Source organism: Gavia stellata, chromosome 2 (assembly GCF_030936135.1).
Source record: "Gavia stellata isolate bGavSte3 chromosome 2, bGavSte3.hap2, whole genome shotgun sequence".
Lineage (NCBI taxonomy): Eukaryota > Metazoa > Chordata > Aves > Gaviiformes > Gaviidae > Gavia > Gavia stellata.
The window spans coordinates 4,729,035-4,789,171 of record NC_082595.1 but is presented as its reverse complement, the minus strand read 5'-3'; the positions used below and the strand labels follow the sequence as shown (position 1 = coordinate 4,789,171).

Here is a 60,137-nt window from a genome sequence, read left to right as displayed (position 1 = left end):
AACCCTGACTTATGCTCTTAGAGACGGGACACGTCAGAGTAAAGTTAGAGGCGGAGTGGAAAATCATTAGACTTATAAACAAGCAAGAGTTGGCCCTAAGGATGAGCGATACATCCCTCTTGAAGGGTAGACTACAAGCATCCACCGGAGATAAAACACTGGTCAAACATAAGTCAAGGCCAAGAAACAACATACGCATCTGCTAAGCACTGCATTGGCCAGCAGCCTGGAAGAAGTACAGGTCTTTAAACCAATTAATAAACTACACTTCATCCAACAAAGCATCTTCGGTAAAGGGCTCGGCTAGATGTCCTCCGAGCAGGACTGCAACCAGTAAATAATTCATCTTGCCTTCTTGGTTTTACGTCACGCACTGAAATGTAAATGGTCACCGTGTCCTTACAAAGGGCATGTCGTCCCCAAAGTTCTTTCTCCCGACTGATGAAGAAGCAAGCAATAAATTGCTAACGACTGAGGAATCGAGTACAATGAAGCACCACGGGGCACAGATAAACATCGTTCATTTCAAAAAAGTTATTCTTGTTATGTCAGAACGTATTCATGTTTGCCTGAAAGCACAAGGCAGGCAGAGTTCATACAGACAAAACCACCTGCACATATGTTACTCCGTTAATTAAGGTTAGATAACGATGACTTAAAGCCATTCCCCTTCGTGCACACACAGTCATAGTTAGGCCATTTATTAATTGCACGGCACTACACCATATAATCATGTAACCACAAAAGCCATTCTTTATCTGTAGCGTTTAGAGAACGGTTCGTTTCTAGACACGCCAAAGTTCAGCCAAGTGAAATCTTATGCTACGCGTCATTATTTTTACCATTTCCCCATTATTTCTTGGCCAGTTTATAGCCTTTAAGAAAGCACCATAACCCGCGGCACAGCCCGCTCACTCCACGGCCGAGCGAACAAGAGCTCACAATGGAGAAGGACTCTGGTCCTTCGTTATTTTTTGAACTCGCGACCTTTATGTTCAGTAAAAATATTTGCACTATGCTAGTTATTTTATAAGCCCTCTCTTCTCCATTTACAAAGAGAGAGAGAGAGAAAAGGAGCAAACAAGTCGCAAATGACTATCATAGCTCAGACACACACAACTACCAGTGTATCCTTCACCCACACAATCACTTCATCAAAATAAAGTGTAGCAATGGAAAGAAAAATCACAGCTATTCAGTCTCTGACTTGGTCATCATTTTTTCCTCCCGTTCCACACCCTTCTCCTCCTTTCCCTCTGGTTGCCGGCACTGCTCCTCCAGCAGTATATATTGATTATTTCTAGATGGGGAAGTTTCAAATTTTCAGACCTTGTTTCACCTTAACAAACCTCGCTTGTTAACGACGGCTTACGCGATGCTAACTCGGAGCATGGCTTTTTTTCTCTAACAGCCAGGACTGTGGGGCACGCTGGTAAGCAGAGAGCGTTAAAAACTGCCATTAAAAACTCCTCCGGCGTTTACAAGAGATAAGGGACGGCCAGCGAGGGAAAAAACCACGGTGAGCGAGGTTCTCTCCGGAGGGGCTGCAGGGATGATGCTGGCCGGAGGGGCAAACCACAAAACACTGAGATGGGCGAGTGAAAAAGAAAACGTAAAATGGGAATGTAAGTAAATACAAATGATGTTTACAGTAAAGCATTCTGCAGCCTGTCTCCCCATTCTCGTTCGAAATGAAGTTTTTCAGCATCCTTTATTATTTCCAGATGTTGATCTTCCCCCTGCCCCCCCCCGTCTGTTGCTAATCGCTTTTTAAAACGTCATGTTACGGATTATTCGGCAGGTTTTTTTCCCGTTACAAAACAAAAAGATGTTTGAAATTCACCTGCCAAATATTTCACTTCAGTCCATAAATGCCTATGAAGCAACCACTTCGGCAGCTGGAGCTCTCATCTGCAGTTATAATACCCTTCGCATACCTGCCAGAGCCTGTAGCTTTCAACTTTCATTACTTTTCCAGAAACGTGTTTTTCCAAAAAAAACGATACCGATGTTAACAAAAACACAGACGCAAGAAGTAAGTGTTGAAAGAGATAGCAGTTCCCCTATTGCTCGCTGATCCCCAAAACCGACTACTAGGAATGGAGGAAAAAAAATCCAAATGGATCTTTAAAAGCTGTTTTTACGATGTCATGCTAATAAAAGGAAACGCACTCTCTCGTGTGTTACGGGCAGCACCATTCATCTAGTATTTAAAAGGAAAAAAAAAAACATTTCTAGTCTTATGCTTCTTTATGTAGCTTGTTCTCTGATGCTTTTACATCTGCACACCACCATAAATTGATCATTTCTCTCTCAAGTTCTTTTTTGTTCTAAAGAGGGCTCCCAATTCCTCCTTAAGAATTAGGACGTTCTTCCTCAAAATGGCAGTAAACTCAGGCTTTAGGGTAGATGTGTTTTGACTCCAAAAAGCTCCCATGGGAGCCACGTAAACGTAACCCAAATGTTTTGGGGAAGAGGAAAACGATACAAGATGCCATTGATCTCTATTACCGCATATGTTACGCGGCCCGTAACATTTAAATTACAAGCACGTGTGGTATCTCGCTCAGATACGCGACAGGAAATACCATTTTTAGAATATTCAAACCGCAAACAAAAACGCGGGCTGAAATAACAGTTGATCCTAAAGGCATCAATTCCAGTGAACCCAAAAGCTGCGACTCATCTCAATTCACCCTCTTCTGCCTGAAAACAATCTTCCCATTTATCAGATTAACTCAGTCCCTCAGCATTTAATGAACGGCAGTTGTGGCTTAATTTCTTCAGTTTAATACCTCGAGGATGTAAGGAAGAGAAATCCTATCCTATTATTGAGAGCTTTTATTGGCAGTAGCTGTTACTGGGTCCTTTGTTGCTTCGAAAAATCCCAGATCAAACCTGCAGCGAAAATACTGCTCAACTTTCGTGCCTTGCTGGGGGATACCGTTAGCTCTTCCTACGGCCCAACAGCAATAACCGCATCCCACTCGCTCCAAGGTGCAACTCAAGGCATTGACTTTGGCACTTTGAATCCAGACAGGGCTTGGTCCTCAGCTGGGCGAGGGTGCTGACTTGTCACCCAGCCGCGTCCCCCGGCACCCAGATGCCTCCTCCTCCACGGCAGGGAAGCAGCAGCATCTGAACCAGCCCAGTGCGCGAGTGAACCCCCCACCCAGCATCTCACTCCCGGGGTCCTCCCCGGTATTTGGGGCCAGCGGAAGCCCTCCAGCGCATCCCTGCGGATTTAAACACATGGGTCCTTTTTTTAAATACTGGAGGAGCATGGGGTCAGCTAATGGGGAACGGCAGGGAGACGCCCCACTTCTGCAAAGCGTAAGGCAAGTAAATGCAATTAATAGACAGCGCTCACATTCCAAAATACACATAAAAGCGTAATTTTATAAATACATTCCTTACTGCCTCTAGCTCCAGAGGCCACTGTGGCTTCAAAACTATTAAGCCATACGTCCTCCAAATAAATTCCCTTTGTAACACCCGAGCACGTATCTTGGGCGCGCCACTTGCACAGTGGGGTCTTATTGGGCAAATATCAACCTCACGGATTGTTTTGAGCTCTAAAAAAAAAAGCAGATTTACCTACACACAGTACGACAAAAGAGTTAAATAATCCCTTCAAAATAAGCTGAGGTCTTTGCGCGAGCTACTCCATTTGTGGAGAACGCCTGGCCGTTGTATTTCCACCCTTCCAGAACAACGATGGACTCCATACGCTACTACACGTCAATTCTCTTTCCAGGAACAACATCATCTGTTGTGGATGGGCTAAATAGAAATTTAACAGGAAACTCTGCATAAACGGTGCGGTGAAGCTGTCCCATAATGATACCATATGAATTGTTACTGTTTCTTGTACAAATATATAGACAATTCTTCAAGCATTTTGCCATGAAGTGTAATAGTCTCGCAGGAAAGTACAAATTCTCTGCAGTTTAAGCCATAAAGCACATATGGTATATAAAATAACTTAAACGTTTGTAAGCCCTTGCGATATCCAAGTAAAATATGGCAGATTTATCTCTGTATTTTACAGCCATATTCTTTATATCACCATTCTGTTTATTACTTAACTACACAAAAAACTTGAATACCCTCTACCTAAAATACTGTTTGATTTATGTTGATTTGCCTCAAATTTCTTTTTGAGACTACATATGGCTGCGCTTGTATTTAACTCTGCTCGATGTCTCCTAGACCAAAAAAAAAAAAGGTTCTCCAACCTCTACCTCTGAAATAAACATAAGCAAAAGGCACAACTGACGGGAAACAGGAATTTCTTGGCTTTCGCTTGTATTTGGGATATATACATGGATTAAGTCTCCCACTGCATTACTCATTTCATTGCTTTTAGAAAACAGAGAACTGGTGTAACAGTCAAAAATATACACCGACTTCAAAGCGTAACGTCAACTTGTATTTACATTGCTCGCTCTCTGGGGCACGGGCACAGCTGGGAGAAGTTTGGAGCTCGCAGCTAATCTGTTTAATTTGGAATTCCTTCCTCTTGGCCCCGAGAGCTGGAGGAATGAGAAGCTTTCAGCTTTTGACAGCGCGCACGTCCCCAGAGCGAAGGCAGGCGTAACTCACACAAGCGCCTCTCGCTATTACTTGTGTCTGCCTTGAGTCAAAGGGGAGTTGACGAACAAACTGGCTGGTCCTTGCGTGCGCAAGCCTGAAAAAATAAATGTTTTTAAGGGCAGCCACATAACGCATCACAGCGTGCTCCCAAGCGGAGATGACACTTACTTTCCTCGCTGGGGAAAAGGATACGGCAGAGGCTGAAACAGCCTCTAGAGAGGATGGTGTCACACGGTTTGGGACGTGGGGGACTCCCCACCACACGGGCAAGGACTGACGGCTACGGCAGTGACGCTCTCTGCGCACCAGGAGAGCACCCAGCGCTTGGGAGGGATGCTACGCGGAGGTGCCTGGTGAAGAAGGCCTGAAGAAACGCCCGCTCCTCTGCCTCTCAGAGTCACTTCTCAGGCTTTAAAGGCTGCAGCAGATAGGAGATTCATACAAGAGGGAAAACCTACGGGAAGGTCTCAAAAGAAAATAAAAGCAAAGCAGCAGTCTTGCCAGATTCACATCTCTCGTAACTATTCCAGCCTGCTGGGCTGTGGTTGAAGTGGGTCTTCCCCAAAGAAGTAGCTCTTCTTCTTGCTCACAACACAAGTGAGGACCTTCCAGTTTGTATGAAGAATTAGCGCAGCTATTCAAAACAAATCCCATTTTGCCATGAAATAATCACCCAAACCTCAGCTGCTCTGCACTGTAAATAAACTCCTTTTCACGTCTACATCCGTTCTAGCAGACCTTCCCTAACGCTCCGATGTGAAGTCATCTCAAAGCTACCTCAAAAAGACAACAAGCGTGACCGGTCTTGTGTGTAACACGATCGGCTTCGAGCGATCTCCCCATATACTGTGAGCCCCGCGTCCCACACCCTCCCTTGCCCCGCTCCAGCGGTCGGACCACCACCACGGGTGAGTCAGTCCAGCTTGCTCCTTCGGTATTTTCTTAGCCGGGAATTGAAATCAAGGTGGGAAAGCCTGGAGACAACATTTTACTGGAAGTGCCTGTAGGATTTTACGGGGACATGCCAAAGATGCTTTCTCCAGGAACTGAGAGATTTTCATAAATTGCTGCAACACAGTCACCGGGGATCTGCCCCACCATTCCTCTCCAAGCTTTTTTGCGGAATTTATTGGCACGAACATAACTTTCAGAATGGGATAAAATAAACATACAGAAAGCTGATTTAAGCGTCATTGGGAAAGGTACCGGAATGGAGACCTGAAGCCACTCTTGGAAGTTACTCCAGAGTCTCTCCATCAGTGCACGCAGCCAAGCACGGAGCTGCAAAAACCAATAGTAGTTCTCTTCCCCCAAGGCCGCCTCGCTCACCTGAAGGGAACTAGAAAGTTACTTGCAGCAATTCCTACACCGCTTGCTGTGACTTAGCCAGTATGCAGACACATTACAAAACGCATGAATCAACGAATGCAACAGCATGGAGAAGTCAATCAAAACCCAATCTCCAGCTACAAACCATGTGAGGATCACAGGCTTGCGACAAGCGCTTTCTAACATTACAAAAAAAGATAAAATAAATGTTTTCCCAATCCACAGCTACCTGTAACTGTTTTGTTTCGAGGGGATGCAATCACATCTTGCATCACACCACCAACTCCAGGTAATTACGGTGGTATCAGAAACAGGTACGCTTATCACCCGTTATGTTTTTTTAAAAAAAACGTAACAAAAGTGACAACACTTATCTCTGGTATATCATCAGGTCTAACCACAAGAATGGCAAACATCAGTACTCGAGATAAGTCTAAGCATCTTTCTCGGGTCCATCAGTTCTAACTTCTCGCTTGGGTCCTCCAGAAGAGACCCAGAAAAAGAGTCCCATCGCAGATCTCCAGCATTTTTCTGTTCACGGGGTGGATTTCCTATCTCGGAAGGTAAGGGACTGTGCCCGGTCTCAGGAACGTACGTCTGGCAGCACGCGTTTCCGCGCATCTTTGGGCTCCAGGTTGGTAACTAAGAAGGCAGGACGGGGTGTACCCATGCTCGTGGCCCATTTGCTGGCAAACAGGATGGTCAGGAACAACCTCAAGAGGACAAAAGCTGCTATCAAAGGCAGTAGAAGCATTTTTACTAACCCAAATGAGAACAGGATTGAACCCTACGAACCACAAAATGGTTCTCTACGTTATACTGAATATCTTTAACAGAAGAAAACTCTCTTTTCCTAGAAGAAATAATAAAAAAGCATGATCAAAACAATATTAACTACTCAGTGTTTTTATTCTGTTCCTTCCGGGATACTACAGTGCCTTCTAAGACACATCACTTGCATGCAAGACATGATTGCATCTTCTCGAAACAAAATAGTTCCATGGAGCTGTGGATTGGGCAAACCGGTGTTTTTTGATGTTAGAAAGTGCTCGTTGCAAGCCTGTGACCCTTAAATGGTTTGTAGCTGGAGACTGGCTTTTGATAGACTTCTCCGTGCTGCTGCACTTAATTTCTTCCTATTATCTGGTTAGACAAGATGCGTAAATCATTTGTAATTCACTTCACCGTGCATATGCGTGTTTCTCTCATGTATACAGCACACCTCTCCACGGGGCCTTTCTTCCTCCGACAAATGAAACCCCTGCAATTAGAAGACGGACGGGGAAGAGGCGGAGGTTGCTGGGCTGTCGAGCTGCGGGGAGCCGCGCGGCTGCACCCCTGAAAAGTGCTTCTGTTCCCGCTCCCATTCAGTTTACTCAGCCAGTCCCGCTTTATCCTCTCTGGATCGCACTCCTCTTCAGCATCACCATAGTGACTGCATAACTCACGCTCCGCAGGCAGATTTCAGAGAGCCAACGGACAGTTGCAGAAGAGTCTCATGTAAACTGTTTATTGACACTAGCTGATATTTTACTGTACGGAAGGTTTGGGGTTTTTTTTAATTAAAAATAAAAAAAAAAAAAGCCAGCAAGCCCTCAGCATAGTGCTCTGGCCTGGAAGAAAGAGGAAAAGAAATCTATTTTTATTTACAGTACTTCCGCAGGTCACTAAGTTAATGGAATGTTATTGCATCTACTGAAGCAATTTTTAACTACGTTTAGGAAACATGTTATTATTAGGAACACGCAAACATCCCACAAAAGTACTCTGGTCATGGCAGCGCTGCAGAGGCCTTTGGCAAGGAGTTTAACATCCCAAATCCCTCCCCCTGAGCAGAGGCAGAGATTTATAATATGCCACCAAGCAGCAGAAACGCAGTTGCGGGTGGCTGTTCCACTGCTGTAAAATCAACAGCCTGGGTTTTTTGGGGATTAAGCAGCCCTCCGGATGAAAAATAAAAAAAGGCCTGAACGCTTTGGCACACGGATCCCGTCAAAATACGAAACCGGTCATGGTCAGAAACAGGTTTAAACCTGGTCCTCCGCTAGTGTTTGCAGTGGCCGAGGGAAGCGACGGATGAAATGTCACAAAGAATACACGACGCAAAAGTACACTTCAAAAACTCTTGCCGCTAATCTCAGCAGTGAATAATAAAAAGCAGGGAAGCTAATGGAAATACTGCATTTAGCATATTGACTGTACAACGTAAGACACCCTCTTTTTTTTCTGAGTCAGTTTGAAATCCGCATTTAAATCTACCTCGTGCTTTAGTGCCCAGGAAACAAGCGCTAGTACCTTCCCGGAGACTTACACAGGACTTCAGATTTGCAGAGCTCTTCTACACATGAGAAGCACTGCCTGACAGCTATTAGTAACGTTTTCTGACAGACCAACTCCCTCCTCCAGCGCGGGATACTCCCCTTCTCCCTGCCTTAAAGCCTTACAAGAATACCAGCACTAACGAGATGGAGAGTCACAATCGAATCCTGCTTTGTTTATTTGGATAGAGGTATTTTTAATAGCAACTGCTGACAGTCACATCAGAAAGTATAATTCATAACGCCATCACCCAAAAAAAGCCTCATTTGGGTTCCTCTCCAGAAGCTTTTTAAGCCAGACGTGTGGGCAGCCTGGCTTTCTGAAGCAAAAGACTTCAGCTCACATTTATACCCATCAAAAACATACGGAGCGGTGGACTATAGGAATCCTGTCTACCAAAACGTGAAGTAACACGCTGTCCGTGATAGCGCGTGACTATTCATGTGATCGGGTGCATTTCATGTCGGAGTTAACATTCACACACAGAAAAACCTCAAAGCTCACGTTAATTTGCCATTTGGAGATCGGGATTTGGGCAGCGGTATCAAAAAGCTGCGCCATCAAGCTTACAAATCCCCATAGTTTTTAAAGCGATAGAAAACAACATTCTGTATCCGTGCAGAAGGAGATGGGGAAAAGGAGAATAATCAAACCTGAGCAGGAAACAAGGAGCTCATACCTGCCCTGGGGCAGAATTTCCCAGTGGCGTGATTTACAGCTCCAACATCGGTTAAGCGTAACCTCCAGCCAACGCTCTCTGTTGTACAAACTACTCCTGCGCTCAGCTACAACTAGTCGCCGAGTGCAGCGCTAAGCTCTCCTCTGCTCGTACGTACAGTCGAGAGAGCAGCTAATCTCTCCTCACGACGTTTTCTCGCTGCAGGTGTGCTTTCAGGGCATTAACCCAGGCAGCTCGATGTTTTCTCTTCAGCTGTCCTTCTTCCCTCTTCTCTTACAGATGTAGAAGAGCCTCAGCCTCCAGACAGGGAAAAGTGAGTTAACAGCAAAATGAGTAGTTCATAGTTAAGAGCCTCAGGCTCCAAAACTTCCGTTGCCTCCTCCCCAGACAGTCATTAGCACTCTCCCAAAAAAAGCGAAGTCCTGTTCGCAGAGCAGTCGGGGAGGGTTTCTGCTGCGCTCCACCTCAAGAGACAAAACATCCCTATTGGGGAAGGTAAGCGAGGACTTTTGTAACTTAACTTTTGCTGGGCTCCTACAAAATACCTAGTCAGCATTTTTCCTAGCTCATTTCAGAAGCGCTTTTATTTGCCAGCAGTATCAGGACACCTACAGCTTTAAAAAAATAAAAAAAGGAACAACTTCCCGAAAGTCACCCCTTCGGTGAGTCCGTATTTAAAACCAGAAAGCGAAAACTTCCGCTATTCCTTCTCACCTACAATATGCTTGAAATACCATCTCTCAAGTGCACCAAGGGCGTATCCGGTAAGCGCAGTCTAATCATTTCAGCCCTGCGAGGCGCATCCTTCCGCATCCGCTCCGCTTGTTTTCCCAAAGCCCTGCGCCCCGCTGTCCGCACGGGAGGGATTTCTGCAGCAACGACTGCAAACGCCGTGAGCCTACGCGCAGTGTTTAACATCATCAGCTGAACCACGAGAAAATATGAGAAAGGCTCCAGGAATTCATTTCACTTTGAGTATTAAATAAAAAAACCTTCTCGCTCGCCCCAGACTCCTCCCTAACAAGGCAAAAGTCATGGGAACTTGATCCGGCGGGATGCCCGGCGCCCAAACCCCACCGATTTCCACAGCAGTTCAAAGCTCTGTGTACCCCACGCAAAGCAATCCCCTTTTCACCACTTCTACTTTACAATAAAGAAAAAGAAAAAGAAAAAGAAAGGAAAAGAAAAAGGAAAAGAAAAAGAAAGTAAAAAAAAAGAAAAAAAGAAAAAAGAAAAAAGAAAAAGAAAAAGAAAAAGAAAAAGAAAAAAGGAAAGAAAAAAGGAAAAAGAGAAAGGAAAAAAGAGAAAGAAAAAAGAAAAAAAAAAGAAAAAAGAAAAAAGACAGAAGAAAGAAGAAAGAAGAAAAAGTGAAAGAAAAAAGTGAAAGAAAAAAGTGAAAGAAAAGAGAAAAAGAGAAAAAGAAAGGAAAAAGAAAGGAAAAAGAAAGGAAAAAGAAAGGAAAAAAGAGAAAGAAAAAAGAGAAAGAAAAAAGAGAAAGAAAAAAGAGAAAGAAAAAAGAAAAAAGGGGAAAGAAAAAAAAGGGGAAAGAAAAAAAAAGGGGAAAGAAAAAAAAGGGGGAAAGAAAAAAAAGGGGGAAAGAAAAAAAAGGGGGAAAGAAAAAAAAGGGGGAAAGAAAAAAAAGGGGGAAAGAAAAAAAGGAAAAGGAAAAAAAGAGAAAAAGAAAAAAAAAAGAGGGGGAAAAAAGAGAAAAAGAAAAAAGAGCCCAATATTTTTTTAAATCCCGTTCTTAACCCGAAACAAAGCAGCCCCATCCGCCGGCCCGTTCCAAGCCGGGACTTGGGGAAGCGCCTCAACCACCGGGAAAATTCCACTCGCGACGGAGCCCCCTCCGCGCCCCGCGGCCCCACTCCTCCGCCCCGCGCCCCGGCAGCGGCCTCCCCCCGGGGCAGAGCCGACCGAGCCCCCCCCCCCCGCCGCCCCGGGCCCGCTCCTTACCGCCAGTCACCGCCTCAGCGCCGCCAGGGGGGCCCTCCCGCCGCCGGGAGAGGCGGCGGCGGCGGCGGCAGCAGACACCGGCCGGGCAGGGGGCGGCGGCGGGGCGGGGCGGCGGGGCGGGGCTTCGCCCCGCCCCGCCGCCCCGCCCCGCCGCCGCCCCCTGAGGGTGGGGGGGTCATGGGGACAGCACCCCCTCAGCGAGAGGCGGGAGGGAAATGGCCGCTGAGCGGGGTTAGGCGCGCCTTTGGTCATAGCTGTGGCCGTGGGGCAGCCGTAGGCCCGTCCTGCTGAAGCGGTGAGAGGGGAGAGCCCGTCCCTGAGGCGGCCGAGAGGACAAGAGCGGGGTAGGCGATGTCAGCCATGGCCCAAAGGAGAGCACGGCCTGGGAAGGGCTGCGATTTGCTCCTTCCTAAGGTGGCTTCTCCAAAGGAGTGTCTCTAGAGGAGCTTCGTGCCTCTAGTGAGGACCAGAACGCCGGGATCATAGAATGGTGTGGGTGGGAAGGGACCTTCAAGATCATCGCGTTCCAACCCCCCTGCCCTGGGCAGGGACACCTCCACAGAATCACAGAATCACTAAGGTTGGAAAAGACCTGTAAGATCATTGAGTCCAACCATCATCCAGCCAACCCCACCATGCCCATTAAACCATGTCCCACAGTGCCTCATCCACACGTTCCTTGAACACCTCCAGTGATGGTGACTCCACCACCTCCCTGGGCAGCTTATTCCAGTGTCTCACCACTCTCTCAGTAAAGACATTTCTCCTAATATCCAGCCTGAACCTCCCCTCGCGCAACTGGAGGCCATTTCCTCTGGTTCTGTCACTCATCACTTGGGAGACGAGACCAACACCCACCTCACCACAACCCCCTTTCAGGTAGTTGTAGAGAGCGATGAGGTCTCCCCTCAGCCTCCTCTTCTCCAGACTGAACAACCCCAGCTCCCTCAGCCGCTCCTCATCAGACTTGTGCTTCCACTGGACCAGGTTGCTCAAAGCCCCATCCAACCTGGCCTTGAGCACTTCCAGGGTTGGGGCATCCACAGCTTCTCTGAACAACCTGCTCCAGTGCCTCATTTTAAAAACCTCACAGCAGGACACAGAGATAACACCAGACTCTTTTTCAATCCCAGTTGCCCTTTGCTGGAATTACCAGATGCAAGGTGTTCTCCTGAAGTTCTTGCTCGGGGTAGTATGGCTATCTAGTCTCCACTTTCTGGTCACGTAGTCTGGCACTTGCTCTTAACCTTGTTGTAAGGACTAGATGAACAGGACAATTTGTTCCTTCCTACGCTGACTTCTCCTCCAAAAGATTTTCCTCCAGAGGAGCCTCACACCTCTAGCGAGGACAAGGACTCCAGGATCACTCGCTGCAGTTGTGCACCCTTCCTAGACGCCTCTCTGGTAGCACTGTGCTGGCTGGAAAGCCGGGGTAGAGCTCCACAGCCATTTAGCTCGTATCAGCTATATAAACTTGCTGGTTGGTTAGAAGATCTTAAGCCAGGGTGATTTTCTAAGTTGGGTAAGAATAGCCATTTCCTTCTCTGCAGCGTCAATCTTCCTATCTCCAAAAGGGCAAGCATAGTCCGAAGAAGGGCAAAGGAGTTCTTAGCGTCCAAGTGTTCACGCCCCAGAACAGGGACACCTGAAAGAAAAAAAAAAAAAAAAAGTACCTGTGCTTTAATGAAGATGAAATTCAACCCTTGGGAAAGAACTTTATGGGCGGATGACCAGCCAGAAAAATCTGTTACTATAGTCCTCAAGAGCAAGAGAACAGGAGTTACAGTCAAAGAGGGGTGAGGAAGGGAAGCTACTGAAAGACCAGGAAATTCAGAGGTGAACTACCACTGCTTGATGGAGATGGGGACCTCTTGGAGAACAGGCTTGGAGGAAGCACGTTGGCAGCCTCCGGTGAGGATACGAGACACTGCCACGTGACAGCGGTGAGCCGAGGCTGATTTTCCATGGGGTGAGAAGCTGGTGAGACTGTTTTACAAGCTCTTACGGCATCAGAAAGTCATGCCAAAGCAGACAGGCTTTTCTGGAAATTGAGTTGAGGAAGGCTCCAGTAAATTCAATGGCGTGAGGTAGGATGAGCAGTGGCTCTGAAAAGCACGAGACAGCAAAGATTGCTGTCGACACTGAAGGACAGCATTTCCAACAACACCCTGCAGATCTCAGTAAAGCATCACTTCATTTTCTTTGAGGTAGGCCATCAAAATTGCTAAGCCTTCCTAGAAACCAACAGAACTCTGGAAAGACCAAGCTGCAACGCGAGAAGACCAAGTCCAGGCCAGGTCTCACCCTCTGTTCACCCTCTCAGAGCAAACACCTCCCAGCTCCAAGACAGGACAGGTTACCTCATGCTTCAAAGTTCCTCTGGAGTTCCTCCAGAGGAATAGGAGTTCCTCCAAAGACATACAGCACAAGGCTTGGAAAATGGCTTAATTACCAACGGGATAATACATTCATATTATTTTAATAAAATTCCTTCTTACCTGTTACACTGGGCGTCTCTAGAGCGCAGCTACTAGAGGTGACAAGATACCACACAGAAAGTCTGCTCCTAAAAGCACGTATTTTAAAGAGAATTAGGAGGGATGTCCTTTTGCTTTCAGTTGTCCTACTTCTCTGAAAAGTTTTCTTACGTTTTCTCTGAAAATTAAGCAATCCTACTCCTTTGCTGTACGCACGGGAAATATTATTCAGGCTCTGGCTCTCTGCATTTGCAGTACAAGTGTTCAGTACAGTTTTCCCTACAAATAAATTCTTCTGTAAGCTTAATGCTATTAGAAGAATTGCACTAGGAAAAACATTCGCCATTCTTGGTTTAAAAAATTCCATTTTTATTACCTTAATTAAAAAAAAAAATCTAGTGCCCAATATACTTAGCCAGGTCTTTGTTCATGAGTTTTTGTCATTTCAAACCAGGTAAGATACTGTTTGTTAAAACTGTGCTCCCAATGAATTTTACATTAATCATATGTAATTTCACCTGAGGGGTTGCTTCCTGCCTGCTTCTGACAGAATCTCGCTGTTGTCCGTATTTCCATCTCAGTATCACGTAAGGGACAGCAACGGTTCACAGAGGAAGGATTTGAGGATCTCCTACATAGACAGGAGAAGGGAAAGAAAGGGTAGCGCTCTTTTCTTCAGATAGACTGGCATTTTTTCACCATAATTCAACCTGTAACTTGCAAGCCAGTGAATCGATACATTTCCATTTTTCTTCTCTTTAAACGTGTTTCTTCAGTACTGCCAGCCCCAGGCCTCCAGGCTCAGATGGCAAAGCCGCAGCCCTGGAAAGCTCGGGGCTAGGGAGCTCCGCAGGCCACTCTCATCCCAGCAGGTAGCCCTGGAGGTGCCAGAACCTGTTCCCAACCTCTTCCCTCTGGAATTCCATCCCAGTGAGTCTTCTGCCTCCTCCCAGGACACACCCAACCTCTTGGCAGAGGGAAGGGGAGGATCAATACCTCCCGTTTCACTGAAGTGCCAGGAAATTAGAAATACTTTCTGATTTCTAGTATTTTCTACGTACTCCAAGATGAGTCCTTCAGACTCTGATGTACTCCCGCACGACAGTCAATAAATCTTTTTGCCTGTTAGCTTCCACATTGGCCCTTTCTAATGGTTTTCAAGTAGGAAGGGTATAAATTCCTCGTATCTCTTTATCAAGGTCAGTATTTGTCTAAAAATAGATCAGATTTTCCCTTTGTGAGACGAGCGTATACATTTTTAAGACAAGACTGTTCTCCAGTAAATTCTGCCATCATTTTCTCTTCCTTCAAAATAATTCAGTGCAATATAAACTCAAGCAGCAGGGTGGGGGAATCTAACTGATACGGAGATTTTGAAGTCCTTAATATAATTTGACTTTAATGAATAGCATATGCAGAACAAGTTAGAACTATTACAATTATTTCTACCATAAATACAGTTTGAAGAGTATTTCACAGAAAAATACAGTATTCTATATTGCTACCAGCAGCTATTAAACTCCTTCAACATTTTACAATGCTAACAAAGTCAGTTTACATTGCTGACTATATGGTGATCTTAACATGATTTGCAGTATATTACCCTTTTTATAAAATTTTTACTGTTTATGACTATGTTGTCAGGAGTGAAACCTGTCAGTTGGTATCTCACTAGAACCAAATATTCTTAATTGGAGACAGAAGAGCGCTTGTTCCTAGACTTATTTTAACTCTTTGCTCTACTACTTTGCCTTTTATTTTAGCAACAAATTCCTGCAAAAGCCCATCTTAACTGATAATTCAAACAAAAATGCAAAGGTAAGTGTCACATTCTTCTCTCCCTCTCATTTAATAAATTCATTTTTCACTTAGTACTATTTCTATTAAAAAAACCCTTACAGGTTTAGTATATTCACTATTTAAGTATACTGTATATTCACTATGTATAAATTTATTATAGAAATTCAGCATACTGATGTTTTTTGAGAGAGTGAGTGCTTGTTGGCTTCAAATGCTCTTGACTTTCTGGGGTAGACCGACAATCTAAGAGAAACTTGTTCTTGTCTACTTGTTTGGACTGAAAATAAACCAGACTTTCCAGATATCAAAAGAAACTTTTGGTAAAATTGATTGCCCCTGCTCCCAAGGCGAATGTTTGCTGCGTCGAACACTGCATATGCTATATGCAATTTGAAAGTCAATTAAGTAGAAGGCAGGTAAGGGGTGCAGCACCAATTCCAGTGTTACAGCGGTCCTTACGCTGAGTTCTCAGTTCAGACTTTTTCAAGCTCGTAACTTCATGAAAATAATCTTTCTGGAATGGAGCGTTCTGCATTTATTATTCAAGCGCAGATTGAAGCCTACTAAGTCCGAGAGGAAGGAAACTTGAAGCTTTAGTGGGAGGACAGACAAGGATGAAGACTCTTTGTAGCAGAAAGGGGGGGTGTGTGGAGATTTAAGGTCCCCCCATACTCATTTCAGAAGCAATGAACTCTATGCAGAGAAAGTCTGCAAGAAGGCACATGCCACCACAGACTAGCTTCCCAGTTAACTCATGAAAGAATCCATAGTGGCTGGAAATTACCAGGACTCTTTAATTTTGTGGGTTTATCTCTTCTCACGACCAAGCTGTGTTGTTTGTGGGAGACCATAAATACAGTTTTGATACCAGGCCTGGATTTCAAAGTCCTACTTCAACAGTTAAGACCTCATCAAGTTTATAAAATCTTGGGACATAAAGGTTGAATTAGAAATAAAACCAGTACAGATAAAGTATGGTTTCTACGATTATCTCTGTAATTCAACATATAAAAAGTTTAAAATTGTTACAGGGCTGTTAGCATGGCAGCTCGCCACGCAAATTAAGCCCAACGAGAATCATACGCTGCTTATTTTGCAGCTCAGCTGCATAACCTCAGCATTGCAGCCAACGCAACGCAAGTATTTGCCCTCGAAGCTTCTGTAAGGAGCCGAGTGATTCTGAATTAGCATTGACATGTCTGAAGCTGCCTACAGAGGCAGAGGCAGACAATGAGAACTGCCCCCAGGCAAGTTTCCATGCGGTGGATTTCATACCCCAGATCAGGCCGTGGTTTGAAAAGGTCCCCAAAAGCTCTTCTCTGTCCCGCTCTGTAACCCAGCTAGCAGTTCTGCAGACACAAGTATAGTTAAAGCAAGTTTCTAACTCTCTAATTAAAAGAAATATTCAGGAATTAGGGCAAACATGGCCTCTTCTACACAAACATGGTTTTAATTCACTGCTGAGTAATACTGCAAGTAGTAACAGAAGCAGAAAATGCAGAATAAGACAGAACAAGCATTCTTAATAGAGCAGCATTTAGCCTTTGGGGGAGGAAGTAATCAGACCTCTGGTAGCAATTACAATTTTTTACTGCATTAAGCTTTATTTTTATTATGACCCTGTTTTTCCTAAGATAGTGCTCTCAAATTACCTTACATACATACTGTATTAAAGAACAACAGGTTTGGCCAGTTTACAGGGCCAGATGGTTCTCCAAAGTTTAATATATCATTGGATTTATATAAAAAAAACCTAAGCCAGTAAATAACAGTCTCCTGATAGGTGATACGTGGATAAAAAAGTTTATTTCCTTTCCTGTTTGCAACTGATGCCTTGGAAGCCTGAGCAAATCTGTTCTTTGGAGTTGTAGTGAGCACAGTTGAGTGATGGGCCCCTGCTGTGCCCAAAGGCCGCATCAAGGAAAGATGCTGGGCCAAAGACCTTTCCCCAGCAAAAATTCAACTCATCTGTCAGTACGGGAAGGTAGAGGAGAAAGAGCAAGAGGGTTACAGATTAGAAATGAAGCTGGCTTGGTAAAAAGGAGAAATGGCCTGCATAAATAGCCAATGCATTTCAACAACGATGGGAAAGCAAAATCTTTCAGTCTTGATGCTGATGCCGCTTGGAGTGCTACCAGATCACATCTAGTGTGAAGATCCTGGCACCACTGTTATTGAAACGGTGAGCCGGTTAAGACTTAATCTGAAGGAATTAGCAAAAGACATTACAAACGCCACCATTTTTAAATCAGTATTTACATCACAGATGTATAGTTATGTAGGTAACAGTTTAAAACAATCACATCATTATTTAAACAGCAATGTGATAACAACCTTGCACAGCTTAGGACGATGAGAACCTAAGACTCCTGTTTTGGAAGATAATGTTTCAGGCAGGGAAACCTCTGACCTGTAAGAGCTTAAGGCCTTTTAAAATAGCCAATGTATTTCGTGCTTCTTGGGTACTTTCAAAACTCATGAAGCAGTAGTTCTTCCGAGGGAAATCTTGAAGTTAAATTCATTCTTGGTTACAGCAAATATTTATTTTGAACACACTGAATAGTTACTGGGGATGTATTTTCAGAAATCTAGGATAGCTAAACATTTTGAAGTCTTTGAAAGTGTTAGTATAGGTTTAAAACAAAGTTCAGAAAGAATTTTTGAAGATCCAGTTATTAAAACCATTAATAGGAAATAGTGCTGTTATCTGAATTGGCTGCTTATTCATGAGTATGAGAGGTTATTCTTGAGGTGCCCAGCATTAGGGAGAAATTAAGCACTCTAAAATGCTTTAAAAACTTGTGTTACAATGAACTGTCCATTAAGAAAATTAATGAGCATTACAATTTTTCTTTAAGCCTGGTTTTACACTGTATTGTTCTAAAGATTTTCCTAATTTACAACAGTTTGTCATTAGTTCCCTCATTAATCAACTAGGAAGTCGAGTATTCACACTATAAATTTTTGAACGTTAATATTAGTACAATTTCTTTGCCCAAATTTTGGGCATTCCATGATAATCTGCACAGACCATTTCGTATAGACAAAGTAGTTCAAATTCATACTTCTGGAAGACTTTGTCTCAAAGATGAATTCTTCAGCTTCAGACAGCTTTCAGCTTTTTAATAGCATAGCATTGTTCGGTAAATTTATATTTTTAAGAGCGTTTGAGATATTCAGAAACTGATTCAGAACCCCCTAGTTAGCAGATAAGCACAAGCTAGTTGGGCCTTTCCACTTGTTCCAGTTTCTAATGCCACCAAGTTGTAAACATAATATAGTATGCCCCTTCACGGCATTACTACAACAGTATCCAAAATACTGTTTTAAATTTTCTTTCCAAGATTCTAATTTTTGCATATTGATAGTTTACGATTGTCTGGAACTTACTTGAAAACATTTCCTTGAAAAACCGAAGGCAGCTTGAGTCTCTTCCCAAGCATGTTTACAGCTGATTGGTGCAGGGGACACCCAAATACATTTCCAAATAGATACTGCAAGGAAAAAATGCTGATAAGCTAACGTACATTGGAATTGTACCTAAATGCCTATACATTTATAGTAATACCAGTTTTGATGTTGGGGATATAGTATGTTGTAAAAACAGTTTCAGATAACAGATGCGTTTAACTTTTTTACGCACATTTTTAAACACTCCAACTTCAAAGCATATTTTTACTTACGCCTTTCAAAAACGGCACAAGCAAAACCTCTTTCTGAATGCTGCCACCTATGAGAAGCAGCATCAGTAAGAAGTTCAGCAATTTGATCCAGAGAATTAAAACAAGATAAATTAGTACCTTCATTGCAAGATGAAAGTCCTCAGAAAAGGCAGCCTCAGAAGAATTGGAAGAAAGCAACTAGCTTCCAACCCTGAAACAATTGAAACTGTATCTGCTTCGATAAAATGGTTAGAGAGAAAGTAAACACTTTCCACCCCTCATTAGCACCACCACGGAGCTTTTAATTCAACACTATTTAATTCAACTTTATGCTAGTAAGAAACCATGCAGGCTGTCCCCATCTCCTCTCCAGTTTCATGACCACATCCATTTTGTCTTTACACGGGAAAACCATATCAGAACAGTCCCACAGTTGTGATCAACACAGATACGATGCTCATTTGCCTTTCAGCAGACAAGAAGGTGAGAAACGCTAGTGTAGACTCAGTGCGCTTTGCACACACGCGTTAGGTACAGAAACACAGCCTGGCTCAAACAAAAGAAGTACTCCTAAGAGTAGCTAGAGTGGTTTAATTACTTAAGCTCACCTCACTGGGAATAGCTGTTAACATCTCACCACAATACCACATTGTGCAACCTGGGTATAACCAGAATCAAGAAAAAAAGTCAAGCTGTTTTTGGGTAGTTGGTTTTATTATTACATACTAATAATACATATCAACACAGCTGTTATCAGAGTAAACCCTTATGGGAGAAGCGTGTGCCATAATGCAAATTATGGAACAGAAGACCAGTGTAAGGTGTGGAGCAGCACAGCATCTGATTAGAACAATTTAAAAAAAAAAAAAAAATCAATGCTGTGAAAACTCATGATATTAGACGTCACTTAAAAAAAGTATCTTAGGAGAGGCCTAAAGTTCACAAACTTCCCAAAACAGAGGAAAAGCCATGTGCATTCCCCCAGTGAATCCATCAGGACTTAATTCCATGAAGACTTTTTGCAAATTCAGTGTTTAAATCTTCTACATATTTCATATTCTTCACCGTAATAGAGCACAGTAAGCTGATCTATTCTACACACATATATTGCTTCACTCTTTTGGGGCAAATTACGATCACAATTTCCTCTAGCTTTAAACAGCTATTTCAACCAATATATATACATATATGTGTAAAAAAAATGCCTAAGTAAGGGCTTAAAGCAATTTCATAGAAGTATCCCAATTCAGCTATTTGTGCTCTTTACTTCAAAATCCAAAGTGCCAAATACAAGCAGCAAGAGTTTCCACTGTTGCAGTTTAAAAAAAAAATAGTGATCCCATTTACTTGTGTGAATTTATAGAAGTCATTTAAAGCCACAGTTCCAATTAATCAGAAGGGCTGAGAACAGGAATAAGACATTTACAGTAACTGCACAGCTTGCATGGCCAAAAAAGTCTCAAAATTAATTTTTAAACTGCTATTAACAAGTAAAGGAATGTACACATGTTGACAATTTAACGTAGAACTCAGAAATAGACAACTACTGCACTGATCCAAATTCGTTAATGCATAATCATATTTGAAAATATACAAAATCTGAAGTTATTACATGAAATTAAAACCTAGTTTTAAAAAGTGCACAGTAAAAACTGAAGGTAATTACTATATAAATTATCCACAGAGTGTGTATTTCTTGGTTTAGAGCCAACATTAAGTTCTGGTTTATCTGTTACAAGTTCTAAATATTTTAAAGCCATTTACAGCACCAAATCAGTTTTTACTAGACCCCATACCACCTCTGCTTCCTGTAACAAACAGGTACTGGACAATGAATGTTCACGAACTGCATCCCGTGCAGCAGCAGCTTCCGAAGACAGTTGATCAGCTGTAAGCTATCGATTTTTGTTCTTTTTAGAATTTCCCTGCAAAAAGAAACAAGTGAACAGAACATATAATTCAGATAAAATCTATACAGACAGCATATAAAACCTGACATCTGGTAATCTACACCTACAGCAAACAAAGAAGAACAGTCAAACTGAAAACAAACAGTCCAAAGGCTTTTAATAATGGAAACTTGTAACTGCTTGCTCTGAAAATCCCTCTATCTTTAGAGACATAACAGAGGAAAGTACCAGATTATTTCAAATAAGCACAACAGTACCTTACTTCAATTGAAGCCCGTGGAAAAAAAATATTTGAGTTACATCCCAAGATACTCAATTGTATAACACCACTAGTATTGTAAGGGCAGTGAAGGCAAGTCAAATCATAATTCACCCTTCAGTGATATTTCAAATACAAACCTTATAGGATAATTGCCTCAAATTAAAAAAAATATATCAATCTCCCACCCTATCATTTTGTTCCAACACAAATTTAACTTGGTCTATACAGAATACTCCTAGTTTAGAAAAACATTTGTTCTACAACTAACCAACTCATATTTGACTTGCAACAATTCCACAAAGCAAACGTGTAGCTTAAAATAAGCTTTTGTACAATAGTTACTTGCTGGCAATTCTCTGTCTTCCTATTTCCTTCAGATAACATTTGTTTTTGATCTACCCAACAACGCCCTCCAAGTGATAATGGCTTTAACTGCATCGTTTTGATTTCAGTCAAATCGCCCTCTACATTTGGTAGCATTTGAAAATCTGTGTCTACTGTTGTGAGATTCTGAACTACCTCCTTACAGAGTACCACTTCAAGTCTTAAAAGTATGACAAGTGAGAAATTCCAGTAAAAACATTCTATGAAGACATGAAGTGCTATGGCCAGTATACAGCCAAGAGCTTCCCTCTAAGAACACAAGAGCTTATACACCAAAAAGTAATTTTAAAGATTACAATGCCAAATCAAAACACTCAGACATTTGAAGAAAAGCAGTTCTGTACATGGTGGGGGGAAGTCTACTCAAAAAAAAAAAAAAGAAAAATCACTGCCATGGGAACTTTAATCAAAACAGGGATTTTATTTTTTTTTTAACCCTTCAGTGAAACCTGTGTCCAAACATTCCACAATTAAGGAGAATGATGCTAGCTTATTAGTTTCACAGCCAGACTAGCGAAGGGTAAAGGCCTTCACAAGATCTGTTTCTCCCTAGAACCATCAGAGTAAGATATATCATGGTTTAAGCACTGACTGCTTGAAACAGCAGACTTCCATATTTTTCATCATTAAGTCAAAACCTTGTTCCTGGCAAACGGCTAAAGTCCTTGCTTGGAAAAAAATTAAGCATGCATTTTAAGTTCACAGAAGAACGTAAGTGGCAAATTTTTCATTCCTACGTATGAGAGGCAGAAAAGGTAAAATATGGAAATAGAACAGAAAAAGAATAGCTGCCAAGAACAGAGTATGCCGCACCCAAGAGAGGAGTGCAGGAAGGACACACCTACCAATAAGTTAATCATAAACACCCGGTATCCCTAGATGGATTTGCAAAGAGTTCTATTTTCACCAGATATAAACAAAAAAAGGTGTTGATCATCCATCAGAGTGTACACTTTGAAAGCCTACTTTGAAGCAGTAATATAAAGTTTCTTCTCTCCCACATATATGTTTTGCAAGAATTTTTTCTTCACTGAAACATGCAGGACCAGGTTTGGAATTTTCTTTCCAACTGGCCCAGAATAAGAACTAGAGCTTGTGAAGCAGTTTGTTAAAGGGTAGTACTACAGGAATGCCAACTGCAACCCACAGAGCTCCACCTGCAGCCAGTACCTAACATCAACGCCTGGCAACTTACCTTACTAGTCATCTTTAGTGTATCAATTTCTTCCCTTTGTTTAGTTAATGTTTCATTCATACTGCAGAGATGGTCACTCATCATACTTAACTGATCCTCGTAACTTCTCTTTGTTGTCATCAGTTCATCCTAAGGGGAAAAAAAAAATAACCCGAAGCCGTCGCTCATTATTAGCAACAACTGGCAAAGCAGCCAACTTCTACCTCCACTTAGTAAGCTACACTTTGGATGCTGAATGCGTGCAATTAAGCTAAACCATTGGAAAAAAACAATCACTTGATGAAAGAAAGTTAATAGCTATTTTTCTTTTACCTGAAGTTTCATTCATGGTCTGTTCCCCTTATTTTTGCTCTGTTTCCTTTATAATTTTTCCCCCACTTTTTATGCCCTACGTAAAAGACTAACAGCTATGTTTTCCAACATTGCTTCCAGCCAAAAAACAAGTAAAATTTATGGGGTTAGAACACAGCCTATACACAAACATACATGGCATACAAAGCTGAAGAAACCAGCAATCCACATGCAGTTGCAGAGCTATGATCTCTCTGGGATTAGACAAACATGGTGGGATAGTGCACATGACTAGAATGCAGCAATGAAGGGATACAGACACTTTAGGAAGGACAGGATAGGAAGGGGAGAAGTCATGCTCTACGTGAAGGAGTGGTTTGAAGACTATTAAGATCTTATAGGTAGATCAGAGGATAACAAGGGTGATATGTATGGTGGGCATCTGCTAGAAGTAGATAAAGATCACACAACCCCAGACCCTGGTCCTCATGAGGGATTTTAACCACCCTGCCATCTCCTGGAAGGGCAGCAAGGCAGGACGCAAGCAATTCAGGAGTTCGAGTGTGGTAAAGAACTTCTTGATACCAGTGATGAACAGGCCTACGAGGCTCTCTACTGGACCTGTTACTCACAAATAAGGAAAAGCTGGTCAGGGATGTGAAAGCCAATGGTAGCCTTGGCTGCAGCAACCATGAGTTAGTGGAATTTAAGATCCTGAGGGAAGCAAGCAAGATGAATAGTAGAATTACATCAACCCGAGATTTAAGGAGAATAGATTTTGACTTTTTCAAGGTCTGCTTGGCAAGATCCCAGGTAAAACTGCCCTGGAAGTTAAAGGGGCCCAGGAAAGCTGAATGATCAAGGACAGAGCAAAGAACAGTCCAACGCTTAGGAAGCTGAGCAACTGTGGCAGAAGGCCAGCATGGCTGTACAGGGAACTCCTGATTCAACAGCTTGATCTGAACTCTCTCTGCTCTGACCAAAGGAGGGGACCAGATTACTTTCAGATTACCTTCCAACCTAAACAATTCTATGATTCAATATCATGCATACTACTGAACACACAAATGGTGCGCCTGCTATCTTTTCTTAGGAAGTCTAATATGTAATTGGAGATGAACATCTCATGTTGAGTTGGATATTGATTGGGGAATTTGTTAAAGGAACAAGTGAAAAGAGCGCTTTGTGTTCACCAACAATTCTTCTAAGCATGTATCATTATATTCACTGCCTCTATGGAGCATTTTAGGTACTCACCATCTCAGGTGGGTGAGCAATAAAGATATGAACTAAATATGAAGAAAACACAAGGGCATTTAAGCACTGAATATTTATATATATACACACTTTATTTTACTACCAGGTCCCTTCTGAACTGTGTGAAAGGGAAGGACAAAGGGACAGGACATTCACAGGACATCTGGTATAAGAGTTTATTATCTATTGTCAACAACAGCTTCTTAAAGATTACCCCAAAGTTATTTTTGCCTGATATTAAAGCTATCCATCTCAAAAAAACACCCTGGCATTTCTAAGGCTTTCAGCCCCAGGTGCTAGAAAGGATTAAGAATTCAACGTATCATCTCGGAAACTGCACTTTCATCACTTTTCTAGTCCTGTTTCCAAGTTAAACGGACTGATGTGTAGTCAGCCTTGTCAGTATCACATCTAACTCTGAGAAGTAGATGCAAGTGCCTGCTGTACACAAAGTAATCCTCCCCTTGCAGAGGGAAACAAGCCACTGAAATCAGTCATACAACCACACCTTTTGACACAAAAACCCCATTTTCACAAAATGCCTTGACATCAAATGTGCTAAAACACAGGCTTGGCTACTACAACCTTTTCCTTGCAAGAATGTTCCACTTCAGCTTTATACCTGGGATTTTAAGTGTATTATTCAAGTCTCTTCTCTACATACCATTAGGAGTTTTTTACATCACATAACTAAGGATCTAGTAAAGGCATGACTACGCTCAATGGTCCTAATTTTTCTCCTCCAACTTCCCCTTACACGTGATTATGAAACGCATCTATTACATTATGTAACATTTTACTTGCCTGTAATCTACTGATGTTTTGACTAGATAGCTTCAACTCTTCTGTGAGCGATTCCTTGGACTTCTCTGCTAAAGACAGTCTTTTGGCAAGTGCTCGACACTGTCAACCAGAACAGGATAGGGAGGGCAGAAGGGAGGAAAGTTAGTTCAAGAGTATTGCCTTGTGCTACCTTTAACGGATAGCTTTGGATGTTTCCATCTTTGTGCAACCCTTACACTTCAAGAAACTTAGAGCTTGGGCACATTTTTGAATGCAAAGGTAATGTGATAGTAAACATTAAATTTTTGTTTCATTTTACAGAATTACCATATTGACAATCCTCTAATATTATATTTTCCACATAATTACTAGGAAATTTTTCGTAAGCAAAAAGCAACATGAACAACTCATTTCATACATTGCTCAAATATCAGAGAAAGATGGTTCCTCCATACTATGCCATCCAGTATTAAAAATATATTTAAAAGGATCTGCTCTGTCAACCTGGAGCTTTGGTATATTCCACATCAGTTAATTACACAAATCAAAATGGCCTCTGCTTTCAAGAAAAATCACCTCATGATTTGAAATGAAAACAGGAAGTCAGATACAATAAAAGGTTGTGTTAATTCTTGAAGTATAAAGCTTATGCCTAAGAACCAGTTTCTCAGAGGAGAGCTGTTTTCATCACTTCATCATATACTCAAATATTTTTGAATGACATCAGCATCACTAGAAGACAAAGTCAAAACTAGCTTAGCAGCTAAAGCCAGCTGCTTCAGCTTACATGACAAACCTATACATGATACACATTGTACTTCTTACTACACCCAGGACAAGGCTACCAAAGGATTTATTTAAAAAAAAATAAGAAATCTTCCTACAATATCCATTTCTAGGCATACTAGACCACAGCCAAAAAGCATATTCCAGGAACAGATATTCCAGGAACAGATTTTTGTGAAATATTATGTTCCATATATTTAAACTCACTATCATAACACTTGCCTTGGAAAGTTCAAAAAAGTGATTTACTGTTTTCAGTATAGACACCACCTGCATGCTCACCTCAGCATGGAAGTGTACTGATTTGCTGTCAGCAAGCTGCAGATGAGACGTAAGTTCTGCTATCCTTGCCATATAGTGGGTTTTTATCAGGTCTTCACGAGACTCCACATCTGGAGCCTGGCAAAGCAAAAATTTAAGCAGACAGGTATTTATGGTTAGTAGACTAATACTTGCATCACAACTTTATCCTCTATACTGACTTCTCTTCTGAGGCCTGGCTGCACTACCCGAAAGCATTAAAATTCCCCAAACACAACAGACAAATTACAGCAGGTCACTGCCGTTTGTCACTCTGATGGTGACTCTTAGTGTCAGACTTCCTTAAAGGAGAAAGAGCTGACTGAAGATGTAAGAAGTTAGCTTGATTTAACATATCAAATCTCTGATGAAGATGAAAATCCACTGCAGAAACAGACTGCTTTCACATACATAAAAACTTACTGGCTTTTCCCAACAAGAAAAAATTCCTTTGCATAACTAAATTTCAGAAGCTCACAACAGTCAGAACTATTTCTTATATTGCATGTTCCAGAATTTTTTTTAGACATTTGAACTTAAAAAAAACCCCACAACTTGCCAGTTTACTGTAAGTTACAGAGTAACCTACTATAGGCAGCTTTCACATGACTTGTCACGACCTTCAAGTTCAGCACTATGCAGTAGCTTTTAAGAACTTGTACCGGTTACTTTATGGCTCCCACCCCCTTTTTAATCATACCTTCAGAAGAAAAGGGGGAGTAAACTAAAATACATATCAGTTCCCTGCAGTGTCAGAAAAGAGAAAGCACTGAATCTTACTCCGCTAAGTTTCTGCTGGGGCAAGCATTATGCTACAGCAGTGCTAAGCAAAGAGTTAGCATTTAGTCTGACAGCTGCTTCCAAGTTTCTTTCGGAGTGACCCCTGGTTTGGGGTAGGCTGTACTTAACTGTTAAACACCAGTCACTACATTCAGTGACTTTTTTGCAGCTTGAGCCCTTCCTCAAGAGTTAAGAATTGAGGCTTGGAATGCAGTTAGGGCTACTGAAGTACAGACAGACCAATGCTTTCCTCAAATTATAGAGAGGAGACCTGGACCACAGCTTACACTGCTCCAAACTGCTTGCATGAATAAAAAGATAACAGTTCACTAAACAGAAGAAGGAAGTTAAGAAATACATGGATTTCACAAACTTGAAGATACAGTATACAGTCTACATGAGTGACTCATGCCATTATATGACAGTAATCTTGGTAATTAGACCTTTGGAATAAGTTTAACAGATTCAGAATTGAAGTATTTACCAGATGTACTTTGATAATGTTTAAAACAGATTACCTTTTCATTATCAGTCGTTACAGTCAACATTCCAATCTAGAACAAGGAAGAAAATATGCTTAAGAACTGCAAAAATAGATACATTTTGGCTTCAGTCATAGAAGGACTTTAAATTAAAAAAAAAATCTTGCAACACTTAAAACTAAAACCAAATTTTAGTACTTCCACCTGTAACATAAACAAGGGTAATAACATACATTAATGCCTTGAACAGAATTAAAGCTGGCACCAACTCTCCAAATACATCCTCTTGCCTTACAATGTACACACAGAAAAAGGAATAGAAGCAACAAGATGCAGCTAGCTTGTGTGATTATGCAACTGCTTGATTACAGGAAACTAATTCAGAGGTACGTTAGTACATTGAAACATTACTTTTCATGTTCAAGAGCAAGGAAACCTGTCTTGGATTTCTTGAGTATCTTCCGAATTCCTTGCTTTCCAGTATGACAGTTCAGTGTGAAGCACTGACAGAACTCTAGCAGAGGGGTGTACGTGAGTAACTAGTTCCATAGAAGGATGTCTTCACAGAGAGTCAAGAGGGTTTTTTTTCTGACCTCAACAGGACTAGAGATTTAGGTTTATGGTAAATATTTATACAATATGTTGATCTGAGTTACACTAACCATCTTGGCTAGAAAAGCTAGAAAAAGCCATTCTCCTCAAGCTCCTAACAGATCAAATACAGGACCAAAGACTTAAAATGCCAGCTTACTTCAAAATTGGGGATTTCAAAACAATCCACAGGTCTTTTTTATCCTGGAGCAGGAAAAGTGGGGAGAAAAAAGAGGAAGAATTCTATCGAGTGCTGAGCTAAGTAGGTTGTTTCTTCCTAACAGATGACATCTCTATTAATCCCACTTCAGAAGTGGTAATTCAGAGGAAAGGCCAACCTCTTAAATACTAGCAATAAACAGGAAGGACATTTACACAACATAGAAGAGCAAGGACAGAGCTCATACTGTATCCAAATGCAATTGTTGAGCCCAAGTTGTACGTGCCTATGAAGGTTACGTAAAATTTTGTGTTCCAGACAGCACTGAAAACTTGAATGGCTTCAAGTTAAAATCAAGTTATACTGCACCAACTTGTAGTAAGTCTTTCAACCCATGTAAAAATACTAATTACCTACTTCCGTTTGCTTTAACATACCTATAGATGAAAAAGTATTGGAAACTCAGAGCCGACCCGAGATATATATTACTTGCCAGGCTTCCTGACTACAGAGTCAGAAAAATCTAGACGTATCTATTATTTCCCCCTCAGTCATATGAGTATAGAACTACAAAAATGTCTCCATGATAATAAAGATACCAAACAAAGTCTCAAAAGCCAAGAAGTTCCAAACTCTGCACAAAGTATCAGCAAGCAGCTTTGCAAATACAAGGAGCCCAAGTGTGAATGCATTTCAGAGTCAAAAAAGCTTGCAGAATTAGTGTTCCAGTGATCAAACAGTATTGCTACTGAAGAAAGTGGATTTTTCTCTATTGAAGGAAAAAGGTCACTTACCAGACTAGTACTTTTAATAGGTACCCTCGGACTCTTTTCTGTTGTTTCCTTCTTTTGTTCAGCTACATTTGGCAAAACAGAACGCTCTTCTACAGTTTCAGTTAAATGACCACTAAGAGAGTTCTTCAGTTTTTGGTTTTCTTTTTCTAGCTTTATTTTAGCTAGCTGGGCCTCCAACATCCAGTGTTCTTTTTCTTGTTCAAGTTTAGCAATTTTCTCCAAACTCTGCTGGACCTTTAGGAGGGAAAGTTTACAGTCCAGGTTATTAAACACTAGGGGGAAAAAAAGTCACCCACAGGGCATGTTTGAAGACAGTATTATTTTAAACCTTTACATAAGTGAGCTAATGAACAATGCAGCAGGTAAACAACTACTGCTTTAAGCTGTATGCTTAACTGCGGTCATGTGTCAAAACAATCACGTTATTTAATTAGTCTGAAACACACGTCACAAAGTTACAGCTCATAGAACTGGCAGCACTGTATTAGGTGAAAAAAAAAAATCAAAGCAGGGAAAAGATTTTATGAAAAACTGAAAGATGAGTGCCTGGCACTAGCATTGTCTTGTTCTATGCTAGAAAGACAAACAATCTCTCCCCTCCCAGCTGCCTCACCTCACACAGACAGAACCATCCACTTGTCTAGATAAAAAAATCAACTATGGAACAATACACATCGTGTCACTCCACACATTTCTGTTGAAATTCATCTCACCCCTACTAGTATATTTTGAATATTGGTCACTACAAAAAAAAAAGCCACTTAAGTCTTTTTGTTCTGTAAAAGTTCAATAGCAGTGACTCAAGGACAGTCTGAACATTCATGCTAATAAAAAGGTTTTAGTATTAATCAGTTAGCTGGTCTCATTCATATGAGCAGATGGGCAAACTGTATAGGCCTTTTAAATACCATTTAACCTCCCTCTGCCTCAACCTTCCAGAAAAAAAAAAAAAAAGACATATGCACACTGCAAGAATGAAAAACTGTAATCTATCAATAGACTTAACTGGAAAAAAAAATTATTGGTCTAACCAGTGCTAATAAATCCTGCATAGACCAAAAAAGCACTCCAAACAGTACATAACATTAGAAATTAATACTTCAGTATGCCTTATTCTTGTCTTCATTTTGTATTTATTTGAATTATTAAAGATTGCCTGACTTCTTGTCTTTATAAGTGAAGACATCAATAGCATAATCCTGTCTTAGAACTACATGTACATTCTGCAGGTACAAGAGAACAAGTCTTGGATAAGCCAGCCTGACAAGGATAAGTGTTACTTTCAAAACTCTACAAGTAAGGCACCTACAGTCTAATTTTAAAGTTCAGTGTATGCATATATACATACAAACAGCCACACACATGAATGTGGAGACTATTTGATATTACCTTACCTTTATAAAATACACTATCATATATGTTAGTAGAATTTATACCAGAATACCTGTTGTGCAAGACCTTCTCTACTTTCTGTGGAACTCAGAAGAATTCTGCGATTAGCCAAAGCCTCTTCATAAGGCACTGAATCTGCACAAGGCTGTGGAATGATAAAGAAACCTCAAAACATGTTTCACAGTAGATCAGAATATGTCTACATTCATTTTCTTATTGCCCTCCTTACTTTAGTAAAGGGAAGAAACACATCTTCCAAGTGTTTACCAGCCAGTAGAAAAAATAGTTTAGGCTCCCGAAACATACCACCCCAAGACACACACCCAGTTAAAAAGTTATGAGAAAACTCCAGGTGTTACTTAATGATTAAATGCATCTTGAGGTCCACTTTAACTCACTTAATGCAATGTCTGTAACTGAAGTACACCATCACTTAATTGTTAATTTTAATGGAGACAGAGAGATCTGGCACTGTTCAGTCCTTTGGTTTAGCACATTTTCTCCTCCTTTTCAGCTGCTTTTTTTTCCCCCTGTTGCTCTCCACTGCCTTCCAGTGAATGCATGTACAAGAATATGATGTTATTCACCCCATATTCCTGGTGACTATGAGAGGAAAATTAAATAAGCAGCTACCCTCTCCTCCTTGGAGTCTTGGCACAGAAATAATTAGTGGAAATGGATGCCAATTCTGCTGTTACATACCCTCAGTTGTGAGGGCAACTATACTTTCTAAATTTTTCAATAGCATTATTACTCTAAGGGTTCTATTTCCTTAGCCAAAGATTCTCATTCAGAGGAAAATCCATTCCAAATACTGAAAATCCTCAGTTTGTGTTCTCTTTGACATAGCCAACTATCAAGTGAATTGTGCTTTCTCTGTGTGAGCATGCTAGCTGAACAAACCTTCTTCAAAGACTTCATGTAAGCAACCGCCTTTTTCTTGTACTGCAGCATACACTCAGCTGAAAGAGGGCTGATGAACTCTGTTCCTCCTTTAGGGCCATAGCTCAACGAAGAAGTGAAGTGATCCAAGTTGTTGCTAAAGAACGAGGCAATCTAGACACATCAAGAAAAGTCACTTTTCAAATGAAGTTGACCAGAAAGATTCATGAGAGCAATTACTCCTTCAAGAGAAAGGCAAGTATTTACTGAAACTGGATTTCACAACGAGAAATTCAAACAAGCTACAGGCTCTTCTACATAACTTAGATCTTACTAACGCAAAGCATCCTCTTCACAGTATCTACTTTCATCACCCATTCAGTTGTTTTTATCTGGTAGCCTGAAAATACCTTAGAACAAACCTGATACTATAGATTAATACTATCAGAGGCACACCTAGATTTTCCAAATCATTCAACTAAGATTATTTAAAAAAAAACAAAACAAAAAAACCCCTGCACAAGTTAGGGCATTATATTGAAACAAAAATATCCATTACCTTGCCCACTCCATTTGTTAAAGCCCCAACAGAGGATAAAATACAGTCATTTGTAGTTATGAGCTTCTGTGTGGCAGTTGGAACATCTTGTTCTAAAGTAGCTTTCTGACTGTAGTGCTTAGAAATGTCTAGAAAAAGAGAAACACACATTTATGTCAAATTAGGTTGTGGGGTTGTTTTTTTTTTTTCGATTTAAGCAACAATTTTCAAATTCAGCTTATGACCTCGGGCTTCAAATGCTACTCCCCTCTTTAAGCGAGTTGTATACAAGTTTATTCTGGATACCCTTAGTTCTTTGGTATACTGCCTTAGACAACTGTTTGTGGTCATAAGGAATAGACATTATGCCTGTTACACAAGGCAGAATAAAGGTGTATATTTACGTGTACTCTGTGAGGTTGGATCCTCTATATAACCATGATTTTGGGGATACATTGAACTAGCATTTCATTCCACAAGTATACTTGCCATTTCCATATGTTTACATCAGGACACTAAAGGCAGAATTTTTAGTCATGTTCAATATCTGAGTCTTAAGCTTACATGACTTAGAAGGGAACAGTATTTTAATTCTGTCAGAACAAATCTAAAAGACTACCAGAAATTTAGAATGATACTTCCCATATTCTAAAATTCTCTCAGGAAAAATCAACAGAACAGTTTTCAGAGAGAAAAAAACCCACAAAATTATTTGAAAGTCATTCACAAAAACTTCTTAGCTTAAATACACTAATTAATTTCAACAGCACCAAAATTTAAAAAAAACTCAAGTATTTCTCATACAAGAACAAACATCCTCAACTTGGCCTAATTAAAAATAATTATTTATTTGACAAGTGAACACTTTGCAAAAAGTGTAAAGTGTAAAGTACCATTGCTACAGAGCGGAGAAATGCAAGGCCATCACCACCAGAAGTTATGATTTCAGGCAAGCTTAAGCAGTTGCAAATTAGATTGGGCCGGGAAGGAAGGGAGGAGAGAAGTGACAAATCAAGCATTCTGGAGAACGGGAGTATGAAATGTTAAGCACAACATTTCTGTTGCCAGCTAAGGAATTCTACTGACAGTTTTCTTCAGTACTTTTCTTTATTTCTTTTGATGAAGTGTAAGTTGGGTTGGGTTTACATTATAGTAACTATTAAGAGGTAGAAGGTATTTATCAATAAATTTACGTATGTCACAAAACTCTTGGTTTAGTGTCTCATTTTGTTTGTGGTACCATCTCTGACAGTATTTTTTTTAAACAGGAACACTGCAAAATGGGGCAGTGCTATTGTCATTATTACTAAAAGACTAGAAGAAACAAAAAAACCCATTTTGCTTAAAATTATAAAAGCCTAATGTTTAAACAGCTGACTAGTAACAAAACAATTCACCTACTGGATTATTTTCTCCCTGGGAACAGCTACATGGTACAGAAATTCTAGGATACACAGAAACATCAGTGTTTTAAAACTCCAAGTTTTAACCAAACATCACTTCATTGAAAACGTAACATATCCATGTCCTTCTGATAAAAGGAAGGGAAGCCATTTTCAAGGAGGAAGTTAAGTTTCAAAAGGAAATCACACTTCTTCATAAGCTTTGGTTATACATTCATGTTAGAAATAGTAATCAACCTAAAAACTGTAAGGAAAAATTCCACTTGAAGGCAGGCACTAGGTCAACAGTACAGAAGTGGAGGAAAACCATGTATATTTAACGGCATTCCATTCTGTATGCTAGTTCCACTAGAGCAATGAAGTTCAGTAATTAAAGTGATACAGCTCAGGAAGATCTAGAGTGCCACAAATTAAATATTCCAGCAACCTAAAAGACCAAAGCTAACAGAACAGAGGAGTGAAAAACATGCATGCATATCCAACACAAGTAGTTAGCAAGTTTAGTTTCTTAACTTAGTTTGTAAAGGCAAACCAAATGAGATTTATCACATATTACACATTTAATATTGTTACAGAGAGAGTGCATGTGTGCTATGTTAAACAGAAAAAAGCAGAGCTGAAACATACCTCTAATCCTGTACTCTCACCTTTTAAAATGTCATGAAATCCATGAAGACTTGTAGCAATGTTTGTAAACACCAAGTTGTAATTTGTCCTAAGAAGTCCTTCTGGTTTTGTACCTAAAAGTAGTACGTAGAAAGAAAAAAAAAATTAAGATTCAACCACGAATTAAAAAAAGTTAGCTTTGCAAATCATCTGATTGCCACCTACTAGAAACATTTGCATGGGCTATGATCTTTAGAACTACAGAATCATATTGGATCCATTTACTTAAATTTCCCCTTCCTTTAATATTAGATATGTATACACACACACACCAAATTTTGCCACAGTAGGCAGGTAAGAGACTTTCAAGTTTCCTAAATTTCATTCACATTTTTACGAATATGAACTTTTTTGGTCTCAAAAAGCAATTACGCCTGCAGAAAGATTTACGTGCTCACTGTTGTAGGAAGGACCATCTGGGTCCTTCTAAAGAGTGAAGACTGAAATAACCTGAAGCTATACAACCACTTCCTCTTATTATTTACAGTATGCATTTGGATATAGTTTCCACACACACATACACAAAAAGGTTCTACCTGATTTTATTTAGTCATTACCATGAGAGTTGTAGTTTAATAGAACAGGAGGAGCTGGAAGTGATAATTAGTAATAAAATGTAGTTTATTAACTATTTCATGATTAAGAGATGACAAAAGACATACTGTCAATCGTACTATAAAAACCTACAGTCATTTCTTCTCCTCTACAGTTAACTATGACTACCTAAAATGTGGTACATGTGACTGCTTGGTAATTTCCAGGTCTGCACCATGCCCATATCTACCCAGAAGGACGAGTGCAGAGCATTAAAAAAAACCACACTCCACAGCACACTCAGTCTCCCAGCCTGGATCAAAGAGGGTCCAATATGACAGAGCATACTGCAGAACTCACTTGCCCCATAGTTTAGACTGTACCTAAAAAGCAGCATTAACCTTGTTTTCCTCTATCATGGAAGTGTGATTTTTTTGTGTGTGGTTCTTTGGTGTGGTGGGGTTTTGGGCATTTGGATTTATTTTAATTTTTTTTTTTTAAACAGGTCCAAAAGGAAAACTATGCCTTCCAGTCACAATGTAACCAACGGAGCCAAAACTGGCACTTACTTGGTAACACCAGAAGACTAACATATGTATGTAGCTTCTCAAAGACTGCAGTCAACCTTTTCATGTCTCTGTGCAGCTCCATATTTCTAGCTCTTAAAGCAGCTGTGCAAAGAGAAGACTCACACTCTTCTTCCAAACTAGGAATATATGAATTATTTTTTTAAAAAAAGTGAGCAATTATCTTAATAAAACAAGTTCATGAGTTTTGGACTAGATAACTAGTGTTCTCTACATCCCCAGTCCAAAGCAACAATAGACTAGGAATTTATTTTTCAAAGGTTAACATATCAGAGTAACTTCACAATACATGAAAATTACTGTGCGCATGTATTATCCCCACTCTTAGGAGCTTCAGTCACAAGCCAGGAATGGTTTACACTCACAGCAAGGAATTGACTGCATCAGTTTAAAAGACTTTTTCCTCTACTACATATAATTTACCTTTTGCTTCCTAAGGAGCAGGAGAAGAAGTACAAAGAAGGCATAAACCCAAGCTTTTTCTTCCTTAATCCAAAACATCTTTTTAAGCAGTCCTTTGCACTAATAATTCACATCCCTTCGACCCACTCGGGAACAAAGATTTTCACTGCAGAAGTGATGTGCATCTGGCCAAATTTTACTACATTGCTATATTTACTTCATAATAAATAATCCTCACACAGGCCCGAGAAATTAACAGTTTCAGTGTATCATACCTGAATAGTAGCAATGCTATTGAATAACATTAACACATTAAAAATCTATGCAGCTTTCATTAAAGTCTTATCTGTGAGAAGGGAAAAAAGGCTTAAAATACTGTTTTTAGCTTTAATACCCAGCTAAAAAAACATGCATAACCTAAAGGCTCAAAAACCAGCAGACAAAAAAAAGTTCTGCCTTTTCAGCCAAAGTGCTTTAAGGCTTCACTTAATATTTGAGTTGTAGCTGTTGACAATGCTGCATGCCTGGCACTTAGTGCCCCTTTAATTTGATCTATCAAAAGTACCTTTTTAACTGATAAGGAAGAATCTTTCTTAAGAAGCACAAGTAGGAAGCTAAATGTTCTGAGAAGGCCTTCAATTTCACAGCTGTTTCCTGGAAGGAAAAACAACACATAAGTATTTTTGCTCTGTAAAAAAAAAAAATCTTTTTCAATACGAAAAATAAGTCTTACCAGGACTGTCACAGTATCTTCTGTAATACTCTCAAACAAGTGAAGCATTCCTTCCTCCAGAGGGCGAACATACGAAGCATTTTCGTGAAGATACTGTGAGAACTAAGCACAGAGAGATTTTAAAATGGTGCTCGCCGACGGCTCTTACAAGCTGCTTCAAGTTAACAATTGAACAGTCCACTTCAGCAAAGCATCTGTCATCTTAAATGATCCCCAGGACGTCAATAATAAGATATAACAGTCAAGTGATGTACAGCAACCTCTTCTACAGGACACACAGACACGCACCTTTAGGGAAAGTGAGAAATAGTGAAGACTGCAATGGCAGTCCAGGCAAAACCCCATCTAGGGCTTTCCCACAGCACCCTATCTCATTTTAACTGCCATGCATAGCACACCAAACCCCTGCTTTAAGTTTAAACATTCTTACATTCCTTGCTCAACTCCATCAAATTAAGACTTAGATCCATGCACCATTAAGCCACCAGAATAAACTATCCTACCTTCCTCCCAGCTGCTGTTTGTCTCTCAGCTCATCCTGTGCATCAGCATTTGCACAGCATAGCTGTGCAAAGTACTGAAGAACTAACCTGAGTTAAAACTAAGAGCAAGAGATACATTTTAATCTTTACCTGTATCCAGTCCAGTTTTCAACACGGGTCAAAGCATGCTTATGCCAACGCAAAGGATGGAGCAGTAACTAATCAAAGGGAGACTTCTTACTTTCAAGAACTATGACAGGTTTGGGCAATTATGAAACTTTGGCCTCACAGAGCTGCCTGACTTTGCTACAAATTGCTTAAGTAAATTCTATGGCTAATTTCACCTTCAAAAAAGTATACCCAAGAACAAAGGTGTTTACTCTTACAAACAATCAAAACGTAACAGTACCATCAGCTTTCAGTTTTGATACCACAGTATTACAAAAACCTTTTTCCACAGATTGACATAGGTAGTCAAAAGTGACCTTGGTTTTTATTTTACCCCGCAGAAAGATACCATCACCTTTGATTATTTATACCACAAGAGCAGCTAAAGATCCCAGGCAAATAGGGTATGAGAAATTTTAATTATTTCTTGTATTATTACAGTGCAGTAACACAGTGTTAACAAGAAAAGAGAGATGCCAAGCTCTCATTCATGCATGCACAAATCTGGATGGAATTAGGGAAAATTCCTAAGTCTAAGGAGGAAGAAATAACACATGCAGAATGCTCCTGACTTGTGTTGCAAGAAAGAGGACTGGAGTTATCTGGCACATTGCTGAAGACCCAGCAGAACCCAGCAATCCAATACTTAAAGAGAAAAGGAATACTTGAACCTGGAAGGGAATTGTCCACATCTACTTTGAGTGTTTGGTGGGGAAAATAGCTCGAAAGCGCCAGACAAGACCTGGAGTTGGGGAAAAATAAATCAGTGCAAGTGTGCTAAGCCACTACCTGACACTTGCCTCAATTTCTCTCCTGCACTAAGGGGAGGTTTTTGAACCACTCAGTGGAGGAGCTAAGATCACACTGAGAACACCTGCCAAGCAAATAGATAAATTAATCATAAATACAGGAGCAACAGCAACTTCAGTGAGTGATAAAAGATGCTTCACGACACAGGTAAAAGCCTTAAGAGGTAGCATGCACTGAGGCAATTAGGTCACGAATATACAATGGCGCAGACCAAGAGAAACATAATTACAAAAAACCCCCAAAGCCTGAACTACTGAATCAGAATCAATTATCAGAAAAGGAGAACCGAATTACAGTTCTGATTAAGTTGCATGTTTCAGCTGTGTGAAAGCACTTCTCCACTGAAAGGCAACAAAAGAAGTGTTAACTAGGACATTAAGAAAAAAAAAAGCATGAGAAATGATGTCTAAGAAACCTGATTTTATTCCCTTAGGTTAAACTGCAGTAGTGTCTGTAGAATCCAATCACCACAGTGGGCCACAAGCCAGGAGACACAGTTCCTGCCCCAAAGAATTTGGAAGATGACAAAGCCACAGTTTTCACAAGAAGGCTACGCCATTTTGAGTGCATTTGGTGGCAGGAGCAAGAAAAGGTTGTTCTCAAACTAAGATCTATGCTGAGTCTCAGCAAAAGTCTATTCTCAATTCAAATAGCTGAAACAACCAGGAAGGTAAATAGAGTGGGATTTCTCTAGTGGATAAACTCCTTCACAAGCATATTGCCCGCAAACAGATTAAAGGTGGTCTTCCCAAGATCAGGAAAGTTCTGTGATAGTTAACATTGCCACTACATGCATTGCAGCCATTTGATGAATGCAGATTGCATCCATCCGGGTAGCTTAAGTCTGAGCCCTACAAACTACTAAATTGAAATTATAGTCCGAATCAGACAATACTATCATCCAGCAACTTAAATGCGTGTAGATCCACTTGCACTATGAAGTCAGTAACTCTGATGTTAAAGCAGTTTTATTCCAAAGCATACATATATGCATCCCCACGCAAATCCTTGTGCACAAAGTTCTTTTCCATGCCTCGATGCATAGAAAGTCAAAAGATGCAGCTTAACAGGTCTGAATGATACTCTCGGAAAAGTCCTCCCATGGCATTGCACAGAAAGAGACAGGTCAGGTTTCTCGTAATAATTTCAACATGCTTTACATCTTGAAGCTTCAGAACACTTACAAGAAAGGTCTTTACACAAATAGCCCAAAATCAGATTATAAAGTTGGTTCTTGACAAGGGAACAGAGTCCAAGTTGTCTCCTTCATAAGCCTACCTTACATCCAGTTTATCTCACATTGCAGTTAAACACTTGAAACACAAGACCTTCTGTCTCAACACCTCCCATTCCCCAGTGCATTAACTAAGACAAGCACCTATTTAGCAGTGCAGTATTTGTGTATTTAAAATAAAGTCAGCTGAACTTTGACAAATGCACTTTAATTTAGCACTTAAAACGCAAAGCCTTGATTTGACTATCATATTGCTCTTGTAGCAGAAGTACAGGGGAAAGATTCTCTGCAGCTACACCTTCGCCCACATTCAGAGAATTCACCCAACAGAAAAGACTTCTCATGCAGCAGAGGCTGCCTTTCAGGACCACGCTCACAGCATTCCAGTAAAGGTGGCAGAAGTTTGCATGATTAAGATTATCCACTCATGAAAGTCTACATAATTGAATATACTTGTAGCTGAAATCTGTAAGCTTTACCTTCTGATTTAACGGTGATATAGTGTCTGTTGCAGAATCAATCGGAAAGATCTGTACCTTCTGCTCGGTGTATGTATGGAAGTTCAAAAGAGCTGTTACAAGTTCTTGAACAAAAGCCAGCGCCTGGCCAGCAAGGTCTCGCAACTTCAGCTGTAAAGATAGTTATAAAATGATTATATTTGACATGTAACTAAATATGAAAAAATTCTATGGTTGGATACAAAAAATTGCTATCAATGATTTCTTTCTTATTACTAGTTCAGCCTAAAATACATGGCAGCAATTATCTTTAACTTCAAAAACTAAGTTTATGAATAAACTACAATGTCACACAGAAGGGCATGTTTTTCTGTGACGACAAAGTACATTTTTATTTCATACAACAGGTGATGCTTTGCCTCTGCTGCATTTCTCAAACTGCAGGCCACAAGAACACTTAGAGGTTAGTACAATGACAGAAACCATCTTTGAAATTAAGATTTCTAAAGACCAATAGACCAATTGCTGACAACAGCTCAGTTCTTTCAGTGTGGCAATAGTGAGAAATTTGTAACACCTGTAAGGAAACCTAAATTTAATTAGTAAAAACCAATGAGGTTTTCTCCCAGAATAAAAGGTGTCTGCTGCTCTAGCCAGTAACACCGAATTCTTGTTCTCCCACCTGGACAGAACTGAGCTGCTGCTCATGAATAAGGCTGTTCTGTGGCTTTAGCGCAGTAGGAAGGTATCCAAGAAATGAATCCAAAATGGAACATTCTGAAAAAGCAAAGGCAACAGAAGAAAACGACACTCTGTTGTGATTTATGGAGGAGAAAATAAGGTTAAAGTGACATTTCAGCCAAGAACAACTTATCCTTTAGAGATGTATTCCTAATGCTTCAATGAAGTGTTAAATCAAGTGAATATCGATTATAGACCAGGGATGGTGGCGACTAACTAATGCAGTCATTATACTCTGTTTATGTTAAATAGCTATGCAAGGAAGGAAAACAGACAATATTACTGTTTTGCTGTCCTTTACACTGCAGCCTGGGCTAATGCACTAGCATTTTGCCTCCACTGGCAAAGCCGGTCATAAAAATCTGTCCTGGAACATTTTCAAGACTGCAGATCTTGAAGCACAAGGCTGGATGACACAGTGCTAGCAGAAAACAGTACAGGGAGAAACTCCCCACACAGTTATTCAGATTTTTCTTAGAACTGAGCGACAGATTGATTTAAGGCTACTTCCATCACAAAATTGGACAGTAGGTCACCTGTTCTCACAGCAGACGTATTAGGAACGAGGTCTCTTTATAGGCACTTTCTGAAGAAAGGAGAAAGCAGCTGTTTGAAATCTTTCTACAGTGGCATCTGAACGCACTAACTTGAAGGTTCAAGACACATCATACAAGCAAAGAGGAAAAACACTCAGTGCTATGGAGCCCATTCTCAGTGGTAGCAAAACAGGAAATTTTGACTGCATCAAGGTATCTGATTTACTACTGTAAAAAGCCTTAATATATTTAGCTGTTCACAGAAAACTAATACTAATTTTTGAATACTGAGTAAACCACATTCCCAAGGAAATGGATGAAATTCCAGTAATGAACAGAAGCTGTTTCTTTTTTTAAAATAATATTTAAATTAATAAGGGTTATTTGGCTGCAAGTAAGATGTGTTTTGGCAAGAAATATCCCATAAAATGTAAATGAACCATACAGAGTTCTCACATACATGATTTATTCCTTAAAAGGATTACTACTAGTGACAATATTAACAAACATGGTATTCTAGCATACGCATCAATGTAGAGTTTACAAATGCAAACATTCTTTGGGGCTCAAGTGATGTGAGACTGAAGCAGCTCAGTTTGGTATCTTACATTCCTTTTCCCGCAAAACTACCTTTTTCAACGAAAAGCTTAAGACCTCTATACTAACATAGTTTTAACCAACTTTAAAAATAAGATGTTCAAGTTCTAACTTACTGCAGGTTGGCATTGTAAAAGACTATTTCGTATAACTTTAATAAGAGACAAATATTAAGCCTTTTTGCCATTCTTTTTAGAAAGGCATACCTGAGTTAATACCTACAGTGATCATCTGTGAGTAGTCAATGGATTAGCTCTAGCGCAGTGAGGTGAGCAGACAATGACTCCTTGATGTAACAACAGTATAGACTACCTTTTGAAAAGCGCAGAGGCTCTGTGGACAGAAATTCCCTTGGAATATCATGACAGTAGTAAGAGAGCCTATCTTCTGCCATTTCAGGTCACTGAAACAACTGTTTTTATTCAGCATCTGTGTAGAAAGTTGCATCTTTACATAGGAAGCCACAAAAAGTGCTTACCTGATATCTTCTGTTGTGCAACGGTACATTCAGAGCATTGTATCGATTAGATCCTACAGGACAAAAATTGAGTTATATGCACTTATTAAATTGTGTCTTTAAGAACCACTTATTGGTAAATAGTGATTTATTTTAAAATATAAAATTTCATTGCAGTAGTACTACAGTTCATGTAAGTAATATTAACTAAAAAGATAGAAACAATTGGCTTCAATAAAGTAGGCCTAAACTTAAGAACTGTTACTGCGACTAGGTGGAGAGAAAGCACTTCCATACTTGCCTCAGATTGTAACTCGAATTTAACCATCTGAACACCCTGAATTTGATAGGTAAGAGCAGAATCCTCTTGCCCAAGAGAACAGTATTCATCACTAACAAGAGTGAAAAAATCTTTAAAAAACCCTTAAAGAATTCAAGATGATCTTCAAATTTCAATTACATTCCAGGAACTGTCAATAAGATGAATGTATTTTTTTTAATGGTTTGCACATTTAAAAGAAGCTCCTGTATGTACTTGATTTGTTGATAATTTAGAATAAGATGTACTCTCCGCATATTTCAGCATTCTGTTCCAGTTACAGAGCAACTAGAATGATTATCCAATTACAATCCGGCACAATTTCTAATGAGACAGAGGGATATTTGTACCTAGAGACAGCTTACAAAGCCTTACAGATTTAAAAGGGATCACATCCATCCTCAATTAAATGGAGTAACAACCCTTTTAGTTTAAAATTAGCACACAAAGGAAATTTACAGCTTCTCATTTCTTTTGTACTATTCACATTTGGCAATTAACACATGGGAAGAGGTAGTTGTATTCCGAACTAAAAACTGTCCAGAATTACTGAATCCTACTCGTAAGTAAATGCTTCAGAAAACTTTTTTGTTACCTTTCTACTCTAGAAATCATGCTTAGCAGCCAACAAGTCATTTGATTGTTACTGAAACTGAAGCCAGCTGCTAGTTACACTTAAAACCAACTACAGAGCCTACAGCAAGACAGTTGGAATCCATAGCAGATCAATTTCCTGACTTTCTCTCATTCTTCTGTCACTGAAGATCTGTCCACTATCTGCAGTGTTTTCTACAAAAGCAAAAACATTATGCTATGGCAGCTGAGTGAGCAGATAAACAAGTTATTTTCATCAAAGTTCTCACTACAATGATAATCACCTGTAAAAGAAAAAAATCAGCTACAGAAGTCAGAGAAGTAGAAATAGGCAGCAGATGCCAAGTAAAGTGATCTTTGCGAGACGAGAAAAGTGAAAAGGGTGTCAACTCAAGGCACCAACACCTAGGCATAACGTGCTGTATGAGAGCCAACATTTCCTAAAGAGAAGATAATCTGGTGTTTCTAAGCCAAGACTCACTGGATTGCCAACCCAGTGGAGAACTTGGAAGGCTCACCCCTGCAGCACCCCGCCAGATCAGCTTTTAGAGAACCTAAGGCTATTCAAAACATTGTCATCAAGTTTTAAACGGAATGAAAAAATGCGAAAGCTACCAATAAAACCTACTGGAATCTCAACAGCCTGTTTTCAGTTCTCTAGTCCTTCTCCACTACTTTCAGCTTTTTCCACTATTCGAGGTCCTCCTAGTCTCACTACCAGAAGAGTACAGACTGCTGCCTGCCCAAGTACAACCTCGTGTTCAAGCTATTTTCAAAAGCACCCAGCACATAGCACTGATCTGGGACATACTAACCGATTCTTGTAACAAAGCAATGCAAAGGCTGAGCAATCCTAAGTTCATGGCATCCTCTGCACTTCAGTTTATCTAGTAACAGTTGGAAAGGAAGCAGAAAAAAAAAAAGGCCACTTCAGGAAAAAGTTCCCAAATTCAAAGGGTTGTTTTTCCCTGAAAAGATGAACGGGCGAGACAAACCACAGTTAACTAGTCTGGGTGTTCTCTGACCAGAGATGAGACACACTGACAGACTTCCCACTAATACTAAGCGTAGACCATTACTGATGCGATGCCTCACTAAGTCAACATCTCTGCAGCCACTGGTTTATCCCCATCTTAACTTACTGTAACTCTTGACTATACCCTGCCAAAAATAACACTCTTTGAGAGGAGTAACTAAAGAAATCTTTGTTGAGAAACTAAAAAATTGACAGTGTTCCTTCATCTTCTACAATATTCTGTCAACACTAAGCAAGACAAGTGGCAAATTACTCAAAAGCCTTCAAAAGTTTTAATTTTCATTAGAGGTATATATAAAAATATAAAAACTTGATCTTTTAAGATGACTAAACAAGATTATAGATTATGTATTATGAATACTTATTACAATTACCTCCAAGCATCTGTTCAGATGTCCAACATATCTTACAGCTAATACATTTTAATTTGTAAGGAGTACTTCCTCCAGATGGATACCCAAAATTAAACAAGAAACCCAGACCAAGGCAATACGTACTTGTGTCATTAAAAGGTACTTTTTCATTGATTATGCATAGAGATTCTTCCAGTCTACTGCCCAAAGCTGCTTGAAGATTCTTTAACTGTTGCTGGCTAAATAACAAAAAGAGAAAGGAAAAACCACACACACGCACATTGTAAACCTTTAAAATTTAACCTGTATCACCAACACCATAGCTCACCATAAGCATCCCTTCAGTGTACAGGTATCTGTCTCTTTCTAGAAGTTAGATAGAAATAAGACAGTAGGAATAATTTTTCCTCCATTATGTCATATTTAATATACGACACTGTATTTTAATCTCTAACAAATGCAGTGAAAGATGCAATAAATTGTTGTAAATCCTAAGTTCCATTCTTGAGAAACTCAACTTATTTAAGGGAAAATAATGTAAAGATTAATTCTGCAATTATCGTATAAGCTATATGAAGGTATTCTTTTCTACTGGAATTTGAATGGGAATGCAAAAGGGTCTTTAAATTAGTTACTATATATCCAATGCAGTATTCCAGTATGCAAGTACCAAGTTGTCGGTAAGTCAGTTAACTATGCCACATCACTATTAGCAATACCTCACAAGCTTTTCAAAGCCCCATATTTAAACACTGCTATGATACGGCCCATTCCCACAGGACTCAGCAATAATGTTTCTGATGCACTCAAGTGATTTTCCTCTAGATCTGCTTCACTTGCATTTGATTGTGTATATAGATGTGAACTTAAGTTATTAAGATTACTAATATCATTAGTATAGATTCTTGAGATGAACAGTAACATATTCCAGCATCATAAACATATGACAATAAAGATTACTGTATATTGATTCAGACCAAATTCCACACCTTACCCAACTTAGGCCCCCAAATTCTTCACTGTTTTGCTTCCCGTTTGACATCTAGAACTCCTGCACATATAGTGGAGGGTGGGGGGGAAGGTGTCAAAGTGAAAGGTTTTTCCTTTTTTTTTCCAAAAACATTTGTTACGTGGAAATTTATCAGGACCAACAAGGAAAAAGAATCCAAAATAGACAAGCAAGATAAGAAATTGGCCAATAAGTAGCTCATGCACATTAACAAATACTTTTCTTGAAGAGCAGCTCCAAAATTGCATAGAAACTGTACAGCATGAACCACAGTAGCATTGGGCATGATAGAAGCTAAACTCAAAGACAAAACTACAGAAGTTGAGATGTTTCCTTTTTAAACTATAAAGGAATGGCAAACAAGTAATTTGATATGTTTTGTTTTACATTCTGCCCTTTAATTTTCAAGGCATGCAGGCTGTCAAGTCTCATATCCCCTGGCTTTCTTTCCTGAATAAAGCGTGGGTGCCAGAGGCAAATGGATCCCTTCCCCTGACAGCAGGGAAAACAGAAGAGTAGTACTCTCAAAAGACATCTTCTGTCGTGTGTTCATTAGATACTGTTTTCAGTGTTTAAAATAAAGAAGTGTCAGGCTTTATTATTTTTAAAAAGCCCCCTTTCTTAAGTGGTAGGGACAATTTCTTACATTGACATTAATTACCCAATCATCATAAAACATGACAGACAAGCTCTGAACTGAATAGTAGCAGATTAAGACTACACTGTTTTTCAAACACCACAAAAAAAGCAAACAGCAGCAAAACACAGCTTTCATCCTCTTTTGCAAGTCATTCTTAGTGAAACCCTGACCTGTATTAGAGGAGAGTTATTGGAATTCAAGTATCTTCGCATCTATCAAAATAATTAAAATACATACTTCAAGGTTACCATTTGAAAGAAGGAACTCTTCATCTGATCATTCACTATCCATTTTATCCATTACATTAGAGATCTATACTGCACATATATCTTTAAAAAGTGCAGCTTAATAATGAACTTGAGAAGTGCACCCTAATTTCATTTTGCCCACAGTCCTCAACTTCTTCCCATTTTCTACAATTTGTCTTCAAGACAATGAAGGTATTCCAAAACTAACAGTACACTCCTTCAAGAAAAACTTCCCAATATTCTAGCTGAGCATGTTATACCTGAAGCAAAAGCGACTGTTCAAGAAGCTTTTGGGGTGGAGGGGGATTTTTTCAAAACTCTCTTCAGTCTGTTGTCTCAGCATACCTTACCCTAGCTTTGTTTTTAGAAGCAGTTTGTAAAAACTCACGTATCTTTGTTTTGTGCAAGTTCATTAGTTTCTTTACTTTTTATAGCATTCCATTACAAATAAATTCTTCAAGTTTTCATCAACTTTACAGCTACTTAAAATAGCTTAGTGACAAAGCTGCTCTTACTGAAAGTTCAATCTGTGGAATTGATTGTCTAGTTACATGCTGAGCAGAAGGAAAAGGGGTCTGACCTGCACAGTCTTGATGTTGATGTGCTGTTGCCCAGTATTTTGAGTTTTATCACTTGATGTTAATGTGCTGTTGCCCAGTATTTTGAGGTTTATCAAAATCTTTTTTTTTTTTTAAGGTATTATTCTCTAAAAATAATCTTCAATCTTTTACAGCAGTTATTTTTTTAAACCAATTTTTCATTATATTAAATAAAAACACTTACCATTCTTCGGTTCGAAGCCTACAGTCCTTAGCTTCTCTTTCTAGTGTCTGAGACTTGATCTTTATGCAAGAAGATAATCTCACAATGTAAGTACTGACACAGCAAGACATTTCATTTCAAAACTTTTCAAACTTACAAGTAAGAGAAAAACTCCTTACTTCTAATTTGGCTTTATCATTCTGCAGCTTTTCTATGGTATCTGTGTATTTCCTCGTTAAACTGTCCACCACAGCTTGATGCTGGGTAGCATCAGTTTCCAAAACCTCCAGTCTAGTTCTCAGCTCCGCTTCTAAACGTTTGTGCTGCTCATCTGCTTCAAAGAACTAAAAGAAGAAAAGCAGAGCTAATATGAAAGCTTCATTTTACTATGGAATCTAGTCCTATGAGTTACACCAATTTAATTAGCCAGTCCAGGTTAATAACAAGTACTAGTTATCAGACAAATAGAAATGTCACGATGATATTTAAAGAGAAAAGATTCAGGAACAAAGTACTTTGTGTTTATTAAAGTTTTGTAGTACCAAGCATTCCTTAAGTATATTGCTGATTAATAGCAGACACCTGAAAAACTAAACTTGAGCCATAAGGTTTTTCTTAAGTTTTCTGAACCATTCCATTTCAATAAAATAATTCCTGATTTAATTATGCAAAAAATATTTTAAGCTTCAAGGCAATTCTGAAACAGTTAGAGAACTAAAAAGAAGTTTCCACCCAATACCAACTATATGGCTATTTTCAGTAGAGTAGCTAAGTGTCACTGAAAGTTAAAAAAATCTAAATGAGAAAACATGTATTATGTAAGTTATTCCACATACTGTCTTAAGAATCTGAAGCCAAAATACTTTCTCATTTGCCCAGTGAACATCTTTATAAACAAGCTATCCGATGTAATCTACTCTTTTGCATACAATTAAGCTTCTAAATCCACTAGTCTTCAGATAAAGAAAATAAAATGCTATCTTTGTTCGTGTGATCAGTTTTCTGAACTAAAAAGAAAGGCTAAAAAAGTTTCCCTCACGAGTATATGTAGTCGTTCATTCTCTTCTATCTTCTTCTGAAGATCTTCATTGAAGACACTTTTCTGCTCTTGACTCAACTGAGATGAGGATTCTGCACTTTTCTAAAGAGACAGAAAATGGATTAATGTATCTCGAAGTTTCTGGGGGTATCCCAAAGCCCATCCCCAAGTATATGAAAACACTTCCCATCACTAATTCCCCAATACAGGCACAGGAGTATATATCTTACTTAGATTGACTAATGTATCAAGAGGCATGCATATTGCACACAGCATGAGCCTAAAAGCAGCACTTCTTCCTTCATGCTGTTCTCGCTGTATAGTGGTAGAATGCTAACTCAGTAAGGACTCAGGAAAGCCTCTACTCAGGTGCCACATTCACACACACATGAAATTGCTTGTATGGGCAGGTGCCCATTTGACATCATTTGAATCTTCCATGATTCCACACAGTCAGTAATATGAAACCCTATGCACACAGGCTTATTTGGTTTGGTAGCTGTGCATAAGGCACATCTGCCCCCAGCAAGTGTAGGGGTGTAAGCTGGTCTGGTCTCAGCAGGGATCAGGAATAATCACGGAAAGTGCACTATCACCAAGTCAGGCTGTAGCACAAGGTGACACTGGAAAACACAGGGTCTTCACTGTCCACCAGCTTCCCTGAGGATACAGACATCTCTCTGCCAACAGTTTCCCCATTTTTCACCCATTTCATCCAAAAGACTCAAGAGACCACCAGTGAATCCCACGCTGTTTCTCTGCTCTACCATGCTGCTGAACAAAGGTACTACCATCACCAAACAAAAGAGAGACTGTTTACACTTAAACTTAACACCGAACTTCAAGTGCTTGGGACAGCTAAGCCACCTCCGCATTTGATGTCAGCCTATGAACTACAACACCTGATAGATGGGTGACATGGAATTTTGTATTGAATGCACCGCCACTACATCCCTATAGGGCCTCACTGAGCATGGAAAACTAAAAGGGAACATATTTAAAAAGTAGTACAAACACTCCTTAAAAAGAAATACAGAACTGTGCATTCTGACAGCTGAACAGGAAAGAAAGTCAGTGGCAACGGTTTGTAAAGTTAGTCAAGCCAGGCTGAGGTCCTTCAAAATTTGGAAACACATCTAGTGAAGCGGTAAGTTACTTAACATGAAATAAAAGAACAGAAGGGTCAAACGGCATTTTGAAGGACAATCTACCATGGTACATAAATAATGTAAGTCAGAGGCACTATGCTTGTCAAGGAACTGGATAGCAAAAACTGCACAAGAGTTTAAGGAAAAAGTAAGGAAGATGATCACATTACTAATCAGTTGAATGATTTCTTTAATGTCAGTCTTGATAGCCACAGCACTTTGAGAGCTAACCAAAATGAAAAGATGACAGCAATTAAGAGGGGTTTCCTCATGAGAGGAAGGTAGCAAAGGATGCTTGAGAATTATTTAAGTCCAGAGACACCACCCCTGGAATTCTGATGTTAGCTACAAAAGACACGGCTGACCTTAGAACATAGTATAACCAGGTTTAAATCACCAAACATTTTGGCAAAGAAAGATTGCAGAAATTATTCTGTCATTTTGAATAAGGAATACTAGCTAAAAATTTAGATTTCAAAGCATTTGACAAGATTCACGTAAAAGCCGACTAGAAAAGCTACAATCACAAGCTGAAGAGTTAACCATCGACATGAAAATTACAAAGCAAGGAGGTGGGGATAGGAAATGAGGGGTGATCAGTTTTCTTCATAGCAGTAGATTAATCACAGAGCTCCAAGATCTTTCCCAGCTATTTGAATGCTTAATAAATATCTGGAAAGGGAGACAGCAATTCAGTATCAGTTAGCTGACGCACTAGAAAGAAGAGTACAGAACTACTTAGCATATATTACATGTATCAATATCTGTTTTGTGGGTATTTTCACTAACATCAGTTAATAACACAAATTCTGACAAAAACATTCAACTCAACCCTTGACACAAAGCAACTTCTGCTAGAAATCAGGATAAGACGTGGACGGGTGGGGAGCAGACATCTGCTAAGCAAGTTTTTTTGCCTTTAGCACATACCTTGTTCTTCTTGCCCCTAGCTTCACTTAATGCAAGTTCATCTTGAAGTAACTCCACCCGCTTGGCAAGTTGCTGATTTCGAAAGGTCAAGCTGTCCATTTCTTGTTGCAGTTTTCTCAGTGATTGATCCTTCATCTTCAGTTGCTCCTGAATGACCAAAAAGTTTTAAAATTAAACTTTCACACTTACTTTCTGTCGTGGTTTAAGCCCAGCCGGACTAATCACCACACAGCTGCTCACTCACTCCCCTTCCTCAGCTGGACAGGAGAGAGAAAATATGAAGAAAAGGCTAGTAGGTCGAGATAAGGACATAGGGAGATCCCTCACCAATTACCATCATGGGCAAAACAGACTTGACTTGGGGAAATTAGTTTAATTTATTACCAATCAAAATCAGAGTAGGATAATGAGAAGTAAAACCAAATCTTAAAAAAACCAACACTTTCCCCCCACCCCTCCCTTCTTCCTGGGCTCAACTTCACTCCCGAACCTCTTCCCCCCCCCGAGCGGCGCAGGGGGATGGGGAATGGGGGTTGCGGTCAGTTCATCACACGTTGTTTCTGCCGCTCCTTCCTCCTCACACTCTTCCCCTGCTCCAGCGTGGGGTCCCTCCCACAGGAGACAGTTCTCCACGAACTTCTCCAGCGTGGGTTCTTCCCACGGGCTGCAGTTCTTCACGAACTGCTCCAGCATGGGTCCGTTCCACGGGCTGCAGTCCTTCAGGAACAGACTGCTCCAGCGTGGGTCCCCCTCGGGATCGCAAGTCCTGCCAGCAAACCTGCTCCAGCGTGGGCTCCTCTCTCCACGGCTCCACAGGTTCTGCCAGGAGCCTGCTCCAGCATGGGCTTCCCACAGGATCACAGCCTCCTTCAGGCATCCACCTGCTCCAGCGTGGGGTCCTCCACGGGCTGCAGGTGGATATCTGCTCCACCGTGGACCTCCATGGGCTGCAGGGGGACAACCTGCTTCACCATGGTCTTCACCACGGGCTGCAGGGGAATCTCTGCTCCGGCGCCTGGAGCCTCTCCTCCCCCTCCTTCTTCACTGACCTTGGTGTCTGCAGAGTTGTTTCTCTCACATATTCTCACTCCTCTCTTCTCCGGCTGCCGCTTCCTGGTTTTTCCCCCCTTCTTAAATATGCTATCACAGAGGCGCTACCACTGTTGCTGATTAGCTCAGCCTTAGCCAGTGGCAGATCCGTCTTGGAGTCGGCTGGCATTGGCTCTATCAGACATAGGAGAAGCTTCTAGCAGCTTCTCGCAGAAGCCACCCCTGTAGCCCCCCCTGCTACCAAAGCGCTGCCACGCAAACCCAATACATTCCACCCCTCGCCTCTGTGAATCACATATTTACAAATGATCATTAAAATCTACATTCATAATACAATCTTCACAAACTTCACTCACATCAACAAAAAAGAATTACCCACAGCAAAATCAAAATAAAATCATCACAACACCAAACAAAAGTGGACAATTTACACACAATCCACCCCTCGTCCTTTCACCACAATTACAACAACAAAAATTCCCCATGATCATTCTGCACTCTAACATTGTTCAGTCCATATTTTGCCCATTACCTCTCCCAATTATGTCCTTATCTCGAATTCCTCGAGCCCCACGTTGGGCGCCAAAAAGACTGTCGTGGTTTAAGCCCAGCCGGACTAATCACCACACAGCTGCTCACTCACTCCCCTTCCTCAGCTGGACAGGAGAGAGAAAATATGAAGAAAAGGCTAGTAGGTCGAGATAAGGACATAGGGAGATCACTCACCAATTACCATCATGGGCAAAACAGACTTGACTTGGGGAAATTAGTTTAATTTATTACCAATCAAAATCAGAGTAGGATAATGAGAAGTAAAACCAAATCTTAAAAAAACCAACACTTTCCCCCCACCCCTCCCTTCTTCCTGGGCTCAACTTCACTCCCGAACCTCTTCCCCCCCCCGAGCGGCGCAGGGGGATGGGGAATGGGGGTTGCGGTCAGTTCATCACACGTTGTTTCTGCCGCTCCTTCCTCCTCACACTCTTCCCCTGCTCCAGCGTGGGGTCCCTCCCACAGGAGACAGTTCTCCACGAACTTCTCCAACGTGGGTTCTTCCCACGGGCTGCAGTTCTTCACGAACTGCTCCAGCATGGGTCCGTTCCACGGGCTGCAGTCCTTCAGGAACAGACTGCTCCAGCGTGGGTCCCCCTCGGGATCGCAAGTCCTGCCAGCAAACCTGCTCCAGCATGGGCTCCTCTCTCCACGGCTCCACAGGTTCTGCCAGGGGCCTGCTCCAGCATGGGCTTCCCACAGGATCACAGCCTCCTTCAGGCATCCACCTGCTCCAGCGTGGGGTCCTCCACGGGCTGCAGGTGGATATCTGCTCCACCGTGGACCTCCATGGGCTGCAGGGGGACAACCTGCTTCACCATGGTCTTCACCACGGGCTGCAGGGGAATCTCTGCTCCGGCACCTGGAGCCTCTCCTCCCCCTCCTTCTTCACTGACCTTGGTGTCTGCAGAGTTGTTTCTCTCACATATTCTCACTCCTCTCTTCTCCGGCTGCCGCTTCCTGGTTTTTCCCCCCTTCTTAAATATGTTATCACAGAGGCGCTACCACTGTTGCTGATTAGCTCAGCCTTAGCCAGTGGCAGATCCGTCTTGGAGTCGGCTGGCATTGGCTCTATCAGACATAGGAGAAGCTTCTAGCAGCTTCTCGCAGAAGCCACCCCTGTAGCCCCCCCTGCTACCAAAGCGCTGCCACGCAAACCCAATACACTTTCACACATGCTTTTACAAAGTAGTAACACATTAAAAAAGAGAACACATTAAAAATTGCTGTCTTCACCATTTGAACACTGAAGGGGCAAGAAGTATTGCTTTTAAACTAAAAACTAGATTTCACTTCCTTGAGCTGCCCACAGATCACACTGTAGTGGGCACTTCATTCTGCAAGTTAGTCATCAAGAAGCAACCTTCCACTTTTACAAAGTCAGCACCTACAGAGAACAATGAAGACTAGCTGCAGAACGGAAACTCTTTTACTAAAATCAAGTTCCTTCTTTATTCTTTTAATCACAATACTTTGAGTAAGAAGTATTCCCATTTACCTATTTTGTCACAGCTTAACACATCTGACACGAGCAGTTTTTAGCTATTACCTTCAGAGACGCAGAGTTTGCTTGCTCATCTACAACCCCTTTCTTCAGTACTTGGTTCTGTGCACGAAGCTGAAAAATAAGAGATGCCAATAACTATGCAAGGCAAAGGAATAAATAAAAGCCATACATTAGAACATGTATAAAGCATCATATTCTCTCATGAGAGCACCAGATGTGCATGCTTTTTAAAGTATTCCGTTCAGGTAGACAGTAGCGGTATCAGGTTGAAAAAAGTATCCAATTCATATCCTGAATTGCCAAGAAACAAGAAGTTACTTTGCCATCTGAATATTTTGGTCAAATAGAACATAATTCTTATTCAATAAATATCTTGGAAGATTAGTTACTTAAACATAGTTAAGGTTTGAATAACAGTGAAAAAGTACGGAAAAGTTGCAACTTTTTCCTTGACTAAACAAGTTCTTGTTCCTATTCAGTCCTATTTCTGTCTCTCCCCTCTTCTCCCCAAAACTGTTCATGACTGGTTCTGGAACATAAGCACGGCTCACAATAAAGTCAAAATCTGTATCAATTCAAGAAGAGCTTAACTATACCCTAATGAAAAGATACTTATTACCGGTAGCAACAGATGACCCAGAGAGAACAGCTTGACAAACGCTTCAGGAAGATGCACAAAAAGCATAGAACAAAAAGCCCTCTAAGACTTACTTCTATAGTTCACAAATCTGAGTTAAAATCACAGCAGTGAAAAGCGATACTCAAGAAATCTATTTCCCAGCCACTTCACAGAGTACCTCTACCCTGCAGCAATGAGGATACCGACAGTTCCATCTTTCCATTCCTTGATAATTGCTTGAATCCTGGCTTCTCCAATGGCAGTTTGTATTCATTTGACATGTTTGAGTCCAGCTGTTGCAGATATAAATTAAAAGGGTTTGTATAATGTTTGGGAATACCTCTGGCAGATTCATAAAAGGCAGGATTGATTCAGTGTAAAACAGCAATGGCTAATCTTTTCAGTCTGATGACTGAATATATTTGAAAGGTCAGAAGTCAGTCGACATTGCTAAGCACAGGCTTCTGCCTTGTAGTATTCCCACTGTGCCTCTCAGGCATCACAAAGGCGAGAGAAGAAACTTGCAAGAGCACCACAGAAAGACTTCCAAGCCCAGGGTTTCCCTGGCAAGAAAAAGCAGCGCAGTAGTTTTCTACGCCTTTTTTCTGCCACAGCTACTAATGCAGGAACACATCAGGCGCAGCGAATGAACTAGCTCAATCGTGCTGCGTTGAGATACCCAAACTGAAGTGTGATCCACCAAAGGCTGTCACAAGTTGGAAGAGCCTTTTGACTACTACTTCCACCAGGGTTGTGTAGGAGAGCCAGAAGCTGCAACTCGAGGGGAAGAAGAGGCTCTGAAAACACACATCCTTCTTCTGGACGGCTCTGTGAACTGAGAGGGAAAGCAATCCTTTGGCAAGTGTTTCCCTTGGCACTCCTTGAGTCTATCGAGCTCTTGTCTACCTCTCTCCTTGGCTTCCACAACACGATTAAGTGAACAGGCAAATAGCTTTCCAGGGCTACTCTCCGTTTCCACCTGCACACAATAAACAGCCAATTGAACAACTGATCATTTGCACAAAAAGGAGAGTTATCTGCAAAGGGGATCCCACAATGCCCTGGAGTTGTTGCACAAGAAGTGGGATGAGACCAAAATACAGCTCCCACAAAGAACCAATGAAACATCACAGGCTGAAAGCTGCTAGATGAAGTTCAAAGAAAGTTTTTGGACACCATTATACTAAAAGAAAGAGGATCCAGCAGCTGGAACTTTCAGAAGCTATAGTCAAAAGTCCACATTTCAAAGTTTCATTTGGGAATCAAGCAGGAAAGTCCCTCAATTACCTTAACATGAGCCATTTTTAATCTCCGAGCCACTGTAGAAAGCAACAAGAAATACGAACTCTGTGACCTACAAAGCCCCAAAGTGAATTCAGTTTTCTTAAAACGATTTTGTGGAAGCATTAAAAAAATAAATACCTGTGAGCAATTTAGATTCTGTACAGGTTTTTTTATAGCAGTTCCAAGAAGAGTATTTAAAGACGCCTCGTTGTGGAGGAAACATTCTAGGGAAAGGTGTCAAATACAGTCAAGTGCCTTGTGCCAAACACTCTGATGCTGAGCTACACAAAACCAAAGCGCTGGCTTTCTTTCCCAAGGCTGCTGAAGACCTATGCCATTCAAGACCAATGGCCTCCTCTTCCTTTTAGCGAAGAAACAAGAATGAAAAGTTCTGTATTAAGCAAGGCTCCACCACTTAAGAAGTCATCTTGAGCACCCGGGAAAGGAAAGGCATTCTCTGCTACGGGCCAGAAGTCTCTGCAAATACGCTGTTAAGCGGCACCAGAAACGGGAAGCAAAGTCACCTAGGGCAGCTGCAGAAGAATAGGAACAGACATGAGGCAAGTGTGGAATCAAGTGTCCTAATTTCCAAGACACTGCAACACCACTGAACTCCCACATCCACCAGTCAAAGCAAACTCAGGGTCTATGAGTAAGATACAAGACCAAGACCTCAATAAATATTCACACCCAAAAAGGTATCTAAGCCTCATGCCTGACTGGGAAGTGGAGAAGCAAAGGAAAGCACTGCTAGTTTCACTTCCCTGAAGTGAACCTATTATTTGGTGTAGCTGAACCCATTATTTGTCCTACTGGATGCTTTGCGGACGAGGCCACTTTGCTCCTCACGCCGGCTCGCCCAGCCAGCCCTGGGCAACGCTGCGCTCCCTCGGCACCTGCAAACTCCCACCTCCCCTGCCTGCCCAAGTTCGCCTCCACCTCCTCCTCAAGAAGAGGCGACCTTTGGGCCCCAAACACTTCACGCTGCCACAAAAATCAGCGTTTCAAGTCCTGACCAGCCCCCCGCTCCGGCTGGAGCACAGCGCCGAAGGCAGCCAAGCCGGGCGGGAGAGCGAGCTCAGGGCCCCGCCGCCCCACGGCGGCACCGGGGCAGAGCAGCCGAGCGGCGGGCCGCACGGGGAAGGCCCCCCTCCCCTCAGAGAGGCGGCCGTTAGGCGCGTAACGGCCGGCAGCCCGCGCGCAGGGAGCGGCTGGAGGGGGGCGGCGGCCGCCGCTCGCGGAGCATCAGGGACGGGCTCTGGCGCCCGATACCTTGGAGTACTCCTGAGCCAGCTTCTGGTACTTTCCCTGCAGCTCCGCGGCGGCCGCCATCCCCCCCGACGCCGGCTCGGCTCGGCGCTAACGCAGCCGCCGGCTCCGCACGCCCGCGAAGGGAAGACGCACTTCCGGGTTCAGGCGGCGGGAGTGCGATGATGTCACCACACCGCCCCGCACGCCGAGGCGAGGGAGGGCGGAGCTTAAGTCGCCGGCGCCACCATCTTGACGCAACTTCCAAGATGGCGGCACGGAGGAGGGCGGGGCCGCAAGGGGGGGAGGGCGGGGCCGCAAGGGGGGGGCGGGCGGGGCCACGTGACGCCGATGAGGCGCTCGCAGCCGCCTCTGTTGCCATAGTAACAGCCGCCGGGCCCGGCGCGGCCTCGCGGCTACGGGGCCCCACCCCGCCCAAAAAGCATCGGCCGCGCGCGGGAGCAGCCCCCGCCCGCGGGGGTTGGGGGTGCGGAGGCCGCGGGCGGTCGTGTCGGCGGATCGCGACGCGGGCAGCGGCGGGCGGTGCCCCGGCGCCGTCCCCTGCCTGGGCAGAGCGCCGGGGCCGCGGCCGCCGCTCCCCGCCCGAGGCAGGGCTGGCGCTAGGGGGAGCCCCGGGCCCGGGCCTGCGGCAGCGGGGCGCGCAGCGGCGGCGGAGGGGCGGTCCCCCCGGTCCCGCCGCCGTTGGCTGAGGGCCCGCTCCTCAGGCAGCGCCCGGCGGAGCCTGAGCTTGGGGTGTGTTGCCGGGGGAGGGGGTCCGGCGTGGGGCCTGTTACCTGCCTGCCAGGGAAGGAGCCTGCGGCGCGGCGTGCGTTGCTCTTTCAGAGGGCACTACAGCTCTTGTAATGCCCGAATACCCACAGAAACTGAGGCAAATAATACATTTTTTGCAGCTCCATAGGTGAAGAAATGAAACAAAAGGCAGCTAAGTGATTTCTCGTGCTTCACAAGAAGTGGGTGGCAGGGATGGGATTAATCAGTGCCAGCACTTGGCTCTTCCTTGCTGCCTTCAACCTTCAGTGCCGTTATATCCCAATGAAGGGAAACACGGCTAAATCACAGGTTACTGCAGTGCCATCAGTTTGCTCTCAAGCCGCAGAAACCCGAATTCCACAGTCTCGGGGGTCATTTTGAATATCTGCACCCTGTGGTTGCCGGGGGGGCCCTTCTCCGCTGCCTCCAGCCTGTGGGTCCCTTTGTTTCAAAGCCTTCTTTCAGCTTCTCCACCATTCAGCCATCCTCGAGAGATTGCTTAGATTTGCTCAGATTTGCCAAACATGTGAATGTGTATATACCACCAGCAGAATCTGAAGACATCATAATCGGTGTATTTGGTCCCGCCAGATATCCAGCCAATGCAGGATTTGGTTTCTGAAAATGGCTGGAAACAGATGTGTAAGGAAAAGAAGGCAAAAATGTGATGATACTTCACCAGCATATTCAGAGCATCTGGTGATTTGCAGGTTAAGGGCTTCCTGGTCTAGGATGGAGATGTATAAGCAAATTACGATTATTTTTGTTCAGTTTCCATGGTATCATTTTTTTCTACTTTTTTTCCAGCATGGTGTCTTCATAGCCTTTCCTCAGTAGTGGGTAGTGCTAGAGGTGCTAAATCATCATTTTCTTACCTCCTTTTCTTATTGTTTCCCTTAAGTAGGAGTAGATAGTAGATGCCTGTAATGGAAGCTAATCCTTTTCCTTAGTCTTGAGGCTTTGGTGGTGTGTGCTGTTCTTTTGCTTATCACAGTAGTGGAGTTGGCAAGCACTAAATATGATACGGTGGCCAGATTAGTAACTATGTTTGTATCTCCACAGGAAGTCTTAGTGTTGGAGGACATGTCACTCATCCATATTGCCACGAACCGAGACTGCACATTTTTAGGAAGTCTGAAAGGGCAAAAAAGCAAAACACATATTGTCACTGTTCAGCCAAATGATCTTGCCACTGTTCTGCATGACCAGAAAAGCTTAAATAGCAATACTGGAATAAGAAATAAGGAAGCTCTAGTTTTTAATATTAGAGCCATGATAGGCTACTCCTTCCACTCCATTTTGCATTCCCTACAGAAGTTCTGAACGAAGTAAATGGAGTTTGTAATTGCCGTTCAGCACACCAGGGTTAACAGCATCATACCTTGCATGGTGTGTCCTCACATGTCAGTGCAGTAAATTTTATACTGGAAAATTATGAAAAACCTTTACAATTGATTCTAAGCCTCCATTTTTAGGTTTGCATTTTCTAGCATATGTCTTTCATGAAATGTTAGATTGAAATGCTTTGAACATACTTTGCAAAATACAGCAAAAGGTTTGTGCTGTGTTCAAGGATGCTTTTGTGATAAAATTTTCTCCTTGTATCTGGTGCAGCGAATGCTGGCAGAGGGGTTTCACAGCTGAAAGCTGGGACAGGGAGCTGAGGGAATTACAGTGCCTAGTTGTAGCAGAATGAATTGCTTTCCCCCTGACAACAACGGTGTTTCTGACTGGGCAGCTAGCATTCAGGGTGGAGGAACACAGAATTTATTTGCCTGCATCCATCCAGAATGGCAAGATCCAAATGTACATTATATAGGGCATTTATCATGGGAGGTAATGCCAGTTTCTTAAAACACAAACAGATGGAGTGAATCAAAAGATGGGTGCTTTTACTTCTTAAAGGCGGTAAGGCTGAGAGCTGATGGCAGGATTTTGAGGCTCAACAGAACAGCTCTGCTTCAATGTATTTTAAGCATCAGGCCAACCTCTTGTATTTTGAAGTAGTCTTGTCTCTTACCCAGTTTCTCATGGATCCTGGAGTCCCCGTAATGTTAGGAACATATAATGTAATTTATCACTGTTCCATGGTGGTACTTGGTGAACAGCTTGAGTCAAAGTTCTCCAAACATACAGGTCACAAAAGTTATGTGGCTTGTTTTGGTTTGGTTTTTTTTTTTTCCTAACTTTCTCATAGGAAATTCTCAGATTCATCCTACTGATTTGTCATTGCAGCTGCAGCGCTACTTCTCCTACTTTCAGCTGTGAAAAAAAAAAGTCTTTATTGTGCTGTTTCCTCGCAAGCACTTTCTTCACACTCATCTCTCCCTAGAGAGCAAGGTTGCCCAACCGCTGCACGGGAGAGGCGCACAATGCGTGTTGCTGCAGCATGATGTCGTAATGCTGCCTTGTCAGTGACTCGGTATGTAATTGCAAAGGACTGATCCTGTCATCAAGAAGTTCAGAGCAAGAGAGGTCAAGTGAGTGGAATGCCGAGCAGCATGGGGTGGTTGCCACAGGACCCCCCAAACTACTACCTTCTGCATATCCACCCACGTGAATATAAGTACACGTTATGGCTGCAGAACTTAATGCAAGCTAAAACATGACGTGTTGAGCAAAGAAATCCCTTACAAGGGTCATAGCATTTTTGCTTGTCTTGTTGGCTTTCATGGGGGAGAACGGAGAGCAAAGGATATACGGTGGAACAGAGGCTGTCTTTTCTTCTGTCTGTGCTCAGCAGCTAGTATAACAGCTGTTGAATTTTAGATGCTGTCTCAAGATATATAATTTATTTAAGAATTACAGTGATTGTTTCGGTATGTTCTGTATTCAAGCACGTTTATCCTCCCTTCCCTGCTGAAACAGTGCCTTCTCCTCTGTCCGATTCGTCAGAACTTGTACTCACATACCCTGTGAATAGGTGCAGGTAGAGAAATAAACAAAGAATATATTTTGAATTATCCAGGACGTTTTCTGTGCTTTGGGAAAATAAACTTCATTGTCATCACTTACATGCTTACAAGTATTCACAACAAAAGGGTTTCTAAGGTCCAGAAAAAATTCAAAAATGATTGGAAGAGAGCCATCTTCAGTCATCAGGCTTTCACAAGCAATGCATAAACCACATCCTCGGAAGCTGCAAACACCCTAAACTGGTGTTTTGTTTCTGTTATCTTAGCAACGGCAAGTATCAACAGCAGGATATGTGCTTACGATACGCGCTCGTTATTTCTCATGGTGACTCTGTAACAAACCGTTGGTTATATACAACCTTTCACCCCTTTCAAAAGCTGATTGTTCTGATAAAATAAAAAAAAAGAGCCAAGTACTGAAAAAAAAAAGTATGTGCATGTACAGGTACGCACTTCACAGAACAGTTTCTTTTAATTATTTCTGGTGTTCAGTATCATAATTTCAGTGTTTCCGTAGGATTTAAAAATAGAAATGAAAACAAGTCTCTCTCTCTCTCTCGCATCCCTTCCCAGCCCATAGGATAAATAGCTTGAGTCATCTATAGGGTGTGTGCGTGGCCAGGGGAGTGGTGCCTTTGTGTAAAAAGAAATTGCTGAGAACGAGAAGATGGAAAAGCTGAGCAGGCAGCTGCCTGTGGTA

The 60,137-nt window shown here is 41.5% G+C and overlaps 1 protein-coding gene across 1 annotated transcript; it reads right to left on the bottom strand.

Annotated features, from left to right (window-relative positions):
- Positions 1 to 19,726: 19,726 nt before the first annotated feature.
- PPP1R21 (protein phosphatase 1 regulatory subunit 21) lies at positions 19,727 to 55,835 on the bottom strand. The gene is made up of 22 exons (XM_059834127.1): positions 55,776 to 55,835; positions 52,643 to 52,711; positions 49,492 to 49,638; positions 47,414 to 47,515; positions 46,554 to 46,718; positions 46,396 to 46,454; positions 43,860 to 43,954; positions 41,435 to 41,487; positions 39,104 to 39,253; positions 35,931 to 36,032; positions 35,763 to 35,851; positions 34,778 to 34,914; positions 33,656 to 33,748; positions 31,627 to 31,754; positions 31,089 to 31,241; positions 30,238 to 30,330; positions 28,794 to 29,027; positions 27,285 to 27,320; positions 25,969 to 26,085; positions 24,922 to 25,020; positions 22,570 to 22,698; positions 19,727 to 20,743 (listed from the first exon to the last, which is right to left on the bottom strand). Exons 1-22 carry the CDS (start codon positions 55,833 to 55,835, stop codon positions 20,714 to 20,716), a joined length of 2,340 nt encoding a protein of 779 aa, XP_059690110.1. The 3' UTR covers positions 19,727 to 20,713.
- Positions 55,836 to 60,137: the final 4,302 nt, after the last annotated feature.

Bases quoted from the DNA above. Each gene is read 5' to 3' on its own strand.
- PPP1R21 (XM_059834127.1), bottom strand. From the start codon at position 55,835: ATGGCGGCCGCCGCGGAGCTGCAGGGAAAGTACCAGAAGCTGGCTCAG. The intron at 52,712-55,775 runs GTATCGGGCGCC...CTTATTTTTCAG, and splicing joins TGGCTCAGGAGTACTCCAAG to CTTCGTGCACAGAACCAAGT. The intron at 34,915-35,762 runs GTACTTTTGATA...ATATATTCCTAG, and splicing joins CTTCCTTATCAGTTAAAAAG to TTTGGAAGAAGAGTGTGAGT.